This window comes from Choloepus didactylus, chromosome 6 (assembly GCF_015220235.1).
Source record: "Choloepus didactylus isolate mChoDid1 chromosome 6, mChoDid1.pri, whole genome shotgun sequence".
NCBI classification, from domain to species: domain Eukaryota; kingdom Metazoa; phylum Chordata; class Mammalia; order Pilosa; family Megalonychidae; genus Choloepus; species Choloepus didactylus.
In genome coordinates, this window is record NC_051312.1 from 154,764,319 (window position 1) to 154,820,776 (window position 56,458).

The 56,458-nt window shown below is 47.4% G+C and overlaps 1 protein-coding gene across 1 annotated transcript; it reads left to right on the forward strand.

Annotated features, from left to right (window-relative positions):
- The first annotated feature begins 755 nt into the window (after positions 1-755).
- On the forward strand, positions 756-54,145 carry LOC119538818 (beta-galactosidase-1-like protein 2). The gene is made up of 19 exons (XM_037842012.1): positions 756-883; positions 15,169-15,366; positions 17,753-17,821; positions 18,753-18,848; positions 20,775-20,883; positions 22,078-22,170; positions 24,211-24,292; positions 42,020-42,090; positions 45,138-45,222; positions 46,484-46,621; positions 47,127-47,207; positions 47,627-47,733; positions 48,449-48,589; positions 48,850-48,921; positions 49,189-49,267; positions 51,576-51,663; positions 51,974-52,085; positions 52,408-52,524; positions 53,082-54,145. Exons 1-19 carry the CDS (start codon positions 798-800, stop codon positions 53,166-53,168), a joined length of 1,911 nt encoding a protein of 636 aa, XP_037697940.1. The 5' UTR covers positions 756-797; the 3' UTR covers positions 53,169-54,145.
- Positions 54,146-56,458: the final 2,313 nt, after the last annotated feature.

Here is a 56,458-nt window from a genome sequence, read left to right on the forward strand (position 1 = left end):
TTAATTTTGTTCCTGGGAGGAGCTGGATTCGTGATTGCTTCTGAATCGGTTAAGACTTGAAGTCACCAAAGACATAATATTTTTGGCGCCCATTACAGCCTTCTCCCTTCACTACCCTCATCCCCAAAATTCATATACACGTATATACTAAACTGAGCCATAAAGTTTGAAGAAAGAAATCCTACAACGTCCTGACTTTTCACGAGTCACTGCTTCGATGCTTTTTCCACCCACCCAACCCCCACCCCACTGAAATTATTTGAAAGTCGGGGTCGGTTGCCTTTCTCAGCAGGCGTCTTTAACGCAGGTTCCTTAATGTTGAGCTGACGGCGCGACTTTCCGCGGGGCTCGGCGTCCCTCTGCTGGGCAAGCAAGGCTGGGAGCATGTGCCCAGTAGTTCTGCACCTGTCTGCACACTGCGTGCAGGGAAAGTAGCTTCAGAAACTTACGGTGCCAATCCACGGCTGCAGAAGACCTAGAAACGCCGCAGACGCCAGCAGCCCTGCTCCCGCAGGGTAGGTCCCTGAGCGCGCCCCGCGGGAGCCGAAGGGGTGGCGCCAAAGGGGATGGGCAGGGGTAGGCAGCGGGTAGGCGGGGCTGGCCAGCGGGGCCAATGGGCTCAGGCGGGGTCGGGCATTCGGGCGGACGGGGCCAATGGGCGCAGGTGGGGAGGGCGGGGCGGGCGTCAGCGTGGGCGGGGCCAGGGGATCGCAGGCGGGGCTGGTGGTTGCCTGGGTGACCGGCCGGCGCCGGGCGGGCGGGAGTAGGCGCCGGGTCCCTGGGCGCGCAGAGCCGCGATGAGCGCGTGCAGCGGACGGCGCAGGCCGGGCCTGAGGCTCGCACTCCTGGCGCTGGTGATCCTGAGCTTCCTGGTGCTCCGCAGGTGAGCTGACTGCGTGCGTCCCAGCTCCGCCAGACTTGGGGGTTTCCGAGTGGCTTGCTCTCACTTGGGGTTTTCTCCCTTGGGGTTACCGCACTCCGGGAATTCCCGAGTCCGCACGAGCGCAGCCCTTCGGCGTCTTCCTTCTTGGGGCTACCAGCACCCCTGGCTGTGCCGGGACGCCCCTCGGAGCCCCCAGTTCCTCCGGGCACTCGGCCACCGGCCTGCGCTCCTCCTGCTCAGAGTTTCCCCAACTCCTCTTAGGCTCCTAGCGAGGTCCCGCTCGGCGTTCCTAGTGCACATTCGCGGTCCTCTGAGGAAGCCGGCAGGCCTAGCTTGCAGCTCCCCCTAGACGCCCCGTGACTGTCCACCCCCAGCTTTCCTTGGAGAGCTCCATCCCGCCCTTCCCAAGTCCCCACATTTCCTATCTAGCCTGCCAGGACAGCTCTCTGTTCCGCAGAGGCGAAGCTGAGGTTTGGGGGCCCGACGCACGTGCTCCAGTGCCCATCGCTGGGGCTGGCTTGGCCCACCTAGAAGTTACAGGGAGGCCGCCGTCGTGGGTCCTCCAAGACCCTCGACCCTGCATGTATTGGCGCTGTTCTAGGGTTAGAATGCCTGCTCCCTAGACTGACTCTCCGTTCACCAGTCGCTAGTCCACCCTTCCCTCCACCTCTTCCCTCGACAAAACACAAAACGTGTTTGGTGGCAAGTCATTGGGTTCGGTGAGAAAATTATTTACCCGCAGCCGGGGCTAAAGTCTTCTAGGGGCCCTCGGCCAGACTTTTTCTAAACTCTATCTATTTATAGGATTCTACAGCCTGTCTGTATTTTTGAGGTCAGGTCAATGCCTGGCACTTTCCATATGCAAAACCTTCTCTGTTGCTGGGGTAGCATGCCAGCAGCATCAAACACTTTGCCACTGAAAGAGTTAATGTCAAAAAAGCTGAAGTCTGAGCCCTTGGATCTGGCCTCAAGAACACCAGCCCTCAGCTTCACCTTTTGATTCTGTGCTATCCCCTTCTCATTTAATCTCTAAACTTCCTCGGAGATAGGGGTCTTCGTGGTGGAGAAAAATACCATTCACGTCTTTCCTTTGTTCTGAAATAGTGCGGATGTCATATATTGTTTTCGAGATTGAAATGGTGCTCAAATCACTGTGGGCCCAGAAACCCTAAGAGGCATTTCGTTTCCCCAGTTGTCCCCTAGGCTTTTCTTCATCTGGCTGGGATCGCTAACTCAGTCCTTTTTGAGGACTGGCCCTGGCTCTGCTAGGACAGTGAGCCTTCCTCCAGGTCCAGGACTGATGCAAACCTCGGGAGAGTTACTCAAAGCACAGAGCACAGGAGCCTCCCTTTTACAGCATTTTATCGAAACAACCTGAGCAGACATCAGCTACGAATCCAGAGAAAGGCCAGATTTGTGCAAGCAGCATGCTATTGGTCTGTCCTTTGAGGTCAGGATCATAGCAGTCCATGCAAGGGACCCAGGGTGAGGTCATCATTGAAGAGGCATCATGGAGGGGCTGTAGATGGAGCCTTTAGCACACCCCTATTTGCTGTATTCTCTAATGTTCCAGAGAAGGGGGTGGGAAGGAGGCTGTGGGCTTGCTGGTGTTGGGAGGTATAGAAGATGAAGTGTCAGGCAGCTGACAGTACTGTCAGGAAACCTGTGTGTCTTCTCCCAGTTGGGTTCACCTTTCCCAGGTGGGGTAACCTTAGGAGGTGGCCTGTCAGGGCTGTGAGTACCCTGGAAACGGCAACAGAGAATGCTAGCTGTGACTCAAGCCTATGGCAGTAGTTGGTAATGCTTAAGAAGATCACTGTTTTGCCTGCTGCCCCTTCTTTTCTAGCAGATCAGACAGGGCAGAGAAGCTCGGGACCAGGATCAGGACCATTTCTTAGTATCCTTTAGATTTCATATATTTCGGTCATCACCGTTGTGGACACTTTCCACCCAATTCTTCGAGCTTAGGCTGGACACTGGGGATGCAGAGTTGCTTGAATACCTCTGGAAGCCAGAGGAGAACGTACATACTCTTTGTCTCTTCCTCCTCCTTCCTCACTGCAGCCTGGGCTAGGTCATTAACTGAGTGGGAGGCGGGGACCTCTCCCAGCTGTTGTTGGGAGCACATTTGTGGCCAGTGGCATGTAGGTCACACGGAAACCATCTGCACAGGGTGGAGCTTTGTGGGGCTGAGCTGTCAGGACCAGCTCTCGTCGTGTACCCCAGAAAGCAGGTATGTGGACGGCAGCTGGAAATGGGAGGCTGCTTGGTGGAAGCCATTCTTCTCCACGAACTCTTCCTTGGGCTGATTCATGGTCAATCGTGTCTGTTCGATTGCATTCTATCTAAGAAGTAGGAAATTTGGGAAAGATCTCAGTCTTAGGTTTTATTAGCTTGAACCATAGATGTTTTCTTAAAGTCTTTTTTTTGTTGAAGTATAATTGCATACAATAAACTAAACATATTCAAAGTGTATAGTTTGATAAGTTTTGAAATATATTTCCCTTTGTGAAACCACCACAATTAAGATAGTAAAAATATTCGTCACCCCCAAAAGATTCCTTGTGTCCCCCGGTAATCCCTCCCTCCTGCCCCCCACCCCATCCCAACCACTGATCTGCTACTTGCCGCCACAACAGATTAATTTGCATTTTCTAGAGTTTTATGTAAATGCGATCTTGAAGCTTCCGGCCTCTTTCACTCAGCATATTGTTTTTTTTTTTTTTTCATTTACATCACTTCTTTATTGTGCCAAATAAGAAAATAATTATTGTGTTTCACGGTTTTAGATTAACTCATTTCAGTCAGTATTGTATTTACAGATACCATGTAAAAATATTCAGCATCAAAGGCTAAGAAAAGATAAACATTAACAAAATATACTACAGTAAAATCCCTCTAATTCCAAATAAGGGGAAAAGTACAGTTTGATGGTGAATTTTTCAACTGTCCAATATTTCTAAAGAAATGCAGTTTCATTTCTTTTAAATATCATATAAGAACTAATATATGAAGGTAAAAATAAGTAAATTATGTTAATACTTCAAAAACATATTTAAAATAAGACCTATAATATAGTAATTTTCAAAACCATAAAAATCCTTTAACATGAAGTAATTCATGTTTGATCCAGAACTTAAAGACAAGCTGAAGAGATGATATGTTTCTTGTGCTCCAATCCTATTCTGGATTCTCCTTCCTTAAAGGTGACTGGATAAAACAATTAATTTTGAAATTATACTTGTAAAGCATATGTATAATATTTTTGAAGCATTACAAATAACTAAGTTAGTGGTATCCTAATAAAGAACCTAGAATTCAATTTACTTGTAGCTATGTTTGAGCTGCTTCAGGTATTTCCTTCTTTTTTTTATTAGAGTGATTATAGGTTTACAGAAAAATCACGCAGAAAATACAGTTTCCATATACCCCCTCATACACACAATTTTCCCTATTATTGACACTTTATATTAGAGTGGTAACTTTGTTACAATTGATGAAACATATCATTATACTATTAACTATAGTCCATAGTTTACATTAGGACTCACTCTTTGTATTGTATAGTTCTATGCCTTTTTAAAATTTTTATTCTGGTAATATATATACAGCCATTGTTTTGCACGCATTAGAAGAGGTTCTGCTTTTACATAGCTCTTCATTTTGGATAATTTCCACCCAATTTCATATTTGGGCTGCTCAGGGCACTCTCAGTGCAAATGACAGAAACGCATCTCAAACCTGTCTTAAGAAGAAAAGTAATGAACTGGCTCCTCAACGACTGAGGAGGTCAGGCCTAGAGCTGGTCCCAGCCAAACCTAGAGTCAGGGGTTAAAATGACTAAGTAGCATCCTCTCTCTCTCTCTACCCCTATCTGTGTTTGCATGTGTCATATATCATGTTTATATGTGTGTGTTGTCATTTGATAAGAGCTGTGGATTGTAATCACCTCCATAAGATGGGCTAGTGGCAAGGTATAAGCACAGATAATTCTGATCATCAACCCCCAAACAAAGAAAATGTGAGAAGCTCTCTCTGAAACACAACATGCTTCACTAGTATGTGCATAGGGAGAGGGGTACCTGTAAAAGGGGATTCTAATTGACCCAGGTTTGGCCAGCCCTAGCATATGCCCATCCCTTTTTCAGCATATTGTTTTGAGATCTGTGTGGCATGTGTCAGCCTGAGCCAGAAGTCTTTGAGCTAGTTCCTCCCATCCTCTGTCCTCTTCTTACTCAATGAACACAAGAATATCTGCTTCATGGAATCAAGGCATGGTTATCCCTTGTGGTTTTTCCCTAGATACAAATGCTTCACTGAGCAATAGTCTAATCAGTGATGCATCTCTCCTGCCTGAAATTTCACTGGCAACAGTCAGGAGAGAGAAAAGTTTCTGGGTGGGCAGCCAAAAAGCATGACCCATCAAAGATGAGTTTGCATCTTCTCTCAGCTTGGAGGGACTCCTTGTTCTTGCACTGGTCCCACTTGGGTTCCGGATCTGATCCTAAGCACTGCCTGTGGGAAAGAAAAGGATGTAACTTAGCAATTCCGGTCACTTTCTTTGATCCAAATCATGGCCAGTCCTGTCTTCCAAGTTGGGAGGGTTTGGAGGCTTTATGAACCCCAGAAGATCATGTTCTTAAAGCCAGTCCATTCCTGTGGGTGTAGACCTATTGTGGGTGGGACCTTTGGATTAGGTTATTTCAGTTGAGGCATCCTCTTACTGGAGTCCTTTATAAGAGGAGAAGACAGAAACAGACACAGAAGCTGACAGAGAGAGAAACACACAGAAACTCACAAAGAAAGCACAGACGGAGTAGCCAGAAGCTGAGAGCAACGAAACCGGGAGAGAAGCACCAGCAGACTTCACCATGTGCCTGGTCGTGTGACAGAGGAGCCCTGGATGGCCAGCAGCCTTTCTTCAGGAACAAGTATTGTCCTGTTGATGCCTTGATTTGGACATTTTCACAGCCTTAGAATTGTAAATTTGTAAGCTAATAAATCGCCATTGTAAAAGCCAGTCCATTTCTGGTATATTGCATTTCATCAGCTTTAGCAAACCAAAACACAAAGGTATGTGGACTAATTGTGTCTCTCTTTCTGTCCTTCTGTGAGGTAATTGGTTTTATGAGCTTTGCATATTTTAGGACTACTCTGCTTGAGGCCTGAGTCATATTCTCTGGAATATTCAATCTCTTTGAACTGTGCCTTTGATTTTCTAGTAGTGAATTTTTCAGCATCAGGGAAGTGTTCCTTTCAGCAGTTGCCTCTCTGAGGTAAGTGCAGTAGCAAGGCTACCTGGGCAGGGGTGTGTAGTCAGGAAGAGGTGGGAGGGCTGAGCCCCTCTGCACCCTGAGCTGGGAAGATTGAGTTGCCACGCCAGCCAGCAACCGAAGGAGTCCTGAGCTGTCTGGGAAGAGGAGTATTGCCATTATCGGTGCATTTGCAATGAAAATGACTGGGATACCCGCAGGACTGGGGGCAGAGAGCCACGTGGCCTTGGCAGCAGAAATATCAGAAAGTTGGCCAAAGTATTCTCTGCCCCTTGGGTCAAGGAAGTAGCAAGCAAAATAAAGGCACTTAGACTCTGGTGAAATGACTCAGAGTTCCATTTTGTCACCTTGACTGCTCTTCTGAGGAGCAAGAATTCTGGAGCTGCCAGAGCATGGAGACTTGGAGAAAAGAAGTTTTCAGAACATTTAGTGCTTGAAAAGGACTCAAGTCCAGGTCCCCCATCCTCACCCCCGTCTCCATCATCTGGCTCAGTTGTTTTGGTGTGCAGGTATTTCTGGCTTCTTTTCTACTCGCTTTTAACTGTTGCTTGCTGTGGATATTAGAGGCTATATTGGAAAAGAGCCCCTATCACATGTGACTTCTTCTTGCATAGAAGGGCAGGGGATCGTTTTAGGGGCTCATGTACGGAAGCAAACTTTTCTTGACTGGCACCTGCCCATTAGAGTCTCTTAATTGATACTCAACTACTTCTGTGTTGTGAGCTTGGCAAGACTGAATTAGCCAGGCTGTTCTCTTCAGAACAAATTGTGTTTATCTTAAAAGTTTGCGTGTGTGTGTGAGAGAGAATATATGACCATGAAGAAATTCAAACAATACAAAAGGGAATATAGTGAAAAGGCACTTCAATTCCTGGCATCTAGTTTTCTCCTCCCACCTTACCAGAGGGGCCTACTGAAGATGGTTTCTTTCCAGATATTCTGTATATATACAAGAATATGGTTATACATATTCCCCCATCTGTCCATTAGACACATAATTTATTTAAACCATTCCCTATTGATGGGCATTGATTGTTTGCAATCTTCTAGCTACTGCAAACAAAGTTGGAGCAAATATCTGCAAGACATATTTCTCATTTAAGAAGAATTGCTGATCATTAGGAATATTCCTTCTAAATCTTGATAGACATTTCCAGTATAGCACGTTCTATTTCTGTTGAATCTGTGTAAAGGAGATTGTGAGCTCAACTCTGTAGTCTGAAGGAGAAAATTCTATTTGGTCTGTGGGGAGCAATATAGATTCTTTATGTCTTGTAAGAACTAGCCCATCTCTTATATGTCTTTGTAGATAAGCCCCTTGTGGTGGACTTTACAAAACATTTAACATTTGTTTTGTTCCCTGTTTCGTGAAATCATTTCATTCAGACCCTACAAGCATCTCCAGGGTCAGAGTCTGGTTATCATACAGTAGAGCCATTTTTAGATATCTAATACAGTTCTCACTTCTCTCTAGGTTGAGATACAATACTTTTTCAATTTATGGTACTATCAATGGAAATTTTTCCCAAGATAGAAGGATAGTGTCACATAACATCAAGACCCTTGGATTGTTTTCTATGTGATTGATCACTAATGAAGGGTTTTTGTTATTTCGCTATTGGACCTGAACGTTTTGGTCCAGTAAACTAATCTTATTCCTCTACCAACTTCCTACATTATTTAGAAGATGTCCTCTGAAGCACTAACCTTGTCCTTGGGTCGTGGAGGAACCACCTGGGCTGGCTTGCTGGGGCCTGGGTGCTAGGTCAGTTCCTGGCTAACCTAAAAGCCAGTTCATAAGCCCTTCAAAGATAGAGATGCTGGGATTGCAGTAGTGCCACTGATCTCTAGCAAAATGAGTGTATTTGCTTTCGGAAGCCCTATTGGGAGTTTTAGTGTCTCTCCCAGGAAAGCAGTAGCCCAAAGCATTGGGCCCATGCCAAGAAGAGCATCTGGAAAGCTGGGCTGGACACAGATGCAGAGTTCCATTTCCCTGGCACTGAAGTTCTTGGGGTCCAAGGATTGATCCAAGAGGCAGTATTTTGGTATAGAGGCTTTAAGGGCACTGACCTGGGCTGAACAGAAGAATAACTACTTCCTCAGGCCCTCAGACTCCCTGTGGAGGGAGGAGAGAACTGAAGATTGGCAGGATTGAAAAATCCTTTAGTGGACCAGTCTAAGGGAACAGGATGTCCAGTGAAAGTGGACCTCAAGGGAGCCTGCCACCTCATCAGAACTTTGAGAATGCTGAATGGAAATTTGCATTTTAGACACAAGGGAGGAAATTTATATGTGATGCCATCTTTTGGACCATCTAAATAATGGTGTCTCTTATGACCCCTTGAATGAATGAAGAGGCGAGGGTTTTTTTGGCCAGCATCTTAGTATGACATCCTGGACCTGGATTTGGAGGAGTCTCTGCCTAGGGCCCGTAGGAGAATGACAGCGTACCTGGAAATGGAAGGGGTAAGCCATCGTCTAGGATAAGCCAGTGCACCTACAATAACAGGCCCTCAGGGCCATCAGGGACTTATGCCCTTGGAGTGCACTTCCTGCCTCATGAGCCCAGCAATCCATACCCTTGACACCCTAAACATGTGAGTTCTGCCTGGTCTCTGCTGGAGACCATTGTGCCTTAAAAGTTCAAGATGCTGACTCGGCTCTGTCAAGTGCATGGATCCCTGTTTACCTTTTGTCTGGTTCAGACTCTGCATCGTAGAACCGGTGACTCAAACAATGGCTCTGATCCCCCCAGGGAGGCTCCCACACCCACAAGGCCGCTGCCGCCGACCAACATTTTCAGGAGTATCAGGTGATGCAGGGATGGCTTTTGGCAGGGCCAGGAATATTTCAAGACCTGTCCTTAAAGGAGATCATCCAAGGAGGTGGCTGGAGCTGGCTCTTCTCCCACCCCAGTGACACTGTAAGACCCTCTGAAACCTGAGAGTCAATTTTGTGGGCCCATTGCAAGTGAAAGAGGTGATTCACCTGTCACCCACTCTCCATTCTTTTACATTCAGGCTCATCCACCCAGCATTTTTACCATATCCAGTGGCATCCAGCCTGCCTTGTCCCTTTTGGCCTCATGGTCCACTTCAATGTCTAAAATAAAGAGTAAGAAAACTGCCCCCCCTTCAGTCGTAGCCAGTCCAAGCCTGATGAGAGTGCGTCGCCCAGGGTGCAGTAGAACCTAAGTCCTCTGTTTATGTTTCCATTACACCTATTATTTTCTCATCTCCATTCAGTTTTTACAGCCTATTTTTGTGTCTATATATTGTCCAGTCTATAGCACAAATAGGGCAGGCCCCATTCCCACATACCAAAAGGAAGCTGCCAGGGCTCGATGGTAAGGGTGTAGCCGGTTTGTTATGTTGTGGGAGTCCCTGTGGGCAAGCCTGGAATGTGTGCATCACTGAGGAACCTCACTGTAGTCTGTGGGGACTGCCACCTGGGTTTTCTAGGTGGGGGAGCAGGGAAGGACTCAGAGCAACCCAGGGACCACGTGCAGGTCGGTGACCAAGACCTGTTGCTTAATTTTTTCCAGGTCAGTAAAGGGCCACTTACCCTAAAAATAAAGCAAAACTAGAAAGGCAGCGTGATTTCCAGAAGAAAGTGTTAATATAAGCCCCAGCTAGAAAGCAGGCAGGTACCCATGGCTTCATTTTACACAGAAAGCTTCATCATGAATAAATTGCTCACTAGAAAAAGCAATTGAAACGAGCTGGGCTTCTTCAGGATTTGCTCCGTGGTTACGAGCATAATTTAGAAGGAAGGCTTGCTGACCTTTAAAGCGTTCAGATACAACCACACTGGTTGTACTTCCTTTATATGATTGTTACTGAGTTTATTAGTCAGGAAGTTGTGTGGGTTATTATTAATATATTTGATCATGAATATTAATGATCAGTATCAACATTAATAACTATTTGTATGGTGCTTTGCTGTTTATGAAGCACTAATGTGTATCATCTCATTTTTTCACCCTGAATTCCTTTGAGAAACTTGACATTTATCATCCCTATTTTCTCAGTGAATTCTTCAGCCCATTTATTAAAGTTTGGAAACACGCTTCTCTAGTAACCTCCCCAGGAAGGAAGGAAAAAGTTGAATTCTCCAGAATTTGGAATTTGAGAACAGCTTTTTTTTTGTTTGCACAATTTATTCTTGCCCCTAGATAAGCATTGGGAAAACTTTTTTTTAAGAAAAATCTAGAAAGTGGTAGGGTATAAAGAGACTAGCAAAGAAAAGCTTTGTCAAGGAAGACTATATTAGAGGAGAAGCTGTGGATTAGTGTTTCTCAAAGGTAACTGCAGGATCTAGGTAAGATGCCAGTTTTGATCCCATTGATCTCAGGTGAGGCCTGAACATCTGTATCTTTAATGTGCTCTAGATGCAGATACCCTGCTGTCTGCAGGCCACACCTGGCGAAGTCAACCTAGCTGGTTTGTTATGTTGTGGGAGTCCCTGTGGGCAAGCCTGGAATGTGTGCATCACTGAGGAACCTCACTGTAGTCTGTGGGGACTGCCACCTGGATTTTCTAGGTGAGGGAGTTGGTTGCCTAATGATGAATCATCAACGAGGGGTCTATGTTAGAATAAGAGGTCAGAGAGGCCCCTTCCAACCATGTCTGCTGCCTCCTTTGCTCTCAGGTGGTGGGGAGAAGAGGCTCTCAACAATGTTCAGGGAAACATACAAAGAAAAGTCGGAGTCCCTAGTGTGTGCTTTAGTAGGGAACTGGAGTGTGTTCTCTGGAAGTTTTGGCCAGTGAATATAGATTGCTACCTGGTGGGGTGATCGCTAATTTTTATCATCACACTCTCTTTTAAGAACAGTGAGATTGTGTGTGTGTGTGTGTGTGTGTGTGTGTGTGTGTTTACTGCCTGACTGCCAATGTGCTCCTGTTTTTAAGAAAGGAACATGTCCATCCAGCTCTTACTCCTGTTAGCCTGGGGTGTGCCTAGAAGGGTGCCTGATAGGGAGAACCTGGTGGTTGTGGTGTTTCAGGTAAGTTGGGTGAGTTTGAAGTTAAAAGGGTGGAGAATGCGGGCAGGTTGTGTCCTCTGAAGCAGATGTGGTCAAAACCAAGGGAGACATAGACAAACTCTCCTGTGCCTGCAGTGTGGGAAGCTTTAGACAGTGTGAATCAGATGGTCGCTTTTGCAGCTACTCAACCATGCCATTGCGGCTCGAAAGCATCCCTAGACAAGAAATGAACAAATGGACGTGGCCCTGTGCCAATAAAACTATTTGTGGACAAAGACATTTGAATTCCGTAGTTTTCATGTGTCACAAAAATTATTAGTTCATCTTTTTCAACCATTTAACAGTATGAAAAGCATGCTTTACTTGCAGGCCGTATTAGGATTGGAGGCAGGCTGCATTTGACCAGCAGCTGTAGTTAGCTAATCCCTGGCCCAGGGCTGGATTGGTCTGATAGGATCCCAGTGGACCGAAGCTTCTGTTGTAAAATTTTAGAAATGATAATAAGGTGACTTGGCGCAAAGTTTAGCACATAAAATAGAATTATATGCTAAATTGGATGGGGAAAAAGAATAGAAAAGTAGGGATTACTCCTTATCAAGGACATAAAAAAAAACCCATAAAAGTTATTCTCTTATATGCAAAAGCATGCTAAAATAAGTTTATTTCATGGTGATAAGAGGCTTTAACATCACATGGAGGAGTTCTCTGCATGCAGCCACCTTTCTAAGCAGTAGCCCTGTTTTGCAGATGAAGAAACCCCTGCCAGTAGTCTAGTGTTACTAACCCCAGATGACATTGCCACTGAGGATTCTGCCCACATCTCCCCCTTGTAGATACTGCTTTTGTTTTCACCCCACCCCTGCCTGGCATACAGCTAGTCCTTTGGAAGAACTGTGTTCTAAAATGACATCAGTAAATCACTTGTTGGAGCATGGAATGTCTCCCATTAGAAAAAGAAAAAAGTGGTGATTAGGTTGGCAGGTTACCCACAGATTACTCTTTCATGTATAATGTAGCAGCATTGTAGTCCTGTAGCTTCGGTGTAAGTTTTGGGTCCTAGGGGCTCTGAGACGTAGGAAAAAATAGGTAAAAATAATCTTTGCTTATGGGTGGCCCTGGACAAATTTTCAAGTCGTCAGCAATGCCAGAGTCAACTCCTAGGCTCTGGCCATCCTAGGCCCTCCTGAAAACCTTTTCCAGGCCAGTGGCTCTCAACAGGCACAATAGAATCCACTGGGAAGCTTTTAAGGAATAAATTACTGATAGCTGTGCCCCACCTCCGGACGCAGTGAGCTGGTCAGGGTGGGCCTGGGCCACCTGTGAGAGCTCCCGGGTGATTCAAACATGCTGCCAGCCTGGAGAAGCGCTGTGGCAAGCCCTCACCTTTTGGTGAAGTGCTGGGAAGCCTGCTGGTTAGGTGAGCTCACGCTCCTCTCCTGCCTTCAGTAGATTGCCAAGTCCGGTGTATTTGACTTGGTCAATCTTTGTCCTCCCATCCCCATTTACCACAACTGCCCAAGGCCAGGCTGTCATTTCTGCTCCAGAAGCAGTGCATCTCCATCTTTTTGTGATGAAAAATCTTTCTTCCATTTTTATTTACATTTCTAATACTTCATAAAATACAGCAAAAATAAATTCCTAGAAAAATGAACTGAAGAGAATAGATATACAAAGTACATGACCTAGCTTTTTAAAATTAAGTTCAGCAGACATAAAATCCCTCACTGCTCTAGAAGTATCTTAATGCCTGCTCTCAAGTTCTGTCCATATCTCAGCGAGAATGAGTTTGCGATGAGCTCCCGTCCACGGCCACACTTTTGAGTAGCACTGGCAGGAGCAGACTGTCATACAGCCTGCTAACCGCCCTGCTTGTCTCCAGTGTTCTTTCCCTATCCAGCTTGTCCCCTCTCTTCTCAGGCTTATTTTCCCTCAATGTCCCTCTCTCATGAAGCCCGTCTCTGTTGAGCTGATCTGTTCCCTGAATCAATTACACTTTCATGTGCTTTTGCCCAAGTTTCCTTTGCCAGAGTACCCTTTCTTGTATTCTCTGCCTTCAAGACCTGAATGTGAAGCCTCTCTAACACCACCTGGGTGGTTTAGAGCATTTCTTCGACAATTATCCATAGCTGTCTCTCCCCCATCATCTCTATCTATCTATCATCTATCTCTGTCTCTAGCTGTCTGTCTATCATTGGCCATCTCTAAGACTGGCTACATCATTTGCAGGGCCCAGGGCAAAATAAAAATGTGAGAACCTTTAAAAGTTATTAAAGATTTCAATATGGTGAGAGTGGAGTGTTAGGCCAAGTGTGGGGCCCTTCTGAGTGTAGGTCCATGTGACCGTGCAGATCGCATGCCCAGGACACCAGGCCTGGCCATCTCTGCTTCTGTATCAGCACTAGGATGCAGAATTGCAGTGATTGGCACGTGCAGTGGGATGAAGACTACGTGTATCAGAACTCCTCATAGGTAATATGTAACATCTGTGGTCTCAAGGAACATTTGTGGGGGAGGGGACTGAGGTCTGGGGGGCACAGAGCAAATCACTAAATGCCATTTACAGATGTGGTCCCAATAATAGCTGGGTTCCAGCTGGTTGACGGAGGAGGGTGTGCAAGTTCAGGTGCAGAGCTGAAATACCGGAACTGCAGGTGGAGGAGAAGCTGGTGGATGTGTAGGACGAGGGCCAAGTGGAAGGAGATGGTGGTGGCGGAGCTGGAGGGAGAGCAGGGGATGTCAGACAGCATCCCCGAGTGTGCCTGGAGGTTGGCTGTGGGCGTGCAGCGTGAATCTGCCTGCCCTCTCCTGTGACCTCTGCCATTTGCCCACAGGCGCTTTGGAGAGGGCTGCATCTTTGCAGGGTGCAGAGAACTGCTGACTCCCAGGTCACATTGGCTGCTCCCCGCCCCCACTGAGCTCCTTCTGAGAGACAGCAGCCCCCACAGTGCACGTAGGAGTAATTGTGGGAATGGTAGCCAAAACTTAACCAACATGAGTCCCCCAAGCTGTGCCATCTCAAACTGGGTTACAAAGTGAGCTGAAAAGTTGCCAGCAATTGAGGGAGCTGCTGCTTGCAAAGGGGCCTTGCCAGCTGCTGCCCCAAGCATCTGGAGCTGCCACGAGACTGACTGAGGAAGCAAGCACCAAGCAGCATGGCTTTTGCCCCAGATGCACTCATACTATTGGTTTCTGTCCCCAACTTCCTAGCTGGCAACTTTCCAGCCACCGGTTTCTCTCTGGCTTTCTCTCTCTGCCTTCAGTAGAGGGCTTGGTCTCTCCTATGACCGGCTCTTGCCCCAAGTGAAGAAGCAAGGGAGGGACGGGAGGGAATTCTGGGTGTGAGTCACTGGGACCCATTTGAGGTGGGTCCCCTTGCTCAACCCAAGAGATACTCAGAGGCGCCTTTACAAAGGAACTGAAGCTTTCCAGCAGCCTCCCCAGGTGGAGCTGTCATGCCAGAGTATCTCTTGGCTGACATTTGATCCTCAGAAAATCCCTAAGACCTGGAGGTGTGGTCATTGAACAGATGCTGTGTCTAACCAGGTGCCTCTTTCCAGGTATCTGCACCTAGATTCGGGTAGCTGTGACCATGAGCCGCCTCAGAGGTACTATTCGAAGTAGCTGTTGCTTTAGCATTTAGTCGATGGCCCAGGAGAGCTGGCCATCGTAGGAACCTGTGCGCTCCACCTGTCCTGTGTCTCCAGTTATGTAGGACAGCTTCCCAGCCTGCTGAGAACCCCTTTCCTGTGTCAGAGTGGCCCCACTGCGCTCTCTCCTTCATGTTGAAAATTGTGTGTGTCTTGTTCCTGATGGCACCGTCAGCTGGCTCCTGCCCTGCAGCTGGGCCCAGCTGCACAAGTGGGGCTGAAGAAAGACATCTTCCAAGGTTTGACTGCTTTGGAGGTTGGGAGCTTTGAACACCCTTTCAGGGCCTGTGCAGGAGAAGAAGAATCCGTTTCTTCCCTGGGCTCCTGCTTGCTGCCAAAAGGTGAGCCCCAGGGTTTCATGCCTGTCTTTCCTCTCCCCAGATTGGACTGGTATCATCTCATCCCTCCATGGCTAAGGCATCGTCAAGCTGGGCTGCAGGCCAAAGGCCAAAACTTTGTGCTGGAGGACTCCACCTTCTGGATCTTCGGGGGTTCCATCCACTACTTCCGGGTGCCCAGGGAATACTGGCGGGACCGCCTGCTAAAGTTGAAAGCCTGTGGCTTGAATACCCTCACTACGTGAGTGCTGTGCCCCTAGCCACCATGCCATCAGCAGGCCGGCCAGCCTGGCCTTGGGGTTTTCCTTGTGTTTGGGATGGATGAGCCTTATCGCATCCTAAATCCCAGTGAGCTGCAGTGTAAGCAAAGCCTGGGGCTAAGCTCTGTGAGGAAAAATATGGGAGGAGGAGCTAGCCCACACCCTCTTCTTAGGTCTGATGGGCAAGCCAGCACTCCTTCCTTCTAGCCCTACAGACCTCTAAATTATGGGGATGATAAGATGTGAAATGGCTGTAAGGTCCAAGGAGCAGACAGAGCAATGTTGGGCAAAAGAAAGTAGCGAAGACGAAGGCAGTGAGTATAGATGTAGGAGGTGATTAAATTATCACAAGTAATTGTTAGAGGCAAGCAAGCCTCCCTACACCCATAAATGTTTACAACTAATAGGTATGGAAAACTATCTGGAGAGGCTGCATTCCAGCAGTGCTCAGCACTCCTTTTTTTTTTTTTTCTTTTTTTAATGCAATTTTATTGAGATGTAGTCACACAACAAATAATCCATCCAAAGTATATAATCAGTGCTCACAGTGTCATCATATAGTTGTGTATTCATCACTACAATCAATTTTAGAACATTTTCATTACTCCCTCCAAAAATAATAAAAATAAAAAAAAAAAAAATAAAAAAAAAGAACACCCAAAATATCCCATACCCCATATTACCCCCTTTTATTTATATATATTTTTGTCTTTATTTTATTACCCCTCTGCCCATACACTGGATCCAGAGAGTGTCAGTCACAAGGTTTTCACGGTCACATGGTCACACGATAAAAGCTATGTAGTTATGCAATCATCATTGAGAATCAACGCTACCAGATTACAATTCAACAGTTTCATGTATTTCCTTCTAGCTACTCTGATACACTAAAAAATAAAAAGGAGTATCTAACAGTTTCAGGTATTTCCTTCTAGCTCTTCTAATACATTAAAAACTAAAAACGAATATCGATATAGTGCATTAAGAATAACCTCCAGAATGACCTCTTGACTCTATTTGAAATCTCTTAGCCACGGAAACTTTTTTTGTTTCATTTCTTTTCCCCCTTTTGCTCCAAGAAACCTTTCTCAATCCCACGATGCCAGGGCCTGGCTCATCCCTGGGAGTCCTATTCCACGTTGCCAGGGAGACTTACACCTCTGGGAGTCATGACCCATGAAGCGGGGAGGGTAGTGAGGTAATTTGCAGAGTTGTCAGCTCTCCTCTTTTGGAATTATCTTCAGATGCTGTGGCCTATCATTCTAGCATCTAGAGCTGTGATTGGCATTCAAAATATTGAATATGTGACTGATTTGAAAAATAGGCTCAGTAGTGAAAAATCTTGATCTTTTTGTAGTTTTTTTTCCCCCTTTGAAATTGCTAATAGATTATTTGGATCCGAGTCTACAAAATAAAGTGGTCTTTCAGGCTCGGTATTTTCAAGTAAAAATCTGTGATTATAAATCAAGGAGATAGATTTTCTTGGGTGATTTATCAACTGGCTTTGAAGACAGTTTCTAAAAAGAGTTACAGAGTGTTCTGAGTTCTGACAGCATGGTTGAAATAAATGTGTATGATCTCTAGGAAAGACTCCTTAAAAGGAACCATTTATTTGCTTAGTAAGTTCTGATACATCCACACCTTATACGACTCCTGAGGATTGTCAGCATATTGCAGGGTAAGCATTTGGCCCTACAAAAGCAGGACAATCTATGTTTGCTGAAACATGAAACTCTTGAGTCTGTATTGGAAGGGAGAAGCCCTCTCTTCACCTGTGTGTTCCTTGCCTTTGGAGAGGGCTCCCCTAGACACCCAGGAGCAAGGTGGAAGTTAAGGGAGAAGAACAGTTATCGTGACTATTGTACATGAGCTCATAGCTTCTGCATCCTGAGTCAAGACCTAACTTCAATTCTTATCTTCTCTTGCGAGTTAGAACTTCCCTTTTTTTCCAAGTTTTGAAATCCTGGGTTCTTCTGTAAAAATAGGACAACGTATTGGGCTCTCCTCTTACCGGCTTTTCACTTTTCTCTCTAATGAGGTTACTCCTTATTGAAGAGCGTGCACGAGCTGACATGTGGTCACAGCATGTGGCCTTTCACTCAGCAGGTCGTAAGCTTCCCCCAGCTTGTAGATCTTCTCCTGAGGAGAAGGGACATCAGTCCCCTGAGACTTGCCCTGAATTCTCGAAGGCCCCTCGATTTCTTCCATCAATTCTTGGTTCCAGGCCTGAAGTCCTTAAGATGACACTTAAGGAGCACATCTTCAGCCATTATTTTGGGTTTCAGGGATGAAGAAGGATACTGGGGAGTGACATAAGTAGGGGAATGAACTCAAAGCTCTTGCCTGTAATTTTCTTTTCTTTCACAGCTATGTTCCGTGGAACCTCCATGAGCCAGAAAGAGGCAAATTCGACTTCTCTGGGAACCTGGATCTGGAGTACGTGCCGATGCAGCTTCCTTGGCCAGACCCTGGGTGGGAAGCAGAGAGCGGCTCCTTGGGGCTGCTTGGGAACAGCAGGGGCAGCTCGGCTTTCTGCTCTGAGAAGCATGGAGACCACAGAGTGTCCTGACCTTTGTTCTCAGGACACCCCGGGAGGCTCTGCACTCTGCCCCAGGCGCCTCCAGCAGGAGCCTGCTCCTCCCAGTGGGGGTGGGGTGGGGGTGGGGCTGCGGCCTCCACTGCAGCCCAGGAAGCTGCTAAGGCCCAGGATTCAGCCGTCCCCTGAGTGGGGGTCCTGCTCACTGTAGGTTAGCAAAGCCATTGGGGTCAGGCTCCCTGTTAGGGTGCCTCATGCGCCCTGTCGGACACCCCCGGTGAGTTAGAGTGGGCCCAGGCCAATGCCCTACGCTGGGAGCCAGTGGAAACCCAGCCCCAGGCCTCTCTGGCCTCTGACCTTTGGGTTCCCTGCCCTGCTGGCTTTACTTCCTTCACCCCAGTCTCTCTGATTGAGTGAGGTAGGTGGGGAGAAGAGCTGAGTGCTTTGCACCCCACCGTGGGTGCTGGGCTCCCTTCCCACCTTACTCCAGCCCATGATGGGTGCTGGGCTCCCTTCCCACCCTACTCCAGTCTGTGATGGGTGCTGGGCTCCCTTCCCACCCTACTCCAGTCTGTGATGGGTGCTGGGCTCCCTTCCCACCCTACTCCAGTCTGTGATGGGTGCTGGGCTCCCTTCCCACCCTACTCCAGCCCGTGATGGGTGCTGGGCTCCCTTCCCACCCTACTCCAGCCCGTGATGGGTGCTGGGCTCCCTTCCCACCCTACTCCATCCTGTGATGGGTGCTGGGCTCCCTTCCTACCCCTGCCCCGGCTCAGTCCCCCTGGCCTCGGCTCTGGCTGACATGAGTCTTACGGCCTTGTTCTCTCCCAGGGCCTTTATCCTGCTGGCTGCTGAAATTGGGCTGTGGGTGATCCTGCGTCCAGGCCCCTACATTTGCAGTGAGATCGACCTGGGAGGTCTGCCCAGGTAAGCAGGCCGCGAAGGGCTTATGCATGATGCAAATCACAACAGGAGGTTTAAATCTGCTTTTAAAGTCTATTTTTCCCTTCTGTACTGGATTTCCTTTTCAGAATTAGTGGCACCCAGGAAGGACTATTTAAAATGATGTCATGGTTGTTGCCTCAGTAAAAAGCTCTGTTTTTTTTTTGTTTTTTTTGTTTTTTTTTTTTTTCCAATGTGGCAAGCCTCTGGAGAAAGACATTTCACTTCATTAGGGTTTTACTGTTTAGATGGGATCTCAGGCAAATCACTTCACTTTTCTGGACCTCACTTTTCCTGTCTGTAAAACAGGAAAAATCAAACCTACCCTTTCAATTTCTTAGGGACATTACCATATATTTAATTTAAAGTCCAAGTATTTTGGGAAGTAAAGTATAAGAGAAACACATTATTATTATCTTGCCATCAAGTCTCAGACATTAATTTATTATCCTATTATGAGTGGTGTCAGCTGAGGTCAGGAAAATAATCTGCTCTTGGAATAGAAATCTGGACAAGATCAAGTGGTGCCGGGTACATTCCCAGTCATCCTGATTTTACCAGTATTTTCCAGTATGAAGGTTTTCTTGTGAATAGGCCTAACCTTTTCCTCTCCCCACACCTTACCAGATGGTTAGACGCACTTCCCCACCCCACGCCCTCCAGGAGGGAAGGAAGTTGATCCCGCTTGTCCCGAGGTCTCCTGGGGAGCAGCCTCTGCCCACAGTGCCCCCACGGGAGCTTGTTTTCTCTTCCCTGTTTCCAGTAGGACACAGCCTTCCCTGAAGGGTGGGTGGGCGGGTGCCTCCATCTCTGTCTTTCTGCCTGTCGGCTTGGCGATGCACCCTCTGAAGGCCGTGAGACTCAGGGATTAGAGACCCGTGTGCTGCGTCAGCTTCCTGCAGCTCAGCTGGGGCAGGAGGGCAGGATCCCCCCATCTCGGTTCAGGGGCATGCCGCGCTGACACCCAGGCCTCACCTGCCTCTGTCTTCCTCACCACCGAGGAGCCGGAGGCCTGGGAAGGCCGGCCGAGTTCGGAAGTTCAGGAGGAATGAGACGTTAGCCGCATCTTGCAGGAGGTGCCATGTGGAGGTGTTCATCTCTCTTCTCATCCATTTTTTCCCTAGCATAAATTGATAATTTTCTGACCCTCTTCAGGACTTGCCAATCAGGGCAAGAGAAGCATCTCAGCCTTTTGTTAGGAAATATAAGTGTTTTCTCAGAATTTCAAGTGAGAAGAGAAAATCCCTTGACTCTGGCATGGAACTAATCCAAGGTGCTCTTTGTTCATCTGTAGAACTTTGTGATCACAGCATAGAGGTTGTAAAAATCAAAACTCCTCTTCTTGCTTTGCTGCCCCTCCATTCTAGGCTCTGAAGAGCCATCTGTGGCAGCATCAGAATTCTAGAGCTAGAGGCTGAGGAGAGGGGTGTTTGCAGAATTATTCTCTCCAGTCTCATTTCAGGCTGGTTTTTCTGGGTGACAGTGGAAGAGGCAGGCTGAGTCTGCTCTTTTCCAACTCCAGTGATTCCTGACTCTTTGGGATTCCTCCTTCATAAGAAGATTGTAGAGTCAGTGCTTGGAAACTGGGTTGGATCCTTTGGGTTGGGACCAATGGAGAGCTTCTCTCACTCTTGACCTGCAGCTGTGACCTGTAGCCATGAGTAAAATTCCTGTGTCCCTTAGGAGGTAGCAGCAGTGAGTGAAGCTGCATGTCCACAGGTTTTGCTCCTGAATCAGTTGGAATAATCTCATGACTTCCTGGAGGTGTTGGGGAGAGAGTGAATCTCAGTTCGTTGTGGTCTCAAGACTGTTCCTGATCGCTTTGAAGCTGCTTCCCTTTTGCTCCCCCAGCCTCCTGCTCAAATCAGACTCACAGACAGTAAAACAAATACTTCCTCTCTTTACTCCAAGCTGGTTACTCCAAGACCCTGACATGAAGCTGAGAACAACTTATAAGGGCTTCACCGAAGCGGTGGACCTTTATTTTGACCACCTGATGTCCAGGGTGGTCCCTCTCCAGGTAAAGGCAAACTCACTCTTCTTTCCTCTTCACCTGTCTGATCCTGCGTTAGCTCTCAGGACAAGGGCTCACGGTTCTTGTCAACCCCAAAACACGCTCTTCCCCGCTGCTGTAAAAAGTTCTGAGATTTGAATATTTGCTTGTCGATTTATCATTGACGGGGCTTGTAGTAGCTGTCTTTTAAAAAGGTCTATGCATTGCAGTGCGGTCTCAGGCACTGCTGACAGGACAGGCAGGAGTAAGGTTTTCCCTGCTTTGTATGGTCCCTGAGCTGCAGCACTTAATGATGATCAGATAACGAAGGCCTTGACGATCATCCAAAGCTACTCATTGGTGTGTCCGCCTCAGTGGCCCAGACTGCGCAGAGATGAGCACATACAGATGGGTCCTTGCTTGTCACACGAGAGTGATTCTGGACTTTTTGTAGTTATAAAACACAGTCAATGACTTTTCAACATGCTTCCCACTGCTGCCAGCAAGGGGCTGCATGGTATACATTTATTATTCAAAACATATATGTTAAAATGAAATTGCTTTTTTTGGTGGGGGATATCTGAACATCTCATGGAATCATTGGAAGCAATAAAAAAGCAAGATTGGGAATAGCCCAGTTGCTTATGTAAAACCAGTAAAAATGACATTGCAAGATTTGTACATTGGTAAATAATTATTACATTAATAAAAATAATTGCTGTTGAGTCAGTGGTTTGGGATGTTCATGCAACACACAGATCAAAGAAAAGTGCTTGCTCATGTGTAAACTTGGCAGATGAATCATAGAACACACATGCAATATTTGGGACATACTTATGCTAAAAAGTTATTCATCGCTTATCTGCAATTCAAACTGGATGTCCCCCATTTTTTTTTCTTTCTAAATCTGGCAACCCTAGTCATGTGGGAAGGAAGAGGCTAGGAAGTTATTACCCTAGATTTTTTCAGGCAAGGTGAGATTACTGGAGCTGTTTAAATGAGTGATTCAGCACATTGCAATAATAGGTTGGGTGGTGGAGGTGGAGGGGTGGGTGGTAGGGAAGGTAACGCCAGGAATTTGGCTCAGGAATACACTCAGCCATGGACACAGCACACCTGACCTTTGGAGGCTTATTTCCCAGTGGGACGTTTTGCTGGTCATTGGTGTGGTGACTTCAGATGATCGGTTCCTAATCAGCCTCTGATTGTTCTTCTCCCCAGTACAAGCTCGGGGGACCCATCATTGCTGTGCAGGTGGAGAACGAGTATGGCTCCTATCACAAAGACCCCGCCTACATGCCTTACGTAAAGAAGGTAAGAGTCGGCCCAGTCACGACCCCATGTCCTTCCTCCCGGGCCATTTCAACAGCGGAGACTTTGGCTCTCCTTGGGCCTGACCTCTTCTCCCAGGGATCTTCCTAAGACAGAATGGGCTGTGAACCAGCAGAAAATGACTCCGCTCAAGTCTTAGCTTTGTCCCAAATTTGCCCTGTTATTTTGGTCAAAATAGGGAAAGCACTCATTAGTATTAGTCAGCTAACATTAATGTGCATAGAGCCCAGCACTGTGCACCTGCACCTCTAGCTTCCTCCCTCCTTGTCTCCACCTTAGCTCGAAGGAGCCCAGGCCCAGGCCCCCTTTGTTCCCTCTGCCTCACTCGCTGTGCTCTCCCCTGGGCCCTGGGCTTCTCAGCGGTTGTTTACTTAATTTCTGAGCTGCACAGAAGGAGAGAGCAGGAATAGGAGAGGATATGCACAGCTCCTCCAGGGGCCTCTCCTGCCTGGCCACGCTTCCCTGGGGCCTGGAGAGAGGTGTCTGCCCGTGAGGTGCCCAGGAAGTATCAGTTACCCCTTCCTCTGCAGAGTCAATGAATCAGGGCCTGTGAAAAGCAAAGTGGGAAGAGTCAAGCTGTGGTTACACCCTCCCAACCCATTGTGGGTTCAGTTGCAGGCCGCCGCAATAAAGCAAGTCACGTGAAACCTTTGGTTTCCCAGTGCATATAAAAGTTATGTTTGCCCTATCCTGTAGTCTGTTAAGTGTGGAATAGCAGTATGTCTAAAAAAACCAATGTACCAGCCTTAGTTAAAATGTGACACAGAGACACAAGGTGAGCACATGCTCTTGGAAAAATGGCATTGATAGATTTGCTCGTTGCAGAGTTGCCACAAACCTTCAATAGTAAAACACGCAGTATCTGTGAAACGTAGTAAAGTGAGGTGTGCCTGGTCTGTGGAGCTTCACAGGCCCCTGTAAGCCGTATGGTGGGAGCTTAGCTCGGCATTTTTTAATATGGGTGAGAGATGGGTTGGAGAACTGGGGGCTGTTGAAACAGTCTCACCTGTTCTCATGGAGTGAACTCCCACAGCTTCAGCGGACCCATAAGAATTCTGTTCCTTCTGCTCTTTCCTTACCAGCACCAGGATCACACATGAGCTTAATTCGCCTATTAGACTCTGTCTCTGCCTCCCCTATTTGCAAAATAATTCAGCTGAAATAAACAGTCTTGTCATAGTTCTGAGAGGGTAATAACTATAGGGCAATGCCCCCTTGCTGGGGTTTCTGATCCCAAACAGAGCCCCAGAGCCCAGGCTTTGAAGGTGGATGGACTCAGGGGTCAGCCCATGTTTGTTAGCTCTGTGTCCTTTACTACGTCTTTCAACATCCCCGAGGGTCTTTGTCTGTAAAATTAAGGTATTAATGGTGCTGACTGATGAGGACAACCTGGTCAATACCAAATGCCCCGCAGATGCCAACAGCAATCAGCATTGCTGCCCTCAGGCACAGCGCATGTGTCTGTCTGTTCTTCCTGCTTTGTGACTTCTCCCTTCCATGGCATGTTTCCTGTGGTATTAGGTCGGGCAGCGCTCCGTGGGCGTGGGACTGATGTGGCTGAGCCGGGTTTGCCCTTGTTGACCAGAGCCCAAGGTGGCCTGTGCTGGTGTGGTGAAGGGCAGGGCTGGGGCTGTCCCTGAGGTCCTGACCCACTCACTGGAACTAGCTGTCAGCTGCCAGATGACAGCATGGCAGCCAGCTGTGCCGCGCAGACTCTGAGTGGGCCCGTCTGGGACCAGCCACTGGCCACACCAGGCACCTTGCCCAGGGTGGGAGCACCCAAGGCCCACCCAGAGCTCTCCCACCCTTGCCCCAAGCTGAGGCTGGAATCCAGGCATGCTGGGGCCTTGCTGAATGTGGTTAGCACAGAGAGGGTGGCTTTTTGCCACTCTCTGGGGAGGGGGGGCAAATGAATACTTTGTGTTGAACCCACCTCTTTCTGCAGCTGCCCCACCCTGCTGCCTTGATCTGCCAGAGCTCTGAGGGTGAGGATGGACTGATGCATCTCCTTTTGTCCCACAGGCCTTGGAGGATCGCGGCATCGTGGAGCTGCTCCTGACTTCGGACAACAAGGAGGGCCTGAGCAAGGGGACCGTTAGTGGAGGTGCGTGCTTGCAGGCCATGTGGCGAGCTGGCCACCTGGTCTGGCTGCCTACTCCCCTGGGCTGGCCTGAGCTGCAGCAGGAATTTCCCTATGCCTGTTTCTCTCCTTATTACAGGATTCTGGCCCTGAAACTTTGGTCTGAGAAGGGCTGGAGGGTCCACATCAGAGATGGACAGATCAGGCCAGCTTTGTGGCTGGTCTCCCATTTCTGCCAACTGCTCCCAGCCTTTTGGTTGCAGGACACTGAGAGCGCTCTGCAACTAGGGGAATGGCAGGGTTGGGGTCTGTTTCAGTTTCCTAGATGGTAAAGCAAATACTGTACAATGGATTGGATTAAACAGTGGGAATGTCCTGACTCATGGTTTTGAGGCTAGGAGAAGTCCAAATCAAGCTGATGCTTTCTTCCCAAAGACTGGAGTTCTGGGGCTGGCTGCTGGTGATCCTTGGTCCCGGGCTTTTCTGTCACATGGCAATGCACATGGCAGCCTCTAGCCTTTCCCTTCTCTTCTGAGTTCTACTGACTTTCAGCTCTGGGTGCTCCTTCTGTAACTTTCTCTCTAGATTTCATTCTGCTTATAAAGGACTCCAGTCATAGACTCCATCGTGACTGAGATAGGCCACACCTTGACTGAAGTAACCTCATCAAAGGGTCTTACTTACAATGGGTCCACGCCTACAGGAATGGATTAAGTTTAAGAACGTATTTTTCTAGGGTACATAGCTCCAAACCACCACAGGGTCTGCGAAGGTCACTGCCTGTCCACATGGAGGGCCGAGCCAGCATGATGGATGCTTGGCTGTGAAAGAGGGCGTAGAGTGGATGGCCATGGCAGCCCCCACCCACCAGCACCATGCTCCTCATGCTACCTGCTTTCTTGCTACTCCAGAGGATTGTCCCTGCTCTGCACAGGGTGCTACACTCACTCTCCTCACTCCTACTCTAGGATAGCCACCATCCCCCCCCGCCTACCCCATGTCAGCAGACTTACTCTCTTCCAGGTCGTGCCCATCGCCATGTGAGTATGTTACCCTTCAAAACCCTCCCAAAAAGCATCTCTTGACTCCTCTCCTTGTGCAGAGACTGCCCTGTTTCTCTGCTTCCATTTCCAGCCCATTGTCTATACCCAGTACGTCCAGTTCCTTTCCTTGCATGCTCTCTCAAGCTATCACCCTCCCCATTCCACCAAAGTCCCTCTTTTTGAGATCACCAGTGACCTCCAGGTTATACATCTCAATTCTAGACCTTATCACCTCTGACCTGTCACCTGTCAAATATTTGGCAGGAACCCAAGCTCTTTTCTTTGAGAACTGGCCTTTGCTTTGCTTCCAGGTGGCAGGGTTTTCTGGCTTTCCTCCAAGCTCAGGGTCAGCTCCTCCTTAGCGTATCCTGCTGGTCACTCCTCGTCTCCCTGACCCCTGACATTGAGGTTCTTCACTTCTCTCCCCTTCCCTGCCCTGGTGGCCTCATGCAGATTCACAGCATCCTTGTGTCAGTGGTGTGTGGATGGATCAGATGTGGAACCCATGGCTCTGGCTGTGACCTCTCCCGGAACTCCAGCCCTATAGGTCCATCTGCCTACTGGGCATCTTTGCTGGGATGCCCAGTCGGCCTCCCAAGTGTAACAGGCTTTACCTTGAACTTCCGGGATTCCCTCCCCAAACCTGCCCCAGTTACTGCCTTCCTCTTATCCATGACCCTCATCTCCATTTTTCCAACTGGGGAACCCAAACTTTGTCGTCTTTCTTTTTCTATGCATTTTTAACTTATTGTGATTTCTGCCATAATTATAGAATTTATCTTACTTTATCATTTTACTTGTTTATGTGGCTGTGAACCCTTGAAAATCAGGTTTTGTCTTTTTCTTTTTTAAGTTTCATTAATTTTTTTCCTAATAACACATATATGATCTAAGATTTCCCCTTTTAACCTTGTTCACATATATAACTCACTGCAGTTAATTACTTTCACAAGTTGTGCTAGCATCACCTCCATCCATTATTGAAACTTTACAATCAACCCAAATAGAATCTCTATAATTTCAGCATTAACTCCCCAACTCAGGCCCTGGTAATCGTTATTCTAGATTCTGACTCTTATGAGTTTGCTTATTCTAATTGTTTCATATCAGTGAGATCATGCAATACTTGTCCATTTGTGCCTGGCTTAATTCACTTAACATGATATCTTCAAGGTTCATCCATGTCGTTGCATGTATCAGAACTTCATTCCTTTTTTTTTTTCTTTATTAGAGAAGTGTGGGCTTTCAGAACAATCATGCATAAAACAGGATTCCCATACACCACCCCAACACCAACACCTTGCATTGATGTGGGACATTTGTTCCAGTTGATGATACCATGTTTTTATAATTGTACTGTAAATTAAAGTCCATGGTTTAACTTAGGATTCAGTTTGTGTAGTGTAGATCCATGGATGTTTTTAAAGTCTTTATTCTATCATATATACAATCTAACATTCCCCCCTTTAATCATATTCAGATATATATTTCAGTGCTGTTAATTACATTCACAATGTTGTGCTACCATCACTTCCATCCATTACCAAACCATTTCCATCATTCCAAATAGGAACCCTGTACGTTTTTGAAAATTCAATTTTATTGATATATTCACATACCATACAGTCATCCATGGTGTATAATCAGTTGTTCACAGAGCCATTATATAGTGGTGTATTCATCACCACAATCAATTTTTGAACATTTTCATTACCATACACAAAAAAGAATAAGAATTAAAGTTAAAGTAAAAAAGAACACCCAAAACATCCTATATCCCTATCCCTCCCTATTATTCATTTACTTTTTGTCCTAATTTTTCTATTCATCTGTCCATATACTGTACAAAAAGGGAGTGGGAGCCACAAAGTTCACAAAGTTTCCACAATCACACAGTCACACAGTGTAAGCTATATAGTTAATACAGTCATCTTCAGTAATCAAGCTACTGGGTTGCAGTTCAACAGTTTCAGGTATTTCCTTCTAGCTATTCCAATATACTAAAAACTAAAAAGGGATATCTATATAATGCATAAGAATAACCTTCAGAGTGACCTCTTGATTCTGTTTGAGATCTCTCAGCCACTGAAACTTTATTTTGTTTCATTTCTCTTCCCCCTTTTGGTCAAGAAGATATTCTCAATCCCATGATGCCAGAGCCCAGCTCATCCCCACGAGTCATATCCCACATTTCCAGGGACATTATACTCCTGGGAGTCATGTCCCACATAGGGGAGAGGGCAGTGAGTTTACCTGCAGAATTGGCTTAGAGAGGCCACATCTGAGCAACAAAAGCAGTTCTCTGGTGACTCTTAGGCACAATTTTAAGTAGTAGTTTAGTCTCTTCTTTGCAGCAACAAACTTCCTAAGGGCAAGTCCCAAGATAGAGGGCTTGGCCTTCTAATTTGGTAGTCCCTATGCTTGTGAGACTATCATCAGTTCCCTATGTGGAGAAATTTAATATTTTCACATTTTCCCCCAGTCCCTCAAAGGGGACTTTGCAAATACATTTTTATTCTCTGCCCAAATTACTCTGGGATGTACTGAGTCACAATAGCCTGTACAAACAACCAGATTTCACTCCCTATTCGACGTTCCATGTAATTGTGTTGTTTGAATAAACTGACCATACAAGTTAAATCATACAGTGTGTTACAAACAATATAGATTTTGCAGTTAATAAATGTGTCTTCCTTTGGTCTCATACAGAAGTTGAAGTTTTAAAAACACTGTTAATATTGTCCTTTACCTTTCAGTCTGATTTATCTTAGTCCTAACCAAAGTCCATTTTGTTCATATTTCTAATTGAAGTCCAATCTCTTTTTTCAGACTCCTTAACATGGTGTAATGCTGACATTCATAGCTGCCAGACTCTGGCTTTGAGTCTCATATGTCATGCAGATATCCAGAGTTCCAGGGACTGGCCAGATGATAACAAAGAGCTCAGCATCTCAGAGTTTAGAAATAGCCATTACAACTCAGGAATAGATGTAACTGCTGTAAGAGCTTACAATCTAGGAACCTTTACAATAAGCCTTCCCCTGATAACCTATGCTCTTAGACTCAGGTCTCAGAGCGTGCACATTATAGTTAGTCCATATTAGTGAGTATTTTTCTTTTCATTTCTGGTTTATTTTACCCAACATACTGTCCTCAGTGTCCATTCACCTAGTTGCATACCTCACAACTTCACTCCTTTTTGTAGAAGCTCAGTATTCCATTGTATGTATACACCATAGTTCGCCATTCCATTCATCAGTTGATGTACCCTTAGGCCGCCTCCATCCACTGGAAGTTGTGAGTACTGACACCATAAACCCCACTGTGCAAAGTCCATTCATGTCCCTCTTTTCACTTATTCCAAGTAAATACCCAATAATAGGGTTGCAGCACCATCTAGCAACCACATGCTTAGCTTCCTGTGGAACCACCACACTGCCCTCCAGATGGGCTGCACCATTCTACTTCCCCACCAATGGTGACTAGGTACATCCCTTTCTCCACATTTTCTCCAGCACTTCTGTCCCTCTGTTTATTTTTTAGATGGTTTTATTCATGCACCATACATTCCATCCTAAGTAAACAGTCAGTGGTTCCGTGTATAATCATGTAGTTATGCATTCATCACCATCACTATAAAAGGACATTTCCATTTCTTCCACGAAGAGAGAGGAAGAGGCAAAAAAAGTAAAAAGACAAAAGAAAAAGGAAGGAAAAAAATGACAACTAAAAAGCAATGAATGAAAAGATAAAATAAAATACAATAAAAATGTCAGACAATAACACCAATGCCAAGGATCCCATAGTCCTCCCTTATATCTCCCTCTTATAGGTATTTAGCTTTGGTATATTGCCTTTATTGCAATTAAAGGAAGCATATTACAATGTTACTGTTAACTATAGACTCTAGTTTGCATTGATTGTATTTTTTCGCCAATACCATCCCATTTTAACACCTTGCAAAGTTGACATTCATTTGTTCTCTCTCATGGGAAAACATTCGTACATTTTATCACAATCATTGACTCCTCTAGGTTTCACTAAGTTACACAATCCCAGTCTTTGTCTTCTGTCTTTCCTTTTGGTGTCCTACATGCTGCTAACCTTCCTCTTTCAACTGTACTCACAGTCATGTTTGTTCAGTGTACTTACATTATTGTGCTACCATCACCCAAAATTGTGTTCCAAACCCCTCTGTCCTGTCCTTTCCTATCTGTCTGTAGTGCTCCCTTTAGTATTTCCAGTAACGCAGGTGTCTTGTTCACACACTCTCTCGTCTGTTTGTCCAAGAATATTGTAAACTCTCCCTCATGTTTGAAAGACAGTTTTGCTAGATATAAATTCTTGGTTGGCAGTTTTTCTCTTTCAGTATCTTAAATATATCACACCACTACACCACTTCCTTCTTGCCTCTGTGGTTTCCATTGAGAAATCCACACATCGTCTTATCAGGCTTCCTTTGTATGTGATGGATCACTTTTCTCTGGCTGCTTTCAGAATCCTCTCTTTATCTTTGACATTTGATAATCTGATTATTAAGTGTGTTGGCATAGGCCTATTCAGATCTATTCTGTTTGGGGTATGCTGTGCTTCTTGGATCTGTAATTTTATGTCTTTCATAAGAGATGGGAAATATTCATTGATTATTTCCTCTATTATTGCTTCTGCCCCTTTTCCCTTCTCTTCTTTCTCTGGAAAATCCATGACATTTATATTCATGAGCTTCATGTTGTTATTCAGTTCCCTGAGATGTTGCTCATATTTTTCCGTCCTTTTCCCTATCTGTTCTTTTGTGTGTAGGATTTCAGATGTCCTGTTCTCCAGTTTGTGAATCTTTTTCTGCCTCTTCAAACTGCTGTTGTACGTCTCCATTGAGTTTTTAATCTCTTGTATTTTACCTTTCATTCCCATAAGTTCTGCCAATGGTTTTTTCAAACTTTCAAGTTCTTCCTTATGTTCACGCAATTTCTTCTTTATATCCTTCATCTCTTTTTGCTGTCTCTTCCCTCAACTCTTTGATTTGATTTTTGAATTGATTTAGGAGTTTTGTTTAATTCTCAGCTGTTTCAATTCCTGTATCTTAGTTGAAGTGCAATTTTTTTCCTTTGAACTTGGCTGTATCTTTGCCATTCCTAGTGTGATCTGTAATTTTCTGTTGTCTAGCCATCTGGTTTCCTTGATTACTCCAATCAGATTTTCCCAGACCAGATGGGCTCAGATCTCAGAAGGAGGCTGTATTCAGTATCAGATTTTCCTGAGGGTGAGTCCTACAAAATTGACAGAGTTTCCTATGAGGCCTCTAGACCCTGTGTTTTTCCTATCCTGCCAAGCAGGTGGCACTTGTCAGCCCGCAGCTCCCCACTGGTGTAAAGAGGTGTGGTCCCTTTAATTCTCATCAGACCCTGTCCTGGCCAGGGGCTGAGGGTGTCAGAAGCCAAGCTTACTTTGTTTCTGGTTTTTGTTTTTTTTTCTCCCCCAGGCCCTGGGGTCTGAATTCTCAAAGGGATGGCAGCCACTGGAGCAGGCTCTGCTCCTCTTTTCTTGGGGAAGATACATTCCTTCTCTGTCTCTCTGACTCTGTTAACTCCACCCTTTCCTGGGTTAGTGCTGACAATTGAAAATGCCTGACGCTTTCTCTAGTGAGCTACTTAGAGTGAGAGAGAAAAAAAGGAAAAAGAGAGAAAGCCCCTTTTCAGTGTCAGTCTCCAGCCCCCTGATTTCACCAGTAAACCAGTGCTGGTACCCGGTTCTCTGGGCCCCTTTTCTTGGGGCACAGCCATATTCCAGTATGCTGAGCTCAGCCATCTCTAAAAGCCTCTGTTTTTATTTATTTATGTATTTTTTTCCCTGTCAGCCCTGCCTCCTCTCCACTGGGAGGAACCCCAGGTTTCCTTCCTGCTTTGTCTGGGATTATCTGTGCTTGCAGCTTGTATTCAGTAGTCCACATTTGTTAATTAAAACTGCAGTTGGAGCTTGGTTGAGCCACTTTCCCTGTAACCTGTTTCTGTTTTCCACATGGAAGTGTTTCAGCTCAGCCTGCCATGCCTGTGGTGGGTGGTGGTGGGAGTTCTGGCTCCACAGTTTGGGAGCTTTACTTACAATTCTGTGCTGCTATCTCAGCCGTTCCACCTGTTGCAGGCTGGTGTACAATGTGTGAGCAGTCATGGATGTCCCCTAACAGTTGTTTCAGATTATTTACTAGTTGTTCCTGGTTATTTACTAGTTGCTCTAGAGGACTAACTAAATTCCACACCTCTCTATGCTGCCATCTTGCCCTGCCTGGAACCCTGTACATTTTAAGCCTTAATTTCTCATTCCCTATCCCCACCCCATCCTCTGGTAACTTATATTCTAGGTTCTGACTCTTTGAGTTTGCTTATTCTAATTGCTTCAAATCAGTGAGATCAAACAATATTTGTCCTTTTGTGTCTAGCTTATTTCACTCAACATGATGTCTTCCATGTTATTGCATGTGTCAGGACTTCATTCCTTTTTATGGATGAATAATATTCCATTGTATATATATACCACATCTGTTGATGGACACTTGAGTTGCTTCCATCTTTTGGCAATTTTTAATAATGCCACTATGAACATTGGTATACAAATACCTGTTTGAGTCCTGCTTTTAGTTTTACAGGGCATATACTTAGAAGTGAGGTTGCCAGGTCATATAGTAATTCTATACTTAACTTTCTGAGGAACTACTGCCCAACTGTCTTCCACAGCAGTGGCACCATTTTACATTCTCACCAACGATGAATAATTGTTCCTGTTTTCTCCACCTCTTTTCCAACCCTTGTCATTTTCTGTTTTCTTTTTTTAAATAGTGGCCATTCTAGTGGTGTGAAATGGCATCTTTTCCAGTTTGCTAATGCTGCCTTATGCAAAACACCAGAAATGGATAGGCTTTTATAAAGGGAGTTTATTTGGTTACAGAGTTATAGTCTGAAGGCCATAAAGTTTCCAAGCTAAGGCATCAACAATAGGGTACCTTCACTGAAGGATGGCCAGTGGCATCCAGAAAACGTGTTAGCTGGGAAGGCACGTGGCTGGTGTCTGCTTGCTCCCAGGTTGCGTTTCAAAATGGCGTTCTCCAAAATGACAGCGTCAGCTTTCAACAGCCATCTTCAAAATGTCTCTCTAAGCTGCAGCACTGAGCCCCTTCTGTTTGTGAGCTTTTATAGGGCTCCAGTAAACTAATCAAGACCCACGCTGAATGGGTGGGGCTGCACCTCCGTGGAAATAATCTAATCAAAGGTATTAACCACAGTTGGGTGGGTCACATCTCCATGGAAACAGGCTAATCCAAAGATTCCAACCTAATCAACACTAATACATCATCCCCCACAAGACTGCATTAAAGAACATGGCGTTTTGGGGGACATAATACATCCATACCAGCACAGCATCTCACTGTGGTTTTAGTTTGCATTTCCCTAATAGCTCATCATGTTGAACACCTTTTCATGTGCTTTTTGACCATTAGTATATCTTCTTTGAAGAAATGTCGATTCATGTCTTTTGACCATTTTTAAAATGAGTTGTCTTTTTATTCTGAGTTTTGGAGTTTTCTATATATTCTGTATATTAAACCCTTATCGGATATATGGTTTCCAAATATTTTCTCCCGTTGAGTAGGTTGTCTTTTCACTTTCATGATGAGGTCCCATTTATCTATTTTTTCTTTTGTTGCTTGTGCTTTGCATGTAAAATCTAAGAAACGATTGCCTAGAACAAGATCCTGAAAATGTTTCCCTGTGTTTTCTTCTAGGAGTTTTAATATTTAGGTCTTTGTTTCATTTTGGGTTAATTTTTGTATATGGGATAAGATAGGGCTCCTTCTTCATTCTTTTGCATATGGATATCTAGTTCTCCCAGCACAATTTGTGGAAGAGACTGTTCTTTCCTAATTGAGTGGATTGGGCAGCCTTGTCAGAAGTCAGTTGGCTGTAGATATGAGGGTCTTTTTCTGAACTCTCAATTTGATTCCATTGATCAATATGTCTATCTTGATGCCAGTACCATGCTATTTTAACCACTGTTGCTTTATAATATGCTGTAAAGTCAGAAAGTGTGAGTCCTCTTGACTTTATTCTTCTTTTTTCAAGATGATTTTGGCTATCTGGGGCCCTTTACCATTCTAAATAAATTTGATGATTGATTTTTCCATTTCTGAAATTTGGCTGTTGGAATTTTGATTGGGATCGCAATTGAATCTGTAAATCATTTTGTGTAGAACTGACATCTTAACAATATTTAGGCTTCCAATCCATGAGCATGGAATGTTCTTGCATTTATTTAGACCTACTTTGATTTCTTTTAGCAAAGTTTTGTAGTTTTCCATGTGGAAGTCTTTACATCCTTGCTTAAAATTTTTCCTAGATATTTTATTCTTCTGGTTGCTATTGTAAATGGATTTTTTTTCTTAATTTCCTTCTCAGTAAGCACTGCTGAATTTTGTGTGTTGATCTTGTACCCCAAAACTTTTCTGTATTTGTTTATTAGCTCTAGTAGTTTTGTTGTAGATTTGTCAGGGCTTTGTACGTATAGCAACATATCGTGATGTGCAATGTTTTACTTCTTTTTCAATTTGTATGCCTTTTATTTCTTTTTCTTGCCTAATTGCTCTGGTTAGAACTTCCAGTACAATACTGAGTAACAGTGGTGACAGCAGGCATCCTTGTCTTGTTCCAGATCTTAGAGGGAAAACTCTCAGTCTGTCGTCATTGAGTATGATGTTAGCTGTGGGTTTTTCATAAATGCCCTTTGTCATGTTGAGGAAGTTTCCTTCTATTCCTATTTTTCTGAGTTTTTGTTTTTTTTTTATCAAGAAAGTATGTTTAATTTTGTCAGATGCCTTTTCTGTATCAATTGAGATGATCATGTGTTTTTTTTCCCCTTCGATTTAATGTGGTGTATTACATTAATTGATTTTCTTATTTTGACCACCCTTGCATACATGGGACGAATCCCATTTTATCCTGGTATGTAATTCTTTTAATGTGTTGTACAATTCGATTTGCTAGTGTTTTTTTGAGGATTTTTGCATCCATGTTCATAAGACAAATTGGTTTGCATCCATGTTCATAAGACAAATTTCTTTACAGTGTTAATTCTTCTTGGAATGTTTGGTAGAATTTGCATGTGAAACCTTTTTTTTGTTGGGAGGTTTTTGATGACTGATTTAATCTCTTATTTGTAATCAATATGTTGAGTTCTTCTATTTCTTCTTGAGTCAGTTTAGGTTGTTCGTGTGCTTCTAGGAATCTGTCCATTTCATATAGGATTTACAATTTGTTGGCATACATACAGTTGTTCATAGTATCCTTTTATAATCCTTTTTATTTCTGTGTGTTGAATAGTAACGCCACCCTCTTATTTCTGATTTTATTTATTAGTATGCTCTGTTTTTTCTTTGTTGGTCTAGCTAAAGGTTTCTCATTTTTATTGATCTTTACAAAGAACCAACTTTTGGGTTTGTTAATGCTCTTTATATGTTTTTATTATAATCAATGTCATTTATTTCTACTGCAATTTTTGTGATTTATTTTCTTCTGCTTGCTTTCTGATCAATTTGTTGTTTTTTCTCTAGTTCCTCCAGGAGTGCAGTTAGGTCTTTGGTTTTAGCACTTTCTTCTTTTTTCTGGTAAGCATTTAGGGCTATAAATTTCACTCTCAGCACTGCCTTCACCGCATCCCATAAGTTTTGATATTTTGTGTTCTTGTTTCCATTCATCTTGAGATACTTACTGATTTTCCTTGCAATTTCTTCTTTTATCCACTGATTATTCAAGACTGTATTATTTATCTTCCATATATTTGTGGATCTTCCAGTTCTCTGCCTGTTGTTGATTTCCAGCTTCATTCCATTGTGTTCAGAGAAGATGTTTTGTATAATTTCAATCTTTATAAATTTATTGAGCCTTGTTTTGTGACCCAGCATTTGCTCTATTCTGGAGAATGATCTATGTGCACTTGAGAAGAATGTATATCCTGCTGTTTTGGGGTGCAATGTTCTATATATGTCTGTTAGGTCTAGTTCATTTATCATTTTATGCAAGTTCTATGTTTCATTATTGCTCTTCAATCTAGAGGTTCTATCTATTGATTAGAGTGGTGTATTGAAGTCTTCAATTATTATTGTAGAGACGGCTGTTGCGCCCTTCATTGTTGCCAGTGTTTGCCTCAGGAACTTTGTGGCATCATTGTTAGGTGAATAAATATTTGATTATTATTTTTTCTTGGTGGGTTCTTCCTTTTATTCATATATGTTGTCCTTCTTTGGCTCTTCTAAGAGCTTTTGACTTAAAGACTATTTTGTCTGATATTCATATAGCTACCCGAGTTCTCTTTTGATTACTGTTTGCCTGGAATGTCTTTTTCCAACCTTTCACTTTCAACCTATTTGTGTCTTTGGGTCGATGGTGAGTTTCTTGTAAACAACATATATATGGACTCCTTTTAAATCCATTCTGCCAATCTATCTTTTGATTGGGGAGTTTATTCCATTAAAATTCAGTGTTAATTTACTGTAAAGGCCATACTTAGTTCAGCTGTTTTGTCCTTTGGTTTTTATATATCATATCTTTTTCTTGTCTGGTCAGAACTTCCAGTACAATGTTGAATAACAGTGGAGACAGTGGACATATTTGTCTTGTTCCATACCTTAGGGTGAAAACTTTCAGTCTTTCACCACTGAGTATAATGTTAGCTGTGAGTTTTCATATATGCCCTTTGTCATGTTGAGGAAGTTTCCTTCTATTCCTATTTTTCTGAGTGTTTTTTTAAATTTTTTATCTTTATATTTTTTTCCTTTATTGCAAACTCCTTTTCTGTATAGTTGATCTTCTGTGATGTATCTGACTAATCCTTTTCTCATTTCTGTTTCTGCATATTTTTAAAATACTTTCTTTGTGATTACCCTGGGATTTGTATTATACAACCTACAACTGTAAGCTACTAATTTGAAAAGATACCAACTCACCTTCAATAGCTTACACATTTTCTGCTCCTTATTCCTGCCTTTCGCCTCTTTATGTTGTGTTGTCCCACTTTATCTCTTTATATTTTTCATGTCCATTATCAGGAAATATGCCTTTTTCTTGTTCAATTGTATTCCGACTCTTACAGGAATTAAAGAATAGAGTTGTATGTCGAGGATACCATACCTATTGCGTTTTGCATTTACCCTTTTAGTTACCTTTACTGAAGATCTTCATTTCTTTACCCTACTCCAAGCCACTCGCCCTCCTGTCTTTTCCTTTCATCCTGAAGATCTCCCTTTAGTAATTCTTGTAGGGCAGGTCTTTTGGTGATGAATCATCTCAGTTCCTCTAAGTTTCTGTTTATCTCTGAGTGTTTTAAACTCTCCCTCATTTTTGATGTACAGTTTTGCTGGAGAAAGAATTTTTATCTGGCACTTTTTTCTTTCAGCACCTTAAATATATCGTCTCACTGCCTTCTTGCTTCCATGGTTTCTGGTGAAAACCTGGCACTTAATCTTACTGCATGTTCTTCATATGTGATGAATCGCGTTTCTCTTGCTGGTTTTGGGGTTCTCTTTTTATCTTTGGCATTTGACATTCTGATTAGTATGTGTCTCAGAGTAGGTCTATTAGGGTTTACTGTGTTTGGAGTACATCATGCTCCTTCAAAATGTATATTTATGTCTTTCATAAGAATTGGGAAATTTTTGGCCATTATTTCCTCAAATATTCTCTTTTCCTTTATCTTCTACTTCTAACCATGATACATATGTTTGTTGCTTCATTCTGTCACTCAAATCCCTGAGACACTGCTCAGTTTTTCCTATTCTTTTCTCTATCTGTTCTTCTGACTATATGATTTCGATTGTCCTGTTTTCTGGTCCACTGATTCTTCTGCCTTCTCAAATCTGCTGTTGTATGCCTCTAGTGTATTTTTCATCTCCAGTATTGTGCCTTTCATCTGTATAATTTCTGCTATGTTTCTTTTTAAACTTACTAATTCTTCGTTTTGCTCATTAGTATCTTCTTAAAATCCTTTAACTGTATATCCACTATTAGTTTATTTCTATCCTTATTTTGTCATCTCCTTAAATTGATTTAGGAGATTTGTTTGAACTTCTTTGGTTAGCTGTTCCAAATTCTGCATCTCCTCTGAAGTTTTAATTTGTTCCTTTGACTGAGCCATATCTTTCTGTTTCTTAGCATGGCTTGTGAATTTTTGCTGGTGTCTGGGAATCTGATTATTTTGATGTGTTAACACTGAAGGTCAATTTCTCACTTTTGTTTTGGGTTTTATTGTAGAGTGGCTTTGTATTAAGGCTCTTGTTTGCTGCTTGGTCCAGCTTATTCTGGACCTTTAGAGCAGCCCATGTTTAACTGTTCTGACTTTCTCAGCTCCTCTGCTTGTGATTCTTGGGCTGCATATGTGGTACAGTTTTCAAGATTGCTCTTTTTGTGTGCAATTGTTTCACCTCCAGGAGAAAGCTTCCTTTCCTCTGTTCCTTTTCTGGGAATCTTGATCTGTTCTGTTTTTGTGCAGTCTTTTCTTCCCAGCTTCTCTGATTTGTTTAAATTCTCTTCCTCACTGAGTGCCCCCCTTTCATTATGCTTTTCAGTTCTGGGACCCGTCCTGCCTCAGAAGTTCTGTCCACTCCTCCCCCACTTTTATTTCTGGGAGACTTTTCTGCCCTGGTTACTTCCCTGTTAGGGGATCCCACCCTGGGGAACCAGCTGGGGTAAATCCAGAAAGTTCCTTTCCTTGTTTGGGTGGTCCCGCAGTCAGACCCTGAGCTGAGCTGTGCACCTTTGGGCAACAGTTCTGCTGTGGTCTCTTCTTATTCTAGGGGCCCTTTTGTATGCAGCTCCTCAGCCATTTGTGCTCTGCCCTGGGTCTCTGCAGACTCGGGTCCCTGTGCCTGGATGTGTGTGGGGTTCTGACTTGCTGCTGGGAGTGGCTCTATGGTTTGAACCTGTGATGGGAGGGACCCAGCCTTGCTGCCTCTGTGCAACTCCCAAGCTGGGTGGGACTGAGTGAGGGGGAGGGTCCAGGACATAAATTTTTTATCTGTTTTTCTTTTTCTTTGATGCAGCATTTGTGGAGTCCTTCTCCAGTCTCTAGCCTCCTCTGGAGTTCCATGCAAGTGGATTTCTCCTTTCATTAGTTGTATCTGAGGGGAGCCTTTTTCAGGAGCTATCTTGCATCACCATGTTGATGATGTCATACTGTCATCATTCTCAGCCCCTCTTTCTCCAGCACCCGGCACACCGTCCCTCAGGAGACCCTGTGGGCTTTATTTTCAGAATATCTGTGAACCCAGACAGGTTTCGCTGTCCCAGCTCTCGCCACCATTTCTCACCTGTGTTATTGTAAGAGCATTTTATCCGCCCTCCCTTGTTTTCACTGTTGCCTTCTCTACAGCTTTTTCTCAGTGGAGCAGCTTGTGTGTCTTTAGAAATGTAATTCGGATCATCCGGCTCCTCTGTTAAACCCCTCTGGGGGCACCTGGGTCACTCAGCCTGCGAGCCCTAGTTCTGGGAGTGCCCCCTGTGCCTCCCACTCCCACCTCCTTGCCGCCCCTTGGACACACGGACCCCCTCTGCCTCAGTGACCTTGCCAGGAAGGCGCTTCTGCCAGCTGCTGCCTGGCTTGGCCCTCCCTTCCCCTCCTGCTCCTCCACTCCTTCTTCCCTGCTCTAGCATTCTCCAGAGTCTCACTGCCTTTTGCCATGTCCTGTGCCTCTGTGTGCTGCAGAAGTGCGCTCTGCGAGGGCTTCCTCTGGGTTGTCCCTGCCTGGAAGAGCTGCACCTCTCACTGGCTTAGGTTGCTTTTGTGTGTGCCCCGGCTACATGGAACTACGGTAGCCACCTCCCTGCAGTGGCTTCTGGTTGAGGAGCAGGAGGAGGGGCTGGAATTCCAGGTCACTCTGGGGTGCTGTCTCCCACGGCTGGTTCCCTGGCTCTGGGTCCCCTGAGCGCTTCACGTCTCAGACCACATCGGGATGTGGGGTCTCCTCCCTGGTGCATGGATTGTGTAGAATTAAATAGTTAATGGAAGGAATACATTCCTGTGGTCTCAGCAAACAATAACAGAAAAATACTTAAAAAAAATAGAGCGTTGCCCTGCCTCCTGGTCCCACATGCCAGAAATGGCCATTTTGAACTCTTTCAGCTTTTTCTTTTGATATTTTCCTTCACATTTCTAAATCGTAAGCACATAGTGGTGTGTATCTATCAATTCCTAACTCTGTCCTTCTTGCTACCCCTTCACTCTCGCCACCCTCATCACCCCCTTCCTTTCAGGACAGCCTCTTCACGATTTTGACTGAAATTGGCAGTCAGTGCCTGCGTAATGATTTGTAAATATTGTTCACTGCCGGGCCGAGGGCTGTGTCAGGATTATGCTCTGCACAATATTTGTGAATCCTGGAGTTCCTGACTGACTCACTTTTCCATGTGCTTTGTTTCAATGAATGATCACATTTCTTTTTCGTTCCTTTTCAGTTGTTCTCTTTTCTGCCCCTCTTCTCTGTTTTCTCTTATAAATGCTCTACCAAAGATCTGCTGGTGTTTTCCAAATGCCCGTCAATATCAGAGGGCTTGTCTCTGCTCTCCAAGGGCTCTTGGGTGTCTGACCTGCCCTTATCCTGAGACTGGCCACCAGGTCTGCTGTGGAAGCCCCTGGTGTCTGGAATTTCGGAGCTCTCGTTCCATTATTTTCTGGCATGCTCTGTTGCTGCTGAAATATAGTGACATTCTGATTCCTGAGCCTTTCAAATGTCCTGCTTTATTTTTTCTCTCTCCTGTTTCTAGAAGATTTTAGAACTTCTGCTACCCTTGCCATTCTGATGTGAGGCTTTTTCATTTTCACTGCACTTCTGTGGATCCGTTTGACACTGAAAAGTCGTGTCCACCTGTGGTGGAAATTCTGTCACTGGCTTTCTCTGTAGCTCCTCCCCTCTTTTTCTCTGATTTTTGGTCAATCCTGTTTGCCTACTGGACTCTCATATGGATTGGTCTTTTCTATTTTCTGCCTCTTTGCCCTTTAGTTCTGCTTTCTGGGTGGTTTCCTCAACTTTATCTTCCAATCCTTCTGTCATTTCTTGGATCATAGAGCATACCATAAATCTTGAATTCATTTCTTTTCTCATAGCACATTTTAATGCATATGATCTTTTTGTATCTCTCTCAGAATATATATTTTTTAACATTTTATATGTTCCTTTTACTGGTTATTTTTGCTCCATTCTCCATCTTCCCTGTGAGGGGATTTTCTCAATTATGTGACTCTTAATGGAGCAGTTGTGTCTAAGAAAGGGACACTGAGAAGCTACCTGGGAGCTTTGTGTGTGAGGAGATGGCATGTTGTGCTTTGGGCAGCGACTGGCTGTGGTGGGCTGTTTCAGTGAGGGACCCCACATGCTAGTATTTGGAGATATCATCCTTAGGGCTGTTGTGCTTCCCCCGAGATGGGCCCCTTGGTCTCTTGCTGCAGGTGCTCTGCGAGCAGGCAGCAGGGATGGGCAGGAACCCCACTGTTCAGAATGCCCCGACTCCCCTTTTCTAGTCCTTCTTCCTATGACTCATTCCCACACTCTGCCGTGCCTGGTGTCACCCTCGGGGGGATGTGGCAGGGTGGGGCAGAGGCTTGGCCTGGTCACCCGGCCACTTCCTGTCCTCTCTGGTGGGGGCCACATAGGGGGCGAGGCTTGAGCAAAGGCAGGGAGTTGGCTGCAACTTCCTCCACTCTCCTGGGCCATTTCCCACCCTCCACCATTCCTCCATCTGCCGAGAATCTCTCGAAATCTCATCTCTGCTAGGTGTCCCCTCACCCGTTCTCGTTCCCTGTGACCTTGTACCTTTGCCTTCTTTTCTTTTAACGGGGTGTCAGGCAGGTTTGGAGAAAGATGCATGTTTTCACTTGGCTGTGGGACCCTGTTGACTTTTGAGGATCTGCTTGATTAGTTTCAGCTGGGCCTCTGTCTTTGAGAAGTTTCCCACTGTAGGTGTGAAGACGGTGACTGAGTGCAGACTCGTAGCCATTGGTGTGCGGCTCCTTCACCTTGTGAAGGTGGGTTGGGGGGCTGTGCAGCCACAGGACAGTGGGCTCGTTGTCACATGGGCACATGGGCCTGGGGTGGCACCCCTGCTCCACTGCTTACTGGGTGTGCTTACAACCTGCCTGAGCTTCAGCTATTGCTTGTTTCCAATCCCTGATAATCACTTCTCCACATGACGCCTATAGGAGCATCTGGGTAGCCAGACCGGCTCCATCTGTCTTCCAACATCCCTGGGCCCACTGGCGCTCAGGCCAAGGCTGGGGCCTGTGACACTGACTGTCAAGACAGAGAGCAATCAGGCCAGGAATTAGTAGTCAAATCTCAAGCTGGCGTAGACCAAGAAGTCCATGGCATCAAGTTTTGTGAATGTGTTCAGTCTGCAAAAGAACAACAAACAGAAATGCACACTCATGTTGCGAAAACGACAGTGAATTGAGAGTTTCCGGGAGTGACCACCCTGTGCAGTCTGTGCTGGGCGTTGGGGTCTCCAAACGGCATGTGCTAAATCTGCCGATGTCGAGTTGTCGCATCCAGTTGGAGATGGGGGCAAGGTCAGGGTCAGTTTGTTCCTCGTGCCGGTGGATAGAGAAGGGTCTGGGGTAATTCAGATTCTTCCTGGCTGTGAGACAACATTTTCTTTCTCCTTCCCCCTTCCCTCTCCAGTGCTGGCTACCATCAACTTACAGTCGCAACAGGAGCTACAGTTACTGACCAGTTTTCTCCTGCATGCCCAGGTGAGTCTAGCCCTGCTCAACATGAGGGCAGCAGTTCCTACCACATGAAACTGAGCCTCTTTGTCAGGAGGCTGCAGTTCTTTGGAATGCCCTCAGCCATGCTCGGGGCCCCAGAAAAACTGGAGGGAGGGACTTCTGGGTCCTGCAGCCTTTTAGCTTGCAGCTGCCCTGTGGTACTCAGCTCCCTTCCCATCGCCTGTGCCCATGTGCCGGACCCCTGGCAAGGGAAGCTGCTCAGAAGTGCTTTGAGGGGTTGCTGTGCAGGCTGACTCTGCACCTCTGAAACTCCAGGGACAACCCACTCACAAAGGCCTCTGAGTAGACTTGTGGACTCAGCTAACCCAGGTGGCTCTGTTCCGTCCCCAGGGACTGCGGGGAGAAACACCTCCAGCCCTGCACGTGTCTGACTTTGACTTGTAAGGCCACTCAGGTGTAAGAAAGATGACTCTCCTCAGTGAGACAGGAGAGGCTGTGTCATCTGGATGCATGGCAGCATCTTCCAGACAGATGGGAATTCACAGCTAAATCTTTTGGGGGTTGGTTTCCTTTCTTCCACATCCATGTCTCTCTCCTGCGGAGATGGATGTGGTCTGGGCCAAGGCATCTGCAGCCCCCAGAGCCCGTCCAGGGGCTGTCATCCTCCTGTCTTCCTGGCAGGGGTGGGGGGTGGGAGTGGTGAACGTCCACACCACCACCGCCAGCCCCAGAGGGGCCCTGCTGGAATGTCTGCACCGTTTTTAGAGCAGAGTTCATGCCGCGAGACACATCCATGTGGAATCTCTGTGGCAGTGCACAGGAGGGGAGGGGGAGGGAACAGAAAGGGCTGCAGGAGCTGTCAGAGAAGGCTTAAGGGAGGAGGCGGTGGCCGGGAGGGGTGCCCAGGCCAGGCTGGCTTCTCTTAGGCAGGTCTTGGACTCGTAACTCCTGCCCCCCTCCCCGTGCTGTCCTTCCCCTCTAACATTCACCGGGTGCTTACTCTGTTCTGGAACCAGACAAGGTCCTGTTATACTGCAGCGGCGAAGACGATGGGGTTTCTGCCCTCAGGGGTTTATAATCTACTTGGATAGAGAAATGTGAAGTAAACAAGTGCACGAGTAGCTAAGCAGAATTGTGCACAGTGCTGTCACAGAGACCCATGGGGTGCAGTGAGCCCCCCACCCACTCACTCTGCCTCTCCCCTGGGGGTCCTTGGGCCATTTGCTTAACATCTCTGCTCCTCTCTACTCAGCAAGGGTGTGTGTGTGGGAGGGGGTGGGGGGGTGGGGGGGGATAGTCCCTGTGCATGGGTCTCTGTGAGGATTTAATGAGGTCATATTTGGGAAGCACTGAAGACAGTAGCTGAGGTGAGACAGCGCTTCATGTCATCTCCTTCGCTTATATTTTGGAGAAGCAGAAGCAGCCCCTCCTGTGCCACTCCACGTCCCGCCGCCTGTTGACAGAGCGGCGCTGCTACAATGCCTTTCCTGTCCTCAGCACAAAGCTTTCTGGGGCACACCAGACAGTTTTCTGGGAAGGAGTCTTGGACGCCTGCTTATTTATGCAAGGGCTCCCTAGAATGGACGATGCTCTAGGCACCATCTTTGCTCAGCTTTCGAGTAGCCAGAACGCCTCCCTCATCTGTGACGACGTGATGTGATGTGGATATTAGTATATTTGAGCACTCCCTGTGTGCCAGGCTCTGTGTGCTAGGTGCCTTGTATGCCTTATCTCATTTAATCCTCCCTGTAGGCACATGGGCTATGCCAGATTATCACTGTTTCACAGTTAGAGTGGCTGAAGGAACTGCGCTTGCCCAGTAAGTGGTGGCCGAGGGAGGACAGCACGTCTGGCTGATCCCTGACTTCCACTCTTAATTGTGGAGTGCAGTGACCTGGGCCCTGGGGGGCACCCCTACCCTTGGCCCCGGCATCTCCGGCCCTGGAATCTGCTCCTGGCACTGGAGACTACAGAGAGTGGGGCTGAGACTCTAATTCCCCCTTTTAGTGACTTTTAAGGAGTACAGCCTGTCCCCTTCATGGAGTGTAAACAGCTTGTTCAGAGAACCAAACCACCTGTTTTCTTAAAAGATTACTGTAACTTCTCCGGCATTTATGGAGGTGAGGCTGATACCACCAACTAAGTAGACTGTACATCTGCCCTGTCATGCTGGATCTGTTCACTTGGACTTTGTTGTGTGGCCCTCTAAATATAAGGCCCTCAGTAACAGAAGGTGCTTGCTAAATTGTCACCGAGTCAGGGAGTCAGGGCATTTGTCACAGTTCCTGAAGTTCTGGAGGATTCATTGGTCCTTGCACCTCTCCACCAGGAGCTTCTTGGAGACAGGGAAGAGTCAGATGTGGTCTTGGTGATGATTTTGGCCACCTTGGCACAGTCAGGTCCCAAAGTAGGTCAGTATTTGGAAATTCTTTAAGATATATTGAATGCCCTGGCCATGGCATGAAGCCGGGCATCCTGGCTGCAGAGCCTGTGCTCTGAACGGCTGTGCTGTAAGGTACTGTCTTCTGGCCTGGTTTTGCACAACTGAATTCACCTAAGCTGGACCTGTAAGAGGGACCCGCCATGTTTGCAGCCCTCTGGCTTTCCTGGCTAAGGGGAGGTGGCAGCTGAGGGACCTGTGTCCGTGGTGTGCCCCTCATATACTGAGTCACCCTGCATCTGACATCTCCTTCCCCAGAGTGGGTGGGTAAAGCTTGGAGAAGGCTCCTGGAGCAGCTGATGGATCCTATGGAAGATGCAGTTTGAACAGGCACCAGTGTTTCCGTGCTGGCATCACAGGCAACATTAAACCATGTTAAGCCTCCAGAGTCTACACATCCACCTTACTCCACAGGTGTGGGAGCCATACCTGTGGGCAGGGGTTGTGGAGGTCTCTGGCCCTCACCTGTGTTCTGTCTTCATTGGCCTCGAAGGCAAGCGGTCTGCAACCAGGGAAGAGTTGGGAGGATGGGGCCTGGAATTCACCCCCTCCTCTGCCACCTGCCCCAGGAAGGGCTCCGATCCTTCTCTGTCGTCAGCCCCCATCTAACTCCCAGTTTTCTTGTGCCCAGGGTGTTCAGCCCAAGATGGTGATGGAGTACTGGACAGGATGGTTTGACTCGTGGGGGGACCCGCACCACATCCTAGATTCTTCCGGTGAGTGCCTTGCCTTCCTATATCCAGAGTGCAGGTCGAGCCAAGGAACAAGAATGTTTCAAATAAGCTGCAAATTGGTGGAAGTTATGTGCAGGGTACAAGGCTTCTGGGGTTATCTGCGTGTAATGAATAGCTCTCACTATCCCAAAGCCTTTTCTGTCAACACCTGAAGTGAATGTAGGGGTTTTAATGTTGCTTTTTTCCTCTGATTAGAAAACTAATTCATGCCTACTGCAAACATTCACAAAATGCAGAAAAAGTATAAAGAGAAAAATTCGAGCCCAGAGAGAACATCTCTCACACTTCATCTGTATCTACAGGGAGCTGGAGATGGTTTGTACATAAATAGGGTCTCTCTCTGTGAAACCTGCTGTGTCAGCTAATGCTATATTATGGACAGTGGTTAATATACCATTAAATGTAATGTACTGTTAAATAAAGATACACGTTGTTTAAAAGAATGCAAAGAACTCCATTGAACTGGTGACTCACCTCTTTTTTAGTCTAATTGATGAACACTTGGGTAATTTGCAGTGTTTTTTTTGTTTGTTTGTTTTGGTAGCTTAAGTGACATTTCAGTGACCGTCCGTGAACATCCATTTTTGCATAGATGTCATATTATTTCCCTATAAGTTCCTAGAAATATACATGCTTGATCAGTGCAATTCTGATATAGATTTATTAGACTGTCCTCCAGAAAGAGTGTAGCAGTTTTCACTCATCCATATTGAAGGAAAGTACCCAGATTCATCAACACTGAGTATTAAAATTATTTAGTATTTGCCAATCTGAGAAATGATTGTTTAGTTGGCATTTCTTTGATTACCAGCGAGGTTTTAAGATATGCTTGCTTTTTATCCATCTATATTTCCTCTTCTGATACTATCTTTTCATGAGATTAGCTCATTTTCTGATAAAGGTAGGCTTGGGAAGGCGGTCAGTTATATTTCTGGTTGTAAATCCTGTCCTTTTGTATTGCACTGGGTGAGAAAGGTGCTGGCTGGGAGGGGAAGGGCAGCCTGCTGCAAGTTCCCCATGGAGCTGTGACTGAGGGAAAGAGAGTGTGAAGACCCAGGCCCTGGAGGCTCAGGTGCTAGCCCCTTCCCCGCCTCCTCCCCTCCTCCCCCCTCCTTATCTGCCACTGGGTTATAGTGAAAACTGAAGGACAGAGCGATGAATTGAGTTTGAGGAGGGACTGAGCAGGCTGAGTTCCAAAGGGCCTTCTGGCTTGTCTCAAACTCCTTCCTCTCCCCTCCCATAGAGGTTTTAAAAACAGTGTCGGCCATCATTGATGCTGGCTTCTCCATCAACCTCTACATGTTCCATGGAGGCACCAACTTTGGTTTCATTAACGGGGCCCTGCATTACGATGAGTATAAGTCCGACATCACCAGCTATGGCAAGTACTCCCCAAGCCCGCCCCTCCCTGGCCCGCCGGGACATTCGGGGAGTCTTTTATTCATCTGTCTCGGTAGCTCCTAGGGCAGGTAGCGGTTTTGTCAGGATGGTGACCCAGAACTTCTGAGCAGTAGGAGCCAGACAAGGTGTCCTTAACTCCTCCCCCTGCTGGAAGTGCACCAGGAAGTGGGCTGAGGCCCTGCTGGAAGGTGCAGGGCGGCCTTTCCCTGACTCAGGCCCTTACAGTGGTGTGACCCCTGCCCCTTTTCGAGTAGGAGTCCTCAGAAGGTAGGAAGGATGCCCCATTTTATCCCCCCACAGCTAGAAACACAGGCATGCTGGGATCACAGGCAGAGGCGTTCTCTCCTTGTTGACACCACGGCTCAGGCCACAAGTGTTTCCTCTTCAAGGCTGCTGGGATGAAGCCCCTGCTGCCTACCCCAGTTTGTCCCTTCTCTTTCTGCTGTCTTGGGGACATGAATGACGGGTCCCTGGGCATCTTGCAGACTACGACGCTGTGCTGTCGGAGGCTGGGGATTACACAGCCAAGTACTTCAAGCTCCGAGACTTCTTCAGCTCCTTGTCAGGTACCCAGCAAACAGCAGACTTCAGCACCAACGGAGGCCCTTGGTTTTACTGTGAGACCTCTAAGGAGATGCGTCCTCATTCCCTCACCTCAACCCCAGTTCATCTGTGTGCAGATCACACAGAGATTCTAGACAAGGACAAAAATGCTTAAAAGACCAAGCACGTCCATCATGGTTCATGTCCTGCCATCTTCTCCTTTGTATTTACAGGTGTTGAGACGCTGGGGGTTATGAAAAGTCTCCGCTCACCCCCTGCTCCCATGCATACCCTTCCCAGGGTTCTAGACATGTCCTGAGAATAGACCTGCCCTCTTGCTCTCGGATAAAGCAGCACATTGAGTCCACTGATAGAAGCCGGGACTGGGGAAGCTGGAGGAGGTGGTGATTCTTTTGGGTTCTTTAGTCTCTTTATGTTGCAGGTGCTCCCCTGCCTCCCCCACCTGGTCTTCTTCTCAAGACCGCATATGAGCCAGTGATGCCAACTTTCTACGTGTCCCTGTGGGATGCCCTCAAGTACGTGGGAGAGGTGAGGACTGAAGGGCAGGGGGCACTGGGCAGGGAGCAAGACACCCTCCAGGCGGGGGGATTGCTGCATGGGAGGGATGCCAACTCATGGTAGCTTTGAGGTCTGTTCTCCAGCTTGAGCACTCAGGGAAGAACAGCCAAGTCCCACAGCAGGCATTCCCTTCCTTCAGCCTCAGTGGCTGGAGCCCCCCTCATCCAGGGCAGATGAGGAGGGTGAGGGGGCAGGAGAACACACAGCCCCGGGCTTTGTGCCTTTAGCTGGAGGTGGGTGTGCTACTCAGGGCTGCTGAGCTGCAGAAGTGACAGGGCTTAAAAAAGTTAAAACTCTGCCAGATTTCAGGGACTCATTTTGCTGTTATTTGTGATTGCATATGCCACTTTAGCACCCACTTATCCTTGTGAGCTGGAGATCTGTAGGTTCAATGTAAGGAGAAGTCAAAATCAGAGTTTTGGAGCTTGGACAGTCAATTGGCTGGATTGGCTTTGCACATGAAGTCTTGGGTTTATGTCATGTGAAAAGAAGTCAAAATGAAGAAAAGCGTCAGCATTCCCACACCTGCCATGAGTCCCCCACCTTCCCACCCCCCACCTATGGTGTGCTGGGCCCCCAGGTGAGGACCTTCTGCTAGCCCACACTTGCCAGAGGCTCACATACCTTTGCTGTCTTTCTCCTCTGTCTGGCCCCTGCCCCTCTCCTGTGCCTCTTCGCTGTCTAGCCCATCATGGCTGAAAATCCAGTCAACATGGAGAACCTGCCGGTGAACGAGGGAAACGGACAGGCCTTTGGGTACACGTTGTATGAGACCACCATCACCTCCTCTGGTGTCCTCAGTGGTCGGGTGCGCGACCGGGGACAGGTAGGAGTGCCTTTGCTTGGTTCCTCCAGATGTCCCCTGACTCTCCCCTCAGAATCTGATCGGGGTGAGCCCATGCATCCCGCTGTTACCAGCGTGTAATCATGGGCCCCTCGTGGTCAGGTGGGCAGGGCTTTCCAGCTGTCATACGGCCCGTGAAGCCCTCTCAAGGGGCTCTTTCTCTTCCTAGGCAGAGCAGAGACCCCTCTCTCCCTTCCCCTCCTACTGACTCATGGGAGCTTTCTACCTGTTCTTTTTGGCAGGTATTTGTGAACACCGTTTCCATAGGATTCCTGGACTACAAAAATGAGGAGATTGTTGTCCCCTTGATCCAGGTGTGTTCTCCTAGAAAGCTGGGTGACAGCACCAGCGTATTCTGAGCCAGTTTGTGGGAGTCAAACTGGAAGAGAGGAGGCTCCTTAACTGCGAAACTGCAGGTTTCAGATAGGGGCGGACTGTTGCTCTCTGATGGCTGGGACGCTTCCTCTCCCATTTGGAGAGCTCAGGGAGGAACCAGGGCTCCAGAAGCAAAGCCCTGAGTGGCACTTGTGATCGTATGGTGAGGTAATAAGGCGGTCCTCATGCCACTGTGTTCCTGGCAGGGTTACACCGTGCTGAGGATCTTGGTGGAGAATCGTGGGCGAGTCAACTACGGAGAAAATATCGATGCCCAGCACAAAGGTGGGTCATAGCACACATGCCAGGAGAAGCTTGCCAGTGTTCAGTACATGTGGGGCTATCCCTTCTCCATATCAGCAGATCAGCAGGCCAGGGAGGCCCATGGATTGAGGAGGGTCATGGAGGCCCATGTAGTGAGGAGGGTCATAGAGGCCCATGGAGTGACGGGTCAGGGAGGCTATGAATTGAGAAAGGTCGTGGTGGCCCGTGGAGTGAGGAGTCAGGGAGGCCCTTGGAGTGAGGGTCATGGAGGCCCATGGAGTGAGGAGTCAGGGAAGCTCATGGAGTGAGGAGTCAGGGCGGCCCATGGGGTAAGGCAAGTCATAGAGGCCCATGGAGTGAGAAAGGTTGTGGAGTCCCATGGTGTGACGAATCATGAAGTCCCATGGAGTTAGGAGGGTTGTGGACACTCATGGAGTGAGGACTCAGGGAGGCCAGTGGAGAGACCAGGGTTGTTGAGGCACTTGGAGTGAGGAGTCAGGGAGGCTGGTTAAGAGATGAGGGTCGTGGAAGCACATGGAGTGAGTAGACAGGGAGGCTGTGGAGTGAGAAGGTTCGTGGTGGCCTGTGGAGTGAGGAGGTTCATGGAGGCCTGTGGATTGAGGAGTCCCTTGAAAGGTGGAGGGTCATGGAGGCCCATGGAGTGAAGAGTCAGGGAGGCCAGTTGAGAGACGAGGGTGGTGGAGGCACATGGAGTGAGGAGTCAGGGAGGCCTGTGGAGTGAGGAGGGTCATGGAGGCCCATGAAGTGAGGAGGATCGTGGGGGCCAATGGAGCGAGGAGTCAGGGAGGCCTGTGGAGTGAGGAGGGTTGTGGAGGCCTGTGGGTTGAGGATTCAGGGAGGCTCATGGAGAGAGGAGGCTTTTGGAAGCCTATTGAGTGAGGATTCAGGGAGTCCTGTGGAGTGAGGAGGGTCGTGGAGACCCATGGAGTGAGGATTCAGGGAGTCCCGTGGAGTGAGGAGTCAGGGAGAACCATGGAGTGAGGAGGGTCGTGGAGGCCCACGGAGTGAGGATGGATGACAGAGGTGGTGTCACAGGGGAGTTACGTGGAGTCGCAGGTGGCTATTAGAATGAGGAGTGGTCTTGGGGACCTGTTTGGAGAAGTGTGAGATGTCATAGAGACTCATTTACATGGCCAAAAAACTGATCATGTCCTCCCAGCTCCTTCTAAGGTAATTGCCATTTTTGCTTATGAAACTAGTACATCTCTTCTTCTGTAAAAATTCTAGCACAGTCGAAAAAGGTTCTTGAGAGCCTTCTGTCCCCTGTGAGGGAAGCAATACCGCCCTGCTATGGGGGCTTCGGGATCCTGGGGATCTTGACCCTTCCATTGGAGCCTCCTGGTTACTTCAGCACTATTCAGGCCCACCTTCCCTTTCCCTAATAGTTCCCCAGTATTTCCCTGGGGCCTCATGTCTTCCCGCAGGGAGCTCCCTCTCCAGGCTGAGCTCCACTTGCTTTGCTGTCCTGTTGGGTGGCAGGACTCCCAGCACGTCTCATTCCAAGACTTGGCTTCCCAGTCCTTGGTCAAGGTGTGCCTTGGCCCCTCCCTGGGGAATTCCTGTCCGCTGCATCCCAATGCCGTGTTTTATGGTCACAGACATTCTGTCCAGAAGTGTATCCACCACACGCACCTGTACCTACGATTAGAGAGTCTTCAGGCCCCATGAAGCCTATCAAATTCCCAGCCTGTCCACATCCCTGCTGGCGTCACCTCACTTGCGTGAACAAGACAGTCGTCTCTGTGAGGATGTCCCTGGGAGCCGCTCTGGGCCCGCAGAGCCAGCCCCTTCCCAGAGGCCCTAGGTAATCGCTGCTCAAGTGTGCTCAGTTCTTCAGTCTTGGACACCCAAGTACTGCCGTCTGCTCACAGTTGACACACTTTTAGGAAATATCTGTAACCTCGGTCATACCCACAACCCCTGTGACTTCTGATCACCCACCCTTCTGGCTGTGTTCTCTTCTGACTTGGAGTCGTCAGTCCCCCAAAGGGAACTTCCATCTCCTTCCCTCTCGCCACCCTGACCCCCTCCCTGACGCCATCTCAGCCCTGTTTTCTGCCTCTGCCGATTCCCTCTCACGGGTCACCGGGTGTCTGGGCCTGGCAGAACTGGTGTGGCTCGTTCCTGCCCCCTTGGGGTTGCTAGAGGAGGTGTGCTGCCAAGTGAATGGCTCTGTAAGCAGCGTATACTCCAGGAGAAGTCTCACTTCAACTTCCCAGAAACTTCCCACGTACGGCCCTGGCCATAGCCGGGTCGTCCTCCCCACCACCTGTGGCCTTGCTCATTGTCTGTGTCTTCCTTCCGGCAGGTCTCATCGGAAACCTCTATCTGAATGGTTCTGCCCTGAAAAAATTCAGAATGTATAGCCTGGATATGAAAGAGAAGTTTTTTCAGAGGTGGGCACCTGCCCTGGGCCAGAGTGGGTGGGCTTGCAGATGTACCATGAAGAATCAGGAAGGCTCCCGCACCCTCTGCTCCTACGGGTGTGTAATCAGACCCAGGAGCCAGCCAATGTGCCTGGCCCAGGTCAGGGGCAGTGCCAGGCCCCCGGAAGCCGGTTGTCTCAGATGGGGGATGCTTCCGTCACATGACCTGCTGCGTTCCTGGGTCTGGCTGCAACGGCAGGAAGTGACCTGAGGACCTTGGATGGCAGGAGCGTGTCTCTGGTGTTAGGTGCCAGCCTGGGACTACACATTTCACTTTTAGGTTCAGCCTCGACAACTGGGATTCTGTCCCCAATGAACCTACGTTCCCGGCTTTCTTCTTGGGTGTCTTGATGGCTGGCCCCTCTCCTTTGGACACCTTCCTGAAGCTGGAGGTGAGTCAGCTGCCCTTCCCTGCCCTTCTGGTTTCCCCACAGGGGATCCGAGTCCCTGTCTCTACATGAGCCCTCTGCTAGGGCTCCTGGGTCGAGGAGCTGCTTCTCAGGGTCCGGGATCCTCCCCGCAGTCTGAGCTCGGGGCCCCCGGGAGTGGGGAACGACCCACCTGTTAACCCTCCACCTGTCAGAAGCACTGGTCCCTCGGGATCTTGGCAGCCAAGAGAACGTGTGCTTATGTCTAACTGAGTCTCTGTCTTCTGGTGTGACTTTATTTTTGGTGGCTCTCATGGTGGACCGATACCCCTTCTTCTGCCTGAAGGGCTGGGAGAAGGGGGTTGTATTCATCAATGGCCAGAACCTTGGACGCTACTGGAACATTGGGCCCCAGAAAACCCTCTACCTCCCCGGTGTCTGGTTGAAGAAAGGAATCAACCAGGTAGGAACAGGCCCAGCCGCCTGTGCTCTGCCCCCATGACTCCTTCTGGTGCTTTCCTTTAGACTTGGGGGTACCCCTATCAGGGACCCTGGATGCTTCTACACTGCAGCCTCTCCCCACCGCTTCCAGGACAAGAGAGAGGCAGCTTCTCTCCCTGGTCTAAGTGTGACAAGGGGATGCATTTCTAAATGTGGGGCTGTTCCTTTGGGAATGACATTCAGGGGAAATCCCTCGGATAGGAAGTTCAGTCCACTTGGTCCAGCCCCTGCTCACCTCTGCCCTCTCTGGCGTCAGGTGCTCCTCTGGGTACAGGCTCCCTCTGGGGAGCTGTTAGGACTGGTTGGGGCCAGGGAGAGGGCAGGGGAGAGAGTCTCAGCCTCTCCTCGCTCTCCCTCAGGGGAGCCGAATGCCCTCTCCTGACTCCTTGTAGTTGGGGGCCCACACCCTTCCCTTCCAGCCCCTCAGCGTCCAGGCTCCCCCTGGCCATCCCCCGAGGCCCCTCGCCCGACTTCAGGGCACACGCTGGCTGCCATCACACCTGCCCTCTCCCTCCCCAGGTCATCGTTTTTGAGGAGAACATGGCAGGCCCTGTGATACAGTCCATGGAGATCCCCAACCTGGGCCGGCAGCAGTACATTGACTGAGCAGCCCTGCGCCATCTCCTGGCTGCCCAGCCCCTCCAGGTCGGGAGTGAGGAGGGCGAATGCCCACCCGCCTCCTGGTGGATCCCAGGGTCTGGCAGGTGCTCCATTATGCCCTCTAGTGGCAGGAGAAGTTCCTTATGTAGCAACCTCAGGGAACCTCGTGGCTCCACGTCCACCCACATCCTCCTTTCAGGACCCCATACCCGGGACAACTAATGAAAGAGGGTGAGGTGGGGAGGACACTCCCAGGGCTGATGGCTCCTTTCCTGCCTTCCCTGTTGGGGATGAATAGCTGGGGCCCTCAGGAGTGGGGCCTGCCGGCAGTCAGGCCTGATCCCCACATGGGGAGCCAGTCTTCAGTCTGCTGGAGACACCTGTGCTGCTCTCACCAAACCATCCCAACCAGGCTTTGCCCGGCCCTCAGGGCCCCTTTTGTTTCTGAAGTAGTGAGTTTAGGACCATTTGTAGGAGGTAGGAAAGGGGAGGGCATCACACCCATGTTGGCTTTGTTCTTTCTTCCCAAATCCAACCCATCCTCTGGGATTCCGAGGAAGCTCTGCTCCAGAGGCACACACAGTTTTCTCTGTTTTGTCCCCATTTGATGGGACGACAAACCAAAGCCTAGAGAAGCAGAAACACCCAGCTACACATGTTCCTGAATTAGAAACTATTTCCAGTTTTGTCCAGTGAGGATAAATGAGACATAAATTCCAGGGAGGAGAGGGGAAGAAGGCCCGGCCCTAGTAATGGTGGGCAGGCACCCGGGAATGTCAGTGTGGCTGCAGAGGCCGCAGGCCGAGCCCTCCTGCCCCTCCCTCCTCCTTCTGCCAGCTGTAACCAAGCAGCTAGGGAGAAGGGGTGGCCTCCTTTCACAGCTGTCTCCATGTTCCAAATTTTAGGCGCTTGCACTGGAGAGCGAGTTCTGTGATTTGGTTCAGGTTTGCTGTTCTGAATAGCAATAAAGCAATGGAGCTTAATGCAGCCCTCTCTGGTGAAATGCCTTTGATCTCACCCAGGTGCCCACCATCAGCAAAGGTGAAGGCCGTTTGGGGTCAGCCACCTGACCCAACTGCTGCCTGTTTCCAGAAACTGACTGGACCCCGGGAGTGGGTGTTCCCTGTCCCTGGCTTCTTGTCACCCCCTTCTAGCCTGGATCCCCTTTGAAACGTCCGTGTGGGCTGGAAGCAGCCCTGAAGAAGGGGAGGCCAAATACAGATTCATTCTGGGTCCTTGGACAGGGGGCAGGGCATCGGCTGGGCAGCCAGGAACTCTCCGTATGAGTTAGCCCAGTGGCGGACTTGTTCTTCACAACTGCATCAGATTCTATTGCCAAAAGCAGGTTATCGTCAGTGGTACTCAAAGTCAAGTAAGAGACCGAGCCCAGGACCATGCTACCAGGAGTTTAATAGAAGATGGGTTGGGGGCTTGTGGGCCCTGAGGGTCATAGACTCTGACAGCTCGCAGCCTGCCATTTGCTGCGGAAGGGAGTCTGCACTGGTGTGTGGGCTGAACTGGATCAAAGAGCCACAGTGAGGGCCGGCCCAAGTGTCTGTCTTACGGCAGAGAAGTGGAGCTTATTGTCAGCTCAAGGGAGGGTCTTGGACAATGGTGGTGGGGGAGGAGGAAGGGGACAAACTCCCCAGTTTCGCTCACACTCACCAGCTCTTCTGCACTGGCCTGGGGTGGAAGGTCCAGAGCTACAGACGAGATGAGACCAGGGCTACCTGGGCATGGCCGGGGTGGAAGCAGCGTAAGCACACCTGGCTTTGCAGATGTTTGTGTGTCTGCGAGGCTGTATGTAAGGTGGATTCTGGTGAACAGCGTGACAGGGAGCTGGTACTTACAGGAATTTTGCAAGGGATCCTTTTGTAACATGGAGAATCCCCTTGAAATTTTCCTCTGTGCAAATTGGAGCAAGGATGTGTTGCTGCTTTCTTAAAGTGAGGTCCTCCTGTATCACCTTCTTTTTCTCATCTGCCAGAAAGTCCTACAGGTTCTGGTTCTACCATCAAAGCACCTCTTGGCAGAAATTATTCTCTGGAGTTTGCTAAACGGTTTCCTATCGGTGGCTTCCCCTTTAATGGCCTTGTCTCAGTCCCTGGTGAGTCGTGCTTGTGCCCCAGCCTCTTAACTGTTGGGGTTCTCCAGGCCCTCCCTCTGCCTGCTGCGGCTCAGTCCTGGCCTGGACATGGGCACTTCCAAATGCCTGCTGCCAGCCACCTACTTGCCTCCCTCTGCATGTGTCCAGTGGGAATCAAAACTGAACCCCTATATCTGCATGCTACCCCCCTGCCCTCTGCCCTTGTCAGCAAGTGGGAACTCTGTCTCCTTGCCACTCAGGCCATCCTGTACTCCTCTCTCGCTTTTATATCCCATGTCCACTTCACTGGAGGTTACTGCTAGCTTCTCTGCTCACAGACATCCAGCGTCCACCTCTGTGTGCCGCTGCCTGCTATGTGCTGTCAGTGCAGTCAACAGAGTGACCGTTTACACCGCCAGCCAGAGGACCTGTGGCCTCTGCTCCACACCCACTGACAGCTTCCCATTTCACTGAGGGCAAAATCCCCTGCTGGCTTCCAGGGCGAACATGTTCTGTGCCCCCAGCACCCACCCTCACCTCCCACCACCACCCCTCCCTTGCCCACTCCTTATCTTTTCGCTGATCTTTAAACATGCTGAGCCTCTGCACTCGGGGAGTGTCCTCGTCCCAAAATGCTCTAGCCCAGAGGCTTGTGCTTCTCCTTATTTTGGGGTGGGGGCTGAGGGGTGTCTTTCTGAGCAGCCCCTCCTCCACCCCTGCCTCCCTCACTCTGCTTCTCTTTCCCCTAGAACAGAGCAGGGCTGAAATGCTGTAGATTGGTTCACTGGGTCTCTCCTCATTGAAATGTAAACTCGAAGGCCAGTGCCATGCTCTCCACAGCTAGTATTTGTTGTGTGGTTAAATTCATAAATGAGAATAAAACAAGGCAGGGCTGGGGAAGATTAGGACTGTTAGAAACCATATTTGACTTTTAATTTTGAAAACAAATTAAATACAGTTAAATTAAAACAGACCAGATGGTGTAGCAGCATGGAGTGCCACCCTCCAACCCAGGCCAGGCTCTTGGGACCCCCTAGGCCCTGGCATCACTTTTCCAGGGGAGGGCTTGCCAGGTGAGGGAGCAGGGAACAGAGAACACAAACTGTCTTCCTGGACCCAACTGTTCTGCTTTAGAACAAACTCCTTCCCAAAGATAAAGGCTGCGGTCCACCGGGGTTATAATTATAAATAAATATACATGCAGCTAAAA

Bases quoted from the DNA above. Each gene is read 5' to 3' on its own strand.
- LOC119538818 (XM_037842012.1), top strand. From the start codon at position 798: ATGAGCGCGTGCAGCGGACGGCGCAGGCCGGGCCTGAGGCTCGCACTC. The intron at 20,884-22,077 runs GTAAAGGCAAAC...TCTTCTCCCCAG, and splicing joins CCAGGGTGGTCCCTCTCCAG to TACAAGCTCGGGGGACCCAT. The intron at 45,223-46,483 runs GTGAGTGCCTTG...CCCCTCCCATAG, and splicing joins CCACATCCTAGATTCTTCCG to AGGTTTTAAAAACAGTGTCG.